The following is a 59,467-nucleotide window of genomic DNA, read 5'->3' as shown; positions in this document are numbered from 1 at the left end:
TTGCCAGCCCAGTGTGGTCTCAAACTTTGGGATTTAAAAATATCTGACAGGTGAAAAGCAGCCTCTCGGACTCGTTTTATTTGCGTGTCTCTTGTTACGTGTGAGGTTCCCTGCTTTCCTGTGCTCAGCCCTCTGCCCACGTTCCCACAGGCATTTCTACCCCAAGGCTAAGGAATTCACCCGGTCCTTTCTAGCATTCCTACGGTTTCCCTTCTTTTACATTTATATCTTCGATCAATATTTTCGTTTTAACGGTACATGCTTAAGCTGAGGGTCTAACTTTCTCACTCTTCGCACGAGCAACACTTTACTGCAGTGTCCACCTTCCCCTTCGCTGACTGGAGAGCGGCCCCGCCACAAATCCCCAGGCGCGTCCAGGTCTGGCCCCTCCCGCTGCTCTCCCACCCCACAGTCCCCGCAGCCGAGCTCCAGGGCTGGACTGAATGGGCCTCATCACATGTTCTGATATCTGGCGGGGCGAGCGGCTCCAATCTCTCTTTTTTTCTGTTTTTTTTGGGGGAGGGGGCTATTTTTGCCTGTTCATTTCCCACTGAACTCTCAAGTCAGCTCATCTAGTTCAGGGAGAAGAGCTGCTGTTTATTCTGTAATCCTCTCCAAGCAGCTTCTCTCCCAACACACCACCGAAACTCCAGGTCACCAGGTCAGAGGCCCTGCTGTCATTGTGCCCTGTACCAATTTCTCAGCAGCACGTGGCTCAGCTGACCACCCCCCTCAAACCCTCCTCCACAGCATCTCCCAGTTTTCTCTCTACCTCCCTGGCTGCTCTCCACCCCGTCCCCTCTCTGTACGTGCTGGCTCTCCTCAGCAGCCCTCCTAGGCACCACCCCTGGCCCCGCCACGGTTAGTGCCCCCTCCCTAGGGAATCTCATCCTTTCCCATCCTGCGGGAGGCCATGTCTTGCTGGGGCCTCCTAAACTGACGCTGCCTGTCACGAGCTCCCCTCTGAGCCCAGTCACGTATGCAACACCCACACAACTCCTGAGTGCCTTCCAGGAACACAAAGTGAAACCTGTACTTCCCCCCACAAACCCACTCTTCACCCGGCTGCCCCCATTCGGTAAATGAGGGCATCAGCGAGCCTGCTGTTCAAGCTGAGAGCCTGGATGTCACCCCTGGGTCCCTCCTCCGCCTCACTCCCCCCGGCCCAGGCGAGTTCTGAAGCCTGTCCGCAGAACAGAGGTCCAATCTCTCTCCTCCACTGCCAACACCCTACTCCAAGCGCAAACATCCGCCACACACTCCCCCCCGTGGCTTAGAATCCCCCGCTGGTTCCTCACCGCACTGGCAGAGACATTCTATCTCCTTCCTCCCCGAGTGACCAAGCCCCTGCCCTCCCTCTGACCTCATTTCCCAGCATCGTCCGGAGCCTTTCCTCTCTGAGGCCTGGCGTCACAGCCCAGGCCCAGGTCCTAAGCGTGCTGGGTGCTTTCCTGCCAGGCTGGGTTTTTTTCTGGCGGGGATGGCTGTCCTAGCAGCGGCTCACGGGTGGCCGGGGTGGGGGCTGGGGTCCGCGGTCTGGGATCCAGGGTCCGAGGACTGGGATTCGGGACCGGGGGTCTGGGGTCCAGGGTCTGGGATCCGGGGCCCGGGGGCTGGGGCTCGAGGGCCCGCGGACCCCGCTCCTTCTCGCCCCCCAGGTCCCACGTTACCCGCTGCCTCCTCACTATTACGAACGACCTGCCTGTCCTCTGGTGCCACCTGCGGAGGTTCGAGAGGGGACAACTCGCCACGCCCCCCTCCCCGAGTTGACCCTGTAGCCAGACGGGTGGCGACGAAAGGCGGGCGGCTGGAGAAGCCGCCCTGACAAGTCCAAATAAGAACAGCAGGGAGCAGCCGGGGCGGGCGGGGCGGGCAGTGGGCCTGGCAGGCCCCGGGAAGCAGCGATCAGGCACCCCCGCCCGCAGCTCGCCCGGAAGTGACCGGCGCAGGCCGCGCATGCTCGCTCCCTCCCTCGTCACGTGGGACGGCGCGCGAGTCGCACCGGGAAGTTCCCCCGGAAACGCGAGCCGCTGGGCGGCGGGTTCCGGCCGGCGGCAGTGGGCGGTGGGTAACGTGTTGTTCATGGCCCGTCCACGGCGCTGTGTGCCGCGGTGTGTGGTCTGAGCGCCACCGTCCGCTGGGCTCCCGCCGTGCCCGGCACGTCCTGCAAGCTAGGTGTGGGCGGCTGCAGGAGTGAAGGCTCAGTCGTTCGCTGACCGACTGACCGGGCGGTGGCCGGCCTTGTCCGGCCTGTCCGTCAGTGTCCGGCACGGTCACTTCATGTTGGAGGCGTGAATAAGGGGCATGGTAGATGGGCCATCCCGTGGGACAGCAGGACAGCAAGGGACAGGCCAATGCCTGTCCTGGGTGACTGGAGGAGAGACCGAAAGCCTACCCACGGATGGGATCTGCTGAGTCTAGGGCTTTGTTCAGGCCTCGCACCCCCTGTTGAGCCCTCCTGCTTCCCGTGTGCAGCTCCAACCCTACAGATGAGTAGCGACCGTGTGGTCCTGCTGGTCCTTGCTCAGCCCTGGGGCACAGGGGCAGGGCAGCTCTGTTCTGACTCTCAGCAAGGCAGTCTGCATTTCTTACTTCCAAGTCCAAGTCTCCAAATGGGAACCCTTCCACGGCCTGACTGGGCCCGGCTTTGGGGAGACATCTTGGTTTTGTCCCCAGCTGGGCTCACCGAGAGCTCACCAGGGCGGTTGGGTGATGGAACCAGCTTGCAGGAAGCTGCGGTGGAGCGTGGATTTCTCTCCAGGAGGCAAAAGAATGTTAGAGGCCGCGATGGGATGGAGGGGAATTCTGACCCATTTCCAAAGCCTGAGATAAGTGAGCTCTAGGAGAAGAACCTCCACTACTTTAGACGGCTATAGTGCAAGTGGTATCCCCATTGGAGAGCTTGGTTTTGTACAAATCTAGGAATTCTTCAAAACTTTCCATTTCCCTAATCTTACCTCTGACAGTAAACAACTTGCTACAGAGGACATCCCTGGCATGAACTCCTACTCCATGCCCACTTCTAACTTCCGGTTGGTTTCTATGCCTCCTGTCTCCTCCAAGTCTCTCAAGTAAATTTAAGCAGATGTCCCTCATTTCCTTAAAACCATTGTTAACTCTAGGTGGGTGGATGGATGGTTGGCCATGTTAACCAAAAACAAAATAGCCAGTTATCTTTACCAGAAAAACAAGTTTATTCTGGAGCAGTAAAGAATTGAAATTCAGGACTTGCGACTATGGCAAACCACACGAAAGTCTGGCAAGGCAAAGGAGAGGACACTCTTTTCTAGAGAAGGGGAAGTTGGGATGGGCTGTTAGAAAAAAAAAAAAGTCTGTTGGAGGAAACTGGGAGATCAGAGTATGGTGGGTTTTCATTGGCCAGATTGTGACTGTCTCTCATTGGCTGAGCTGTTGCCAGGCAAGGAGAAAAATCTTCCTTCCTCTGCTAGTGGTAAAGCAGTGTCACTTCCTGCTGGGGATGAAGGTACCGCTCTTCCTGTCCGAATCTGTGTTGATGTGGTACATGTATTGAGTAGTACCTGTGTGTGAGCTCCTCTTTCTGGCCTCCTGATTCCATTTGAGTGAGGCTTCCCATTATTAATTTTCACAGATACATGGATGGATCGTGGGATGAATGGGTGGCTAGTATATCAGTTAGAAGCACTTTTAACTTCAAGTAGCAGAGATTATGACAAGTGCAGTGGTTTGAACCAATAGGGGTTTATTTTTCTCCCATAACAAGAATCCTGGAGACAGGAAAGTCTGCGTTAGTTCAGCAGCCCAGTCATGTCAGACCAGCATCTCTGCAATCATACCAGGCTTCCTTTGTGCTCACAGAGGGTTGCCACAGCTCCAGACACCGCATCCATGTCCCAGGCTGGACAAAGAGGGGAAAGGATAGTGAAAGGGATGTCTATCTCTTTTATCATGGAAACAAAATTCCGCTTCCGGCGGTGACATCTCACTGGCCAGAACTGTGTCCCATGACCAGCGCTACTGCAGCACAGCTGGGGGAGGGGGCACTAAGCTTTTCCGGTGTCTATAGTGGAAGAGAGAAGGGGAGAAGAGCGTGGAGTTATGACTGTGGCGGACGTCTGGCATTGCGACCGCCCAGCATATTTTGAATATCCTCTCTGCAGTTTGGTAGTTCCCACATCGTGAATTCTTTCTCTCCCACTTAGAATCCAGGATTTCGTTGGTCAGTCTCCCCTCACCACTAGGGGCAGATGTCTGACTTGACCTGGGAGAGGGCGGCTGCACCAGGACCCCAGTGGGCTGCTGGGGCGACCGTTTTGCTGGACTGGTTCCAGCAAAGGCAGCTTATTTCTGGGGCGGGGGGTGGTGTCAGCTTCTTGCTGCTGCCGACACAGCAGCTCTGGGCGTGGTGGAGGCAGCAGAGCCTGAACCCAGACCAGTCCTGGCAGGGGTTTTGGGTACTGTTCCTGGAAGCTTAGCTAGATCCTCGAGCCCTCTCACAGCCCCTTATAAATCCATATCTGCTTAAACAAGCTAGAGTGGATTCCTTTATCCACAACTGTTATGGGGTGGATTGTGTCTCCCCAGACGCTATGCTGAAGTCCCAACCCCCGGTACCTGCGAATGGGACCTTATTTGGAAATAGGGCCTTTACAGATGTAGTCAAGTTACGAAGACGTTACTAGGGTGGGCCTCAATCCGATATGCTGGTGTCCTTATAAGATGAGGGAAATTTGGACACAGACCCCAGGGGAGAAGGCCATGTGACGGCAGAGGCAGACGTGGAGGGGCTGCGGCTTCAAGCCCTGGAAGGCCAGGCTGACAGCGGCCCCAGCAGCTGCAGGAGGCGGGGAGGATGCTCCCCTAGAGCCTTCAGAGGGAGCACGGCGCTGCCCACACCTTGACGTTGGACTTCTGGCCTTCAGCAGAGAGAATAAACTGCTGTTAAGCCCCCGATTTGTGGTGCCTTGTTACAGCAGCCCCAGGACACGCATACAGCAGGTGAGGACCCCAGCCCATCGTCCGAGCAACAGTGACCGGGTGAGTGGAGCGGGGGCCGCGGATGGACGTGTAACCAGGTATGAGTGGTGGCGTCTGCTGTTAGCAGTGAGGCCCCCACACCCTGAGGAGAGCTGGAGCAGCTGACCCAGACTCCCCTCCCCGCGCTTTCAAAACAAGTTCTGCTGAGAGCTGCCACCCAGGGCCGCCAGCCTCCTGCCACGTGCCCCCACCCCTGACCTGTCCTGCCTGAGCCCGGAGAAGATGGGGTGGGGGGGAGCCGCACAGCGTCCAGGCAGAGGCAGCGCCCCTGCTTCCCATCAGCCCTGGAGCAAGGCGAGGGCCTGGCGAGGGCTCCACGGTCCAAAGTGCCCGCACGACAGACGGGCATCTCGCTCCAGCGGCGGAGTCCTCCGGCACCCACCCTGTCGGAGCAGAGCCAGCCGCGGGGGCTGGGTTTACCCTCCCTGAAGGCGGGCCGCACTCCGGGACACAGTGCCCACTCCCCGGAGTATTTCTGAGAGCGAGAGGCCCCTTAGAGCAGAGGGCACCCAACGGGTGGGAGGTGGGCCTGGCCACGGGGGGCCCCGGGGGCCGCAGAAAACAGCTCACTCTGCAGGTTCAGATGCAGAGGCGGCAGTCGGGGTGTGGTTCGTAGGGGTGCAGGGCGGGGTGGGGGGCCCCTCTGTGGAGGGGCTGGAGAAGCTGGGCTGCTGTGCTCTGAGGGCAGTGGGCTTCCAGCCTCAGGGGCCTCACCCCCACCAGCCCTTCCACGGCTTTGGGAGGGACCCCAGAAATGTATTCTCATTGTCACATGTTTTTGAAAATTTGTAAAAGCTGTATAAAAAATGAATCTAAGTATGTATGAAAGATATGTGTGCGTGTGTGTACGTGCAGATATACACATTATATATTGTGTGTATCTGTATGCGCTTGGGCTGCCAAAACAAAGTACCACAGACTAGGTGGTTTAAACAACAGAAATCCGTTGTCTCCCTGCTCCAGAGGCTGCGAGGCTGAGCTCGAGGGGTCAGCAGGCACGGCGTCTCCTGAGGCCTCTCTCCACGGCGTGCAGACGGCCGTCTCCTCCCTGGGTCCTCACGTGGTCGTTCCTCTGTGTGTGTCTGTGTCCTCACCTCCTCCTCCTATAAGGACACCAGTCTTGGGACTTCCCTGGGCATCCAGTCGTTAGGACTCGGCGTTTTCACTGCTGAGGGCCCGGGTTCCATCCCTGGTTGGGAAACTAAGACCCCACAAGGCACGCGGTGTGGCCAAAAGAAAAAAAATAAAGGACACCAGTCAGACTGGAGTAGGGCCCCCCTTAGTGACCCCACTTTAACTTGATTACCTGCGTAAAGACCCCATCTCCAAATGCAGTCACATTCAGAGGTGCTCAGAGTTCGGGCTCCAGCAATGAATGTTTTAAATCTGGGGGACACACAATTCAGCCCATAGCTATAACTGGATCTTTATATATATATTAAAAAGACTTTTTTTCTTAAAGAAGAGCTCAGAAACGTGTGCTCGTCAAGCCCAGGCCCACTGGCCACACGCGCAGGAATCCAGCAGCCAGGGAGCCAGGCGGGCAGCGGGCGGCACGCGGCGGTCAGGGGGCGGGAGGGAGGGACAGAGCCCCAGCAAGGCCCAGCCCTGTGTGGCCATTCCTGCCCCTTGCCGGGCTGAAGTCCCCCCACCAAGCAGGAGGAAGCGAAGTCACCAGGCAAGGCCAGGGAGGCCACGCGCGCAACTGAACCCTCAGCTGAGCGCTGGCCTCCACTGCCGGCTCCTTGGGAAGTGGGGGGGGAGAGGGCGTCAAAAGAAACAGCAGATTAACCTTAAAGCCTGCGTCCCGCCAGCCTCGGCCCTAAGGTTTGCTGAGTGCAGGGCCAGGCACAGATGGGAGGCCCCACCCAACCTGCACCCTGAGGTCCCCCAAGGAGAGTGTCAGCACCCCAGCCTGTCACCGCCTGCACACACCAGAGCACCCCCCACCCTGGGCCAGACCCAGAGAAGGGCCTGGCAAGCGGGGGAGCAGCTCGGGCCATCTGGGCCGGAGCTCTGGGGCCCAGGTACCAGTGCCTGGTCGGGCAGGAAGGGGGATGGGCTGTGAGGGACACATCCCCCGGCTGCAGGCAACTCTAGTGAGCGGCCCCGGATGGGCCGCAGCTTCTGGGCCCGACGGCTGCACTGCCCACTGCTGTCCACACTGCAGAAGCCGGTCCTGAGGCCACTGTCGGCCACAGGCTCTGTGGGGTCGCTAGGCCTGACGTAACAAAGTGCGATACGCTGGTGGCTTACAGCTACGGCTTTTTCCCTCGTGGTCCCAGAGGCCAGAAGTGTGAGGTCAGGCTGTCGGCGGCTGGCTCCTTCGGAGGCTGCGTGGGAGGCTGTCCCGGGCGTCCCTCTGAGCTTCTGGCGGTTGTGGCGTCTTTGGTTTTCCTTGGCTCGTGGAAGCGCCGCCCTGGTCTCTGCCGCAGTCCTCACGTGGCTCCTCCCTGTGCGTGTCTTGGTCTGATGTCCCCTTTTGTGAGGACACAGTCACGTGGGATGAGGGCCGCCTGCTCTAGTACGACGTTGTCTTAACCCATCTCGTCTGCAGGGACCCTATTCCCAAGCAAGGCCACATGCTGAGGTGCCGGGGTCAGCACTGCGGCCTGTGAACTGGGGGCATGATTCTCCCCACCACAGCCTCTTTCCTCTCCGCCAGGTGCCACATGCTTCTCTCTCGCTGCCAGCACTTAGCCGGCTGGGGTTTTCACCAGATGGTGGGACCCGAACCCTCGTTCGCGAAGCTCCGGGTCCTCAGTGGTTCTCTCCGGGTCCCACAGTTTTTACGGCCCTTTACCACCCGGGAGGCTGTCATGTGGCCCCCGAGGCCCTGGGTCCCTGACACGGGGCTCTGTCCCACCCCACGTCTCCCTGGCAATGAGGACTGACCCCCTGGCTGGCACACTAGCCCCTTCACCAGCCGCTGGTCCCACAGCAGGAGGACGCCAGCGGCCCCGGGCAGTCTCTGCTCCACGTGCAGGAACAGTCCACGTTCCCTGGACGACTGGGGACCGGGACCCCCAGTCCTGTGGATCCCGTGTGGCCAGGACGGAAGGAGAAGATCCTCTGCTAGATTATTAGACGCCACAGTGAGAGGTCGTGCTGCCTCTACCCCGTGGTTCCCAGACGCGCCATGCGTTGGTCCCTGTTGTGAGACTTACCCCATCCTGCTGGACGCATCTCAGCACCACTGGGCCCCCAGGAGGCCAGGCCACCTGTGTCGGGTGAGGGGCGTGGGACAAGCCCAGGGAAGCTCGTGGACACGAGGCCACTGCCACATGTCCTTGCTCTGAAATGAATCCCTTGATTAGAAGTACCGTTTGTAGAATGCAAGTGTCAGTCCGTTCGGGCTGTAACAAGGTGCTAGCGACTGCGTGGCTTACGGAGAACAGGAACTGATGTCTCGCGGTTCAAGGCTGGAAGTCCCACATCAAGGTGCTGGCAGGGGCCAACCTGCCTCCTGGTTCACGACTTCCTGTTGTGTCTTCTTGCTGTGCCCTCAAGTGGTGGGCGGGGCCGGGGGCCCTGCGGGAGCTCTCTTATGAGGGCACTAATCCCACTCCTGGGGGCTCCGCCCTCCAGACCTAATCACCTCTCTAATGCATCACCTTGGGGGTGAGATTTCAACATCTGGGTGTGGGGGGCACAGGTGTTCAGTCCTCCTCACCAGGATAGCAAGTGAGGCACCCTGCAAATCCGTGATGGCAGCGCTCGGGGGAGCTGTCCAGGGGGGAAACACGCAATCCTGGGACACAACCAGCCCTGACCCTTCCCCCTGCTTCCAGGAAGCTAGGCGGCCCCTGGGGATGGAGCCTCTCCCACGGAGAGCTATGAGCTGAAGGGAGCACGACCTCGCTCCAGACATCTCGGGGTCTTCCCTGTGATTCTCCTGTTAGAGCCGCCAGAGGTTCCCCACAGAGCTCCACCTTCTGTGGGCCCCTCAGCAGCGCGAACCCCGAAGGAGTCATAAGCCTCAGATGGCAGGACAGCCTGGACCATGCCTGGCCCCACGCGAGAGCTCTCTTTCCCGCTCTGAGCCCCACCAAACCTGGAAGCCCACGTGTCACTCAGTAAATACGCTGGGGAAACATATCCAGACAGGGTGCGTGCTGCCTTCCAAATCCAGAATGACTCACCACGGGACTTGCCAGGCCGTCCAGCGGTCAGGACTCCGCGCTTCCTCTGCAGGGGCACGGGTTCCATCCCTGGTCGGGGAACTCAGATCCTGAAGCCGCCAGGCGCGGCTGGCCAAGCACGGCGCCCCGTTTTTCGAGGTGAGCGGCACAAATGATAGCTACTCATCTTTCACTTTGCAGGGAGGGCTGGCCACCACGCTCCAGATCACCAGACCCTGGAAACATCACCACCTGTACTTCCACGAGGCTCACCTCCCACCCTCTGACACACGTCTTCCCAAGGCATCTGGTGTCCTTACCGCTTCCTAATACTGGATCCAGTTAGGGTTATACAGTCAGTGCAGGGGCACAGGGCAATGTATCAATTGTGGCACGTCAGTGTGACCCAGTTCCCCGGGAGCCACGCCGGGACAGGTGCAGGGGGTGGGGGGGACGGTGCCATGAGGAGACCGGCAGCGTTCACTGATACCCCTGCCAAGTGAAAGCAAACGGCTTCTGATTTTCTAGGCTAGTCGGGATTGAGGGGAAACCAAAACAGAACACCAGACAGGTCACTAGCCGCGTGCTGGGTGCAAAGGGTGCAGTGGTTTGCTCCGTGAAGACACAACATCTGGAAAAGCTGCAGATGTCGCCACCTGATTAAAATGATCACAATATCCCGTGGTTCTTCCCGCCCAACCTGCAGATGCAGAGGGGGAATAAACGCACCGAATGGGACGTGTGTTAGTTTGTGGTGATCAGGGGCTTCAAATAGCCCACGTTTATTCTCTCACGGTTCTGGTGGGCAGACGTCTAACATCAAGGCGTCGGCAGGGCTGTATTCCTTCCGCAGCCTCTGAGGGAAAGATCCGTCCCCTTGCCTTTTCCAGCTTCTCGAGGCACCTGCGTCCTCTGGCTCAAGGCTTTTTTTCCACCCTCAAGGTACCGCCTAACCCCTGGTCCCTTTAACTCTGATCCCCCCTCCTCCCTTTTTTTTCTTTCTTTTTTTGCGGTACGCGGGCCTCTCACTGCTGTGGCCTCTCCCGTTGCGGAGCACAGGCTCCGGACGCGCAGGCTCAGCGGCCATGGCTCACGGGCCCAGCCGCTCCGCGGCATGTGAGACCTTCCCGGACCGGGGCACGAACCCATGTCCCCCGCATCGGCAGGCGGACTCCCGACCACTGCGCCGCCGGGGAAGCCCTGTCCTCCCTGTTGTAAGGATGCTTGTGATCGCTATGGATCACCTGGGTAACCCAGAAGCATCTCCCCATTTTAAGATCCTTGCACTAATCACTGCCGCAGAGTCCCTTTTACCACGTAAGGTCCCATATCCTCAGGTTCCAGGGTTTCAGAGGTTGGGACACGGACCCCTCTGGGGGACCATTATTCAAAGAATCACCGCCCCTGTGTTTTTCAAGACTTTCACAGTGACACTCCTTTCATTACCCGCCGGGATATACCGTGGGTTTGCGTCACAGTTTTGGCGAGGTTGGAGTGCAGCCTTGTTCTGCTTGGCCCTTTCTACCCGCGCAATAATAAAAATGTATTTGGTCTTTGTCTCCGTTCCAGGCCCAGAGCTCCTAAAGCCCTTGGAATTTTCTGAGTGATAGAGTGTCTTTTATTCTTCACAAGGAGCCATTTTTGATAATACCTGGATTAATGCTAATGAGATGATTTGGGTTGAGGCCCCTAGATGGCTTCAGGATGGGGCTGGTCACCAGAAAGGCCCAGCCAGTGGCAGAGGGTTGGAATGCTCAGCCCCACCCACTGACCTCCTGGGAAGGGGGAGGGGCGCTTCAGATTAAGCTCTATGAAAACTCTCCAACAACAAGATGCGATGGACTTCTGGGTTGGGAACACATCCAGGTGCCGGGAAGGTGGCGCACCCCAGTTCCATGGGGATGGGAACTCCTGTGCCCAAGACGCTTCTGGACCGCAGCCTTTGGACCTCTGCATCTGGCTTTTCTCCTGGCTTTTTTATTTACAATAAACTGGTACATGTACGCAAGCATTTCCCTGAGGTTTGTGAGCCGTTCTACAAATTATTGAACCTGAGGAGGGCATCGTGGGACCCCCGACTTACAGCCTTTGAGTCAGAAGCACAGGTGACAGCGTGGACTTGCGACTGGTACGGTAAGGGGCATCCCTGTGGGACTGAGCCCTCAACCTGTGGGATCTGTGCTATTTCCAGGCAGATAGTTTCAGAATTGAGTTGAACTGTAGGACACCCAGTGGGTGTCCGCTGAGAACTGGAAGGGTGCTTGGTGTGGGAAAACCCCACACCTGGGGTCCAGAGTGTTGTGAGAAGAAATGAGTTTCCCTTAAACTAGTTTCTTAGCTCTTATCCCATAGGTCAGGGAGCCAATATGGAAATGACTCCCGTGCCACGTCTGTCTAAGTCCAATACATCCAGGAGCGGGGCAATGACCGGGACGGTCCACGGCCCACTGGCCTCACTATGAGATGGACTTGGGTCAAACTTTTTCTATCACTTGACCTTCCTAAGCCTCCCCTCTGACGTGGTGGCACTTGGAGGCCCAAGGGACTAGTTCAGAGCCAGTATGTGGCCACTCCCAGAGGATGTGGCTGTTCTCCTTCCCCAGCTCACGTGGTTGGTGCCCACGGTCCTCTGGGACAGGCCTCCCACGTGAGCACCCACAGGGCCCCACCCAGTCTCGCATTCCACCCTCCCTGGCCTCACCCCTTTGGTCTCATCCTTTCATGGACAGAATGATTCCGGAGTGCCTGCCGATGTGAATTGGGGAGCTCTGGTAACTCACTTGGTGTCCCGTTAGCTCCTCCTGGACCACATCTGCAGTGGTCCCCTGGGGTGTGCTGGGATGGCAGTGACAGTGGTGAGGCAGGGAAGTAGGTGACTGTCCACCCCAGGGACGTTATTGAGGGATGGTCAGGAGGCCAGGCCCGTTTCTCCAGAAAGGCAGCTGCATCTTACCCACCTCTGGCAATGACCTGCGTAACCGAGGTCACTGCAGGCATGGAGTCTCGGCGCCCCGTGGCCCCTTCATGGGAGCCCGCGCTTTCACCAGTCCCGAGATCCATTTGGAAGGTCTCTTTCCTGGGGACACTCCTGTAACCAGCACTGGTTCCAGGATCAGTCAGGAAGCTCTCTTCATCCCAGACCGTTTGAATGCAGAAACGTTACAAAAGGTGCTACTTATGGAGTTGTGGGCGCACCTTGGGAAGCAAAGGGGAGGTGGTGAGAGGCACTGGAGCCTCTCAAAGTCAGGAAACCGTCACCACCTTTCGAGCCGAAAGGATAAGGGTAGCAGCTAACGTTTCCAGAGCCCACAAGGAGCTGGGCCCATGGAGGAGGGCTGCCCAGGGGCTGTTGTCATGGAGGGGCGTGGCTGCTGCCGGAGACCTGGCACTAACGCTGGGCAGAAGCTCAGAGAGATTACCTAAACTACCAAAGAATTCCCTCCCAGGTCACTTGCTCGTGTCCCCTCGGGCTGAACCCGCCAGAAGCCAGCTGGTGTGGGAGCCCGCATTGGTGCAGTCCACAGGGGCCAGCCTCCCAGGGCACAGAGCAGGGTAGAGGCTCCAGTGAGGGGTGAAAGGGAGGCCAGGACATGAGACACCCAGGCGGTCAGCTGGCTGGGGGCTGCCACCTTGGAGAAGGGCCTGGAGCCAGGGACTGCTGCTGGGGCCCATGGGACACACAGCTGCCCTCTGGGGGCTCAGCAACGGGGGGGTCCGGCTGAAGCTGACTACTGCCCCAGGACAACCACAAATGATCCGCCACTACTGCGGAGACATCAAGCTGTAGGGATAATAAAGGCCGGGCAGGGGCAAGAGCAGAGATGTGTCCCCGCTGCGACGGCCCTTGCTGCCCGCCACACCTCCTCGCCCCCAAACAAGACGGGCCAGAAGCCAGGAGAGGGAGGGAAAGGCCTGCTCCGGAGGCAGATCCATCGCGCTTCTCCTCGGCCCGGGTTCTAGAGCAGGTGAGCTGACCACCCCCCCCCCCCCCAACTCAGGTCGGGTGAGTCACGGGTGTGGCCAGCAGTGAGGGATTAGGGAGGGAAGCGGGGCTGAAACTGGGTATGAGATGGGTATTTTAAACTAACCGGGATGTTCTGATGCCTGAATGTTGTGGACCCTGCCTGAGCCTGAGATGTGATTATGGGAGGGAACGGGGGGATTGGACAGAGCACAGGGACTGCCAGAGACAGCTCATTACACCCTAATGACTGGGATGCCTCAGAAGAACTGACACAGGTGGATGTTTGGGATGGATGGATGGACAGGAAGAGGACTGGGTGGAGGCAGGTGGATGTTTGGGATGGATGGATGGACAGGAAGGTGACTGGGTGGAGGCAGGATCACCAGGGATGTTGCCTGGGAGCTCTGGGAGGTTCAGAAACCTGGATCACGTCCTCCAGTGGATTACTTTGCTACCCTGTCTGCTCCCCGCTACCCTCTGCTCATGCCTGACTCAGTGACCTGTCGATGGGCTGAGAAGGCAGGAGGGGGGCAGCTTTCTCCTGGGCCAGGTTGAGGGCAGAGGTGAGGCACAGATAAGAAAGAGGTGCAGGTATACTCTGGGGCATGGTCGGGGCTCTCCTGGGGAAGCTCACCTGGGGACTCCAGGGGACTCTAGAATGCCCCCAGGGCCCTTCTGGGTAGGAGTCACGAAGGCAGGTCGCAGGATCCCATGGCCCAATAAGCAGATAGAAAAGTAAATATTTGGGGTGCCAGCTTGGCATATTGGTGGGAGGTGCAGGGCTGGCTGGCTGACCCGGGACGTTTGAGCAGAGGCGGGAAAGATACAGGCAGAGATTGTTGGTGTGTTGCGGGTGCAGCAAGGAGGCCAGTGTGTCTGGAGCTGAGGCGGGGAGAGGAGGGGGGACAGGGAAGGGCACAGAGGCCTCGCCGCCATTGTAGGGATTTCGATTTTTACTTTGAGTGGGAGCTCTGGAGGGTTCAATCCACTGGATTCTGACTGCATCAACTGCTGTGTGGACAGCACACAGGGCAAAGACGGAAGGAGCAGGGGACAGCGAGGGGGCCGCTGCGATAGAGCAGGACAGCAGTACAGGGGGGATGCTGGAGGGAGGGCTGGGCGCGGGGGTCAGCGGCGAGGCTGGAGGATCTCGGTTCTTATGCTCAGGCCACGGCGGGCACCGCCCCGAGGGCTCACTCAGCCAAGCCCTGCAGGGTAAACTGAGGGCTTTAAAGTTTCCAAATGAGGACTCCTGAGCGAAAGATTTGGTCTATTTGGGAAGTTGTGAGGACTGAGAAAGTTGGGCGTCCCAAGTCATCCTCAGGCCACACGGTGGCCAACCCTGCGCTCTTGCTCTGCGCAGAGGAGCGCCAGCCTGGAACCAGGTGTCTGCATGGAGAGGCCCCTTTCCTGCGGCGCTCAGGCGCCCTCAAGCATCCCGGACGGAGGGCTCTCAGCATCGGGGGGCGCTGTCAGCATCCGCGGCGCTTCTAGAGGCAGAGCCGCCTGGTTCCCGCAGCCAGCGCGCCACCTGGCGGCGTCGCTCCGCCATAGCACCCCGCGCGGGCCTCCCCTCTTTCCCTGCCGCTAACGCGCTTCTCCGCGGAAACCCCTAACCCGCGGCCTTCGGAGCGCAGAACTGTGAGCAAACGCAGCCCTTTGAACACAGCTGACGCCGGTGGAATCTGGGTTCCCGCCCCGCGGGGAGGGGAGGGTCGCAGGATCCGGGGGTGGAGACCCGGAGCGCCCGTCGTCCACCCGCGCTGGGCCAGAGCGGTGGGAGAGGGCGGCGAGGGTCCGCGGGGGCGGGGGGCGCTCACGCGGGGGGAGCTGGAAGCCTGCGCCCAGTTCTCCGGGAAGGGGCGGGGCGTCGCGGGGGCGGGGGCCGCACCTGCCAAGACGCCGGCAGCCCGGACGCTCGGTCCCGCCTGACCCGGGCGCAGCAGCAGTCCTGGGGCTGCAGGTGACCAGAGAGGAGCGGGGTGAACGGGGGCTAAACTGTGTCGGGGGGGGGTCCTAGGAGAAATGGGGGAGCACGGGGGATTTAAGCAGGCGCGACCCGGTCGGGTTTGCGCGCGGGAGGGCTGCTCTGTGCACTCAGCGGAGAATGGTTGGGAGAGTTGAGGCGGGGGCTGTCCTGGACGCCCCCACGAGTGCTGAAGGCCTCGGCGGCCGGTGGAGGGAGGGAGGAAGGGAGGGTGCCCGGGGCTGGGTAGCAGCTGGACGGAGAAGGATAGAGGCACCGGGGGCACCTCAGCTCTGGCGCTTCGATGGAACCCGAGGGGCAGAGAGAGGCCTGGGTGGTGGTGACCAGGGTTTGGGAGCGGCCAGCACGGGCCTGTGGTGAATCCTCGGGCCGGCCGCCCACCCCAGCCCGCCGGTGGGTGGAGGCAGGGCTGGAGGAGCGCCAGGGGGCACCCGGAGAGCTAGCCCTGGGCCAGGTGCGGGTGGGGACCCGGCAACGGTCTCGTGTGCCGGGGGAGGGGGCGGGGTGATGTCCTCAAGGCAGCTCCGGTGCCCACACCCAGCCTGCCCTGTGCCCCTTCCTCCTCTTCTGCCCGCCGGGAGCCCGGGCAGCCCGGGGCTGAGGCCTGGTGGTGTGGGGACACACCAGCGCCCCGGGCTCCCCCATCTGCTCGATTCTCTCGGAAGCCATCACCAAAGCCTCTCCCTCTGGGGTCTCTGGACCCGCCTGCGCCTCCGCGTGCCCCAGGCCCTGTCTCGGGTGGTCCCAGGTGCGGTGGGAATCCCTCGTGGGGGGGAACTGCCCGCAGCTTCTCGCGGGGTCGGGTCCTCCGAGAGGGGGCGGGGGGAGGGGGGCGTGGCGCGGTGGCCTGGACGGCGGGGGCGGGGACCGCGCGGATCACTGCCCCCTACCTGCGCAGGAGCGAGCGGGCTGGGGACTCGGGGAGGCCGGAGGAGAGTTCAGGGACCCAGGGCCCCGGTGAGTTCGGAGAGAAAGAGGGATGGCCGGGTGGATGAGCGGGGTCAGGGGAGGCAGAGAGGGTGACCCGGCCCCGGTGGCCGCAGGACTAGGGCAGCGACCCCGGGTGCCCAACGCCGCCGCCTCCTCCATCGTTTTGCTTGGCCTCTCCCGGAGTCCCTCCCGGCCTCGGCCGCTCCCAGGATAAAGTGTTCATGCTGGTTATAAAAAAAGTTTAATCTTGTCTCCTGTGTGATTTTCAAACTTACATGAGTAGCAACGTGCTAAAAAGCATGCTGTTTCTTTCTTCATGTAACGCATTTTTATCGCGGTATCCTGTACACGCAGTACCCGCCCAAATCTTAAGTGGACAGTTATATAATTTTTACTTGTGTAGACATCCCTGTAAACAACCGCGTTCTCCGTGCCCCCACTGGACACCCCTGTGCCCACTCAGCGCGGCCCAAGGGGACCACTTCTCTGGCCTTCACACCACACCAGCTTTGCCTTTTTTTGAACTTCCTCTAAGTGGACTCAGGGTACATCCTCTTCTGCATCCAACTTTTTTTTTTTTTCACTCAATAACATGTCCATGAGATTCATCCACGATGTACGAGGAACGGTAGTTGGTTTTTCATGGTTCAGCAGCTGATGGCCCATGTACTGACATTTGGATTTCTCCAGTTTGGGGTTATTAGGAATAAAGCCACTCTGATGGTTCTGGCACATTCTTTTGGTGGGTACAAACATGTGCTTATTGTGCTTTTTTTTTTTTAACTTAACTCACTCATTTTTACTGCAAATCTCTCCATTTTTATTCATTCACTCATGAACATTTTCTTGAGAAAGTTTACAATGCAAGTTTCACTAATATGACCATGGAAAGAGGAGGTCATAACACAAAATCCTGGGTCTCCAGAAGCTCACAGCCTAATAGGCAAAACAGACTGGAGAGAAACAGGTGTCCTGACCTCCCAGGGATTGGAAATGCAAACAGTATTCCACTTAAAAATGCAGTCTGGTTCTCATAAGGTTTGGGAAATAGACTTTCAAACAGCGCACCCTCCAATATTCTAGGTATGCAACGCGAGGCGCACACAGCTTGAGACAGTGTATTCCTGATCGTCTGAGTCATTTCGATGAGCTCCTCATATTTGAAACCAAATTATATCTATTTTCCTTAAACTCCATAATTTCCTTATCAACCTTCCTCACACGTTTTGGAAAAAACTTGCAGGCCTTCCGCTTGCTTAAAACTGATTTGTCAGTTAGATGGAGACTTTCCTGTGCTTTGATCACAGTTCAATGTAGGATCTCATGTTTGCATTGAAACACCATTTCCAGTGGATGCTTCCTTCACACTTCTTAACCACAGCCGTTCTGTCACTTATTCTTTCGTGAGCTTGCGATTCTCACAGCTGGAGTCCCTTATGCTTCTACCTTACCTGCCACGTCGGTGTATTTCTCTAGCCCCCCATTTTAAGAGCCCCCCGTAAATGGAGGCATCTTTCCTCAGATGTCGACTCACTTTGCTGCTTAGTCTTCGTCTCTTTTCCCTTTGAGATGTGATCTTTATCCGGATACGGGTTCCAATAAGGTGCTAAAGTAATTTCCAAGCTTTCTGTGTTTTAAAAGGTAACTCTACCCTAACTCTTCTTCTTACCACATCTTTATTTTGTTGTATGCGTTGGCCAAAACGTTCGTTCGGGTTTTTCCATGACATGTTACGGAAAAACACCGAACGAACGTTTTGGCCAACCCAATAGTTCTAATTTCCTGTTGACGGACCATAGGTTCGATTTGAAAATTTTCCCTTTCGTAGGTCACTCTTTGTTTTTAATATTTGTTTATTTATTTGGCTGCACCAGGTCTTAGTTTCGTCACGCGGGATCTTCCTTGAAGCATGCGGGATATAGTTCCCTGACCAGGGATCGAACCCGGGTCCCCTGCATTGGGAGCATCCTTTTGCTGTTCTTATGTCTTATTCCTTTATTTTTTGTTGACATATAATTCAGTATAATTTACAATGACAGGCGCAGATCTCTTGAAAAACGCCTGTAGAATGTTGGCTGTAACACAATGTCTGTGATGCCTCTTTTCAGTCTCTTTTCTTTTTAAGAACTTTGAACTGAGATATAATTCACAGACCATAAAATTCACCCATTTAAAGTGTACATAATTCAGTGGTTTTCAGTACATTCAGAGTTGTGCGAGCATCACCCACCACCAAGACCTAATTCCAGAACATTCCCCCTCTGCGCCTATGAAGCATTGCTCATTGGCCATTTGTGTGTCTTCACTGGAAAAATGTCTATTCAGATCCTCCGCTCATGTTTTAATTAGGTTTCTTGTCATTTTATTATTGCCGAGTTGTAAGAGTTCTTTATATATTCTGGTTATTAGACTACCAGATATAAGATTTGCAGATATTTTCTCTCATTTTTTGGGTTGTCTTTTAACTTTCTTGATAGCGTCCTTTGAAGCACAGAAGTTTTAAATTTTTTGAAAAATTAAATTTATCTATTTTTTCTTTTGTGGCTTGTGCTTTTGGTGTCCTATTTAAGAAGACTCTGGCTAATAATCTAAGGTCGTGGATATTCATCTCTATGTTTTCTTCTTAGAGATTTATAGCTCTAGCTCTTACATTTAGGTCTTTGATGCATTCTGAGTTAATATTTGTGTACGGTGTACGGTAAGGGTCCAACCTCATTCATTTGCATGTAGATATCCAAACTTCCCAGCACCATTTGTTGGAAAGACTGTCCTTTCCCCCAGTTAAAGGGTCTGGACACCTTTGCGAACAATCACTTGACCATATATGTGAGGGTTTGTTTCTCGGCTCTCTGTACTCTCCCATTGGTGTATATATCTGTCCTATGCCAGTACCATACTGTTTTAATTACTGTAGCTTTGTGGTAAGTTTCAAAATCAGGAAGTGTGGGTCCTCCAACTTTATTCTTTTTCAAGACTGTTTTGGCTATTTGAGGCCCCTTGCAATCCCATATAAATTTGAGAATTGGCTTTTCTACTTCTACGGGAAAAGGCCGTTGGACTTTTCACAGAGGTTGTGCTGAATCTGTAGATCCCTTTGGGCAGTGTTGACATCTTAACAATGTTGAGTCTTCCTGTCCATGAACACGGGATGTCTTCCCATTTATTTTGTTCTTCTTTAATTTCTTTCAGCAGTGCTTTGTCGTTTTCAGCATACATGGCTTTCACCAAGTAGGTTAGGTTTATTCCTAAGTATTTAATTCTTTTAGATGTTATCTTAGATGGAACTGTTTCTTAACTTCCTTTTATCTCCGGAATTATCTGTGGTCTTAGGTACTTTCCACTACCTAACATTTTAAGTATATATATTTGCTTGTCTTCTGTCTCCTTTACAAGAATAAACTTCCATAGGGGCTAGAGTTTGGACTTGTTTGTTGCCATGCTATCTTAACAGTGTCAGGCACATAGCTCAGTACGTAACTGTTGAGAGCATTAATAATGACAGCCATTTACCTATATCGGCATTCACTTCCTTTACCGTAGCTTTTTTCTTGTGCCACGACAAAGAGTGCTGCACTGGATAGCTGTGAACATATGTTTCCTGCAATGGAGGTTTTATTTTTATGGCAGAAATTCTCCATCAGGGGATTGATGTCCACTTGTCTTTTTAATCGTATCTGCAGTTTTCAGACTGCTTTCCAAGGTGTTGTAATGATTCTCATTTCTGCCATCAGCATACAAGGGTCCCTGATCCCTTACACTCCCAGGACCACTAGGCCCGTTTTCAGTGTCTGGCAGCCTGAGGGTGGAGCTCTGTGTCACTGGTGCTTTAATTGGCATTTCCCTGATGGCTCGTGACTTTGAACGTCTCCTCCTGTTTCTCAACAGATTGTCAATGAGTTGCTCTTCTGTGAATTGCTTATTTATATCCTTTGTCCATCTTTCTACTGGTTCCTAAAAATCTTTTTCTTGTCAATTTCCAACAGCCTTCAGTCTATTATAGGTATTCATCATTTGTCCGTCGTCTGCTTTATAAATATGTATTTTTCCAAATTTATCATTTTTATATTGTTTGTTTATGGCTTCTTTTTCCACACAAAATTTAATATTCCTACAAAGTCAAATATATCTACCTTTCTCATATAGCTTTCGGGTACCTGGATTGAGGTAAGATGTTCTTCTTGACACTAGATTGCATGTGTGCTGATTACATATGTGTTTTTTCCAGTTCTTTTGGCTTCTGCATTTATTACTTGATCAATCTGGCTCTAACGTTGACACACTATGTAAATTTTTCTTACCGATGGTTATCTGTTGTGCCAGCACATGGTTAGTAGATAACCCATCCTTTCCCACTGAATTTACCTTCCTCTTCTGTCATGAATGACATTCTGCTGGAAAATAGTGACTATTCCTAGCATTTCTATTCTGGTGCATGGGTCTATTTATTTATTCCTAGATCAATACCGCATTTAATCGGATTAGTAGCTTTAGAGGTTGGCCTCATATTTGGGATGGCAGACCCTCCCTTGCTCTTTTTCAGTCTTTTCTTGCGTGTTATTGGGCATTTATTCTTACATACAAATTTTAAGACTATTTTAGCCATTGAAAGGACCTTCTTGGGCTCTGCATGTACTCCTTCCTTTTGTTCAGGTCTTGCTTTATGTCATAAGATTTCATAGCTTTCTTCATATAGACACTGTGCCCTCCTTAGTGGACTTCGTAAGGTTGTGCGTTTGTTTGTTTTGTCACTGTAGGGAATGGAATACATTCCTCATTTCTAGAGGCTCATTATCGGAATAGGAAAAGTGATGGATTATTCTGTATTCTTCTCTTCCTGACTGTTCACCAGATTATTTTATTCACTCCAGTAGTTTTTACTAGAGCCTCTTAGATTGTCTGGTGTTCAGGCATATCCTCCTCAACAAGAGGGGGCTTTTCACTCTTCTTTTTCATTGCTTATGCTAATCCTCCACCTCCATCTGTATTCAGAAGTGGGGGGGCTATCTTTTTGTACCATCTGTCCTCAGCTGCGGGGGAGGGGTCCCGCCTTTCCCTGTGGAATGGAATAGAGTCAGCGCTCAGGCTGTCTGTTCTCTGAAGGCGAGCGAGCAGAGGTCTGCTCTTCCTGCAGCCCCGCTCAGCCCCCAGCTGTCACCGCCCGGCCTGGGTTCCTGCAGGACAAACCAGCTGCCCCCACCAGCTCCCGGGCGGCCCTCCCCGCTCATCACAGGAGGCCTTGATGGCCGGTTCCTGCCCACCTGGAGCCAGGGGTCTTTTAGCTGATGGCTCCTCTCAGCCTGGGGTGTAACTGTGAGACCCCAACTTGTAGGTCTGGGGGCCGAGGAGGGGGAGCCCAGAGCCTGACCCCCACCCCGGGGCGGGGCATGGAGGAGACAGGCCAGCCCCTCTGCTGGGCGTGTCACCCATGCTGTCACCCGTCAGGGTCACAGAGACTTCCTGGCTGGCCCACCTGTAAGTGGAGGTGGTGTGCGCTGCTCTCAGGGACAAGGCAAGGCCAGGCCTCCAGGGACCGGCACAGGGTAGTGCTCAGTCCTTGAGGGGTCCCTCCCTCCCGCCTGGGGCCAGTGCTGACTCTCTCCACCCCAGGCCCCAGGGCCCCTCCTACCGAGTCTGGGCTCCCTCTTCCGACACCTGCACTCTCTGCACGGACGCCCTTCGCTGCCCTTCCCATCCCCGAAAAGGAAATGGGGCTGAGCGCAACCCTGCCACCTCGTCCCAGCGGCCTCCATCCTCTCCCCCCCGCTCCCTGTGGACCAACACCTTCCCGCTTCCGCTGGCCCGTGCTCTTCCCCAGGTGTGGCGAGGGGCAGGTAGCAGACTGGGGATTGGGGGGGGGGGGTCTCATGTACTTGACACCCTGGCAGGCGCAGCTGAGCTTGGACCGGTTTCAGGGTCCTGGGCTCAGGTCCTCCGGCCCCGAGGAGTTCTGCAGGAACACAGCAGCCACCAGCTTAGCAGAGAGCTTCCCGGCCGCCTCGTGACTCCCCTGCCCTCTCCTGCCCGCGGTGACCCCAGGGCCTCTCGGGGTGGCAGGACACTACCTGTCCGCGTGCCGGCCCCCTGCCCCCTCCCCGCAGGCTAGTCCAGGGCCTGCCCCTGCAAAGCAGAGCCACTTCTCCACGAGCACCTGCTACTGAAAAGGAGAAGTGGGTTGGCTTTGAGACTAGGGTCTTGGTTGGGGATCTGGTCACTCGGAAGAGACAGAGGGACCATCTCCCCAGGTCCCTCCACTGCGTGCGGAGGTGTCTCAAAGTCCGGTTCTGCCACCTTCTCCCAACTTGGAAAAGAGCACACGTTTAAAACCTTCTTGGGCTTCCCTGGTGGCGCAGTGGTTAAGAATCTGCCTGCCGATTCAGGGGACATGGGTTCAAGCCCCGGTCCAGGAAGATCCCACATAACGCGGAGCAAATAAGCCCGTGCGCCACAACTACTGAGCTTGCGCTCTAGAGCCCACGAGCCACAACTACTGAGCCCACATGCTGCAAATCCTGAAGCCCATGCACCTAGAGCCCGTGCTCCGCAACAAGAGAAGCCACGACAATGAGAAGCCCACGCACCGCAACGAAGACCCAACGCAGCCAAAAATAAATAAATAAATAAAACCTTCTCATCTGTCTCCACTTCCTGGCCAGGCTCCCACACCTTGCCCCTGGAACGGGGCCTCCCAGCTCCCCTCGACGCTCAGTGGTTCCAGGCCCTTGCCCCGGGCCGTGGCTGCGCTGCCACATTCTCCTTGGCCTCCAGTCTCAGCATCACCCACAAATCAGCAAGCTTCCCCACGGAGGAAAGCGGCCGAGAACGACAGCTCGTCTCAAGGTGATTCCCTCGGTCAGGGTCTCCAGCCCCTCAAGTCCCGGCTGCCTCGGTTGCTCGCCGATGCCTTCAAACAGCTGTTTGGTTTTTAATGTTTATGTATTTATTTGGCTGCGCCAGGTCTTAGTTGCAGCACGCGGGATCTAGTTCCCTGACCAGGGTCGAACCCTGTCCCCCTGCATTGGGAGCATGGAGTCTTAACCCCCGGGCCACCAGGGAAGTCCCCATCTGTGTATTTTTTAAAATCAATTAATTAATTTATCTGTTTTTGGCTGCGTTGGCTCTTCTCTGCTGTGCGCGGGCTTTCTCTAGTTGTGGCGAGTGGGGGCTGCTCTTCGATGCGGTGCGCGGGCTTCTCATCGCGGTGGCTTCTCTTTGTTGCGGAGCACGGGCTCTAGGTGCACGGGCTCAGTAGTTGTGGCGCACGGGCTTAGTTGCTCCGCGGCATGTGGGATCTTCCCGGACCGGGGCTCGAACCCGTGTCCCCTGAATTGGCAGGCTGATTCTTAACCACTGCGTCACCAGGGAAGTCCCCCCAGCTATGTATTTTTAAATATGGCTTTTAGAGTTGCTTTTGGTACAAGGTTTTGTCTGATGTTTGCTATCTGTCATATCTGGAAGCACGATTAAACATTAAGTGGTCTTATAAACTATAATGAGTGCTATGGACTTGCTTGGTACGTGGTGAAAATAATCTACTTGATTTACTTGACGTAAGAAATTATCAAAATTGCGTGTGTGTGTGTGTGTGTGTGTGTGTGTGCGTGTGCGTGTGTGTGGCCGCGCCATGTGGCATGCAGGATCTTAGTTCCCCGACCAGGGATCGAACCATGCCCCGCCCCCAACATTGGGAGCACGGAGTCTTAACCACTGGACCACCAGGGAAGTCCCTGTGTGTTTTAAATTTTATAACAGTAATAAGAGAAATCAAGTTGCATTTATTTAAGTAAGAACTATATTAAGAAAGGAAACATATCAAGATAGAGTATTTATTTATCTTTTCTTTTCCTGCTCATGAAACTTCACCTGAGAGAGCACAAGAATCTTAAGCCCGTGTGATTCCCCAGGCGAGTGGTTTCTGCATGGGAATCTTACACCTAACTCAGCCCGAGTCCCATTCCAGAACAGTCTGAAAGCCGCTTATGTACCACAAAGGGAAGCAGCGTGCTAGCCACATGCAGAGTCTTGTTCTGATACCTGGGAGTTCGTTCGTCTGGCCTTTCCTGCCTCAGGGAGGCTGCAACCACTTATCTTTACTTGGAAGAATTCTGGTTTCTGCTTATTTGATCTGGGTCCGGTTTGAGACCATAAGATCTTGCTGCGTTTTAATACTTTCTGCTTGAGCCATGGAACTAGGAGAAACGAGTCTGCACAGCGTTATGTGTTTGGGGTGCAACAAACATTGATGGGCATCATGATATGGGCTGAAATTGTAAAGCAAGGTACCTGGCTTGGAGCAACAAGCGGACAGGGCTGTGGGCGCTGCCAGGGGACAGAGCAGATGCCAGGCGCCGGCCAGTGCGCACATGGGACTCCAAGGTAGGTTGTGCGTAACGACGTCTATAAATGCTGATGTAATGCAGTTCAAAAAATATGTTGATTTTTATTAAAATTTTACAACTGTACAAAGAGCACATGTACGTGACTTACAATACACAAAGGAAGTAAATGTCGAGAGTTAAAAAAATAATATAAATCTGAGACATGAAGCAAAAAATTCCATTCTGTGCATCAAAATAAAAAGGCATTTGCTTAATAAGAAGGGGCATTTCAACATATTAAGAAGTCCTCGGTTAGGGCTGTCACAGAAGATGCAGTCTCACTGACGACAGAGGCACCATGGCGTTACCTCGGCAGCCCCGCAGGCTGCCACACGCATGTGCACGTGGCCCCACGTTGGAGGGTTGTACACCGAATCCATTCTTATTAGCCGTTCAACAGATCACCCGTGGATGTTACCATTCACCTTCCAACGGGGAGACCTCACCTCCAGCCACTGTCTTCCTCCAGTGACCCTCAGTGGCCTGGAGTTCTAGTGGCAGTTTTCACTGCCCCACTTCAGATGCGGGAGGAGAAGCCCAGTGGCCACGAGGACGGCCACCAGGCTGTCCGAGTGCCGCCCCCTCGAGCATCCTGACCTGTCGGGAGCCTGATTTCTTCTGCTGCTTCCACAGGCAGGTCTCAGCCCTGGGAAGGATGGCCGATACGATGGCAGCACCACCACCCCGTTGGGAGAAGAGCTTCGAGAGGGTCACCTCTGCTACTACACTGGCAGTGGTCACCATTGTCACCAGTGCCACCGCTCACCAGCGGTGGGTGGCACAGGGCATTTGCAAGAATTAACATCTGACAGAAAATTGCCAAACGAGTCTGTCGCAATAGGAAGGGAGGGGAAGGGATGCCGCGCCCCGTTCCTCCAACATGTTCACGGTGCCTCCACTCACATCTAACTCACGTCTAACATCTAACAGTGATGCTCCTAGTTCGAGGTCAAAGGCTCTGGAGGAACAGCACGTCTTGCAGATGTCGATGTGCTCTTTGCCTTCCGTCCTAGCATGTGCTCCTCAGCATGGCCTGAGGTGTGTGGGCTGATGGAATGGACGACACCCAGATTCTCAAAAGCTCAGCCCCAGCGGGGTTCTCCAGGTCTCTGGCACATGCTTCATCCTGGAGGAGGGCTAATGGAGCCTATGTCCAATGTCACCATCCCTAGAGAGAAGGGACCTCATCGGTGGTTTCCAGGTGGTCATGCTTGGTGGGGGGATGGGTACCACATTTTTATTAAAAAAAAAAATATCACCAAAATGGCCTTTTCTTTCATAGATGTAGTGATTACTAATATTCCAAGAACAGTTTGGAGAAAGCCGACCTGAACATGTTATGCTACACAGATGGCTGGGCTGCAATGAACACAGCATTCAACCCAAAGTAGCTTAAGAGACAATGAGGGCTTCTTGTCTGTCTGACTTAATAAGAATGAGGTGTTTATTCTGGGTCCAGTTCAGCAGCAAAGGCAGGGATCTGGACCGGCTTTGCTGCCCAGGTCCTGGTCTTCTCCTCTTGCTCGTATCATGGCTGCTGGAGCTCCAAGCATCACACCTCAGCCAGCAAAGGCGGTGAGCAGATGGCTCACTGTGTCTCACAGTGTCTTACCTCACCTCATCTCTTCAATGGGAGGAACAGCATTCCCAGAAGCACCCTTCTCCACTCCCTGGCCGACAGCAGAAGTCACCTCACTTGGGCAAAAACTGGGCCTGTGCCCACACCCAGCTTTGCGTCTGGCGCATCTTCCCTGAGATCAAGAGCTCTGCACTGATGGCTGAAAGCACCTGGTTCTGTTGGAAGGAACAGGGCGGGAGGCTTTGGAGTGGGTGCCCTCAGGATTGCCGTGGTGGAAGGAGGGCTGAGGCGGTGCTGCAGATGTGAGCAAAGCTATTCCTTGTTCCCTGGGGGATCCCTGAGAAAGGGTCACCCCGAGTCGGGAGGAGGTGACTCCTGCAGCCCTTCTTCACCCGCCTTGTCCGTCACGGGAGCTGCAGGGTTATGGGGGTGTGTGTGTGTGCGGGGGGAGTATAAGAGCCTGGACCCGGAGCAGAGATGGACTCTGCCCTCCAGCCTGAGGGCGCGAGAGAGGACACCCACAGCAGAGGAGCACAATGCTCACAGCACGTGGCCAGGATGTGAATGGGGGAGGGGGGCAAGGGGGGCACGAATGGGGGGAGGGGAGCAAATGGGGGAGGGGGCATACCTAGGGGAGGGGGCATGAATGGAGGAGGGAGAGAATGGGGGCATGAAGCCGGCGGGGTGTGTGGGGCGTGGCCACTGCCCTGCCCACCCTTGGGTTCCCTTTGAGGGGTGACTTCTGCGTGGGGTGCAGGCCGACACTGTGTCCTTCAAGAGGGAGGCTCAGGGGTTATGGGGATATAGCCTGGCAGCCCCTCCCACCTGCCCTCAGGTTTAGGGGTGCAGGGGCCAACGACTGTCCTGCCACAGTCCAGCACCCGCTGCTCCCATGCCAGGCCCCAGCAGGACTTGTGCCCCCCATCCCCTGGCCTGGAGCCTGACCCTTCAGCTGCGGGGCTCAGCTGGGCCGAATAATGAAACATGGACAAGTGCGGCCCAGGCTTTAGGACTGCCCCCCTGCCATTCGCGGATAATTAGGATAATTACCTCAGCCCTGAGGCTGAGCCCAGAGGACAGGGACAGTGGCCAGGGGTCCTCCCACCTCCGCTGGGCCACCTGCCTCCCCCCTCTGAGCGGGACCCTGCCCCAGCTGCCTGGCCCAGACCAGCCCCGCAGGACTCTCCCCGGTGTGGCAGGGCCCAGGCCTGCAGGCGATGCCCGTCGTGTCCTGGGCCGGGCAGCTCCAACAGGCCTGGGCAGCCATGCAGCAGACACACAAGTGGGAAGCCGGCCCCTCAGGAAGGCCCAGCTCCTGGCTGCAGCTGACCTTGGTGTCTGGTCAGCAAGGCCGGACAGACAATCGGGATGGGTAGAACGGGCCCTGCGCCTGACTCTGGGAAGGTGCAGGGGCTGGGCCCATCACCTCTGTGTCAGCACTGAGGTTTCTTTCTCCCACTAGCAGCAAATGCACGTGAAACTAGGGACTAAATGCAAAAATCCAAAGGCAAAGGGACAGCCGGGGTTCCACGGTTCTCGACCACAGAGGACAGGGCCACTAGGCTGGCAGATGCTCAGGTTATGTGAGTTCAACCAGAGAACCTCGGCGAAGTCCTGGCGAGCGGGGTACGGGGTTGAGGAGGAGGCCAGAGGAACGTGGGCCAGGCCGCCGAGTCCAGTGGCTTCAAAGGGCAGCAAGGCCCTAGGGCTGGGGACCGGATGGGAGGGGGATGGGAGGCCTGCTTTTATCTTTTCTCTGCATCCCCTGGCTCCACTCCCACCCCCCAGGGTGTCTGCAGCTCTACCTCAAGCCCCAGGCACCAACTCGGTGCCCTGCCCCGCCCAGCCCTGGAGCCACGTGTCCCCAGGATATGCTGGCCGCTCCGCTCCCTCGCCTCTTTCTGCACAGGGACCCTGCCCCCTCCTGACTATTCCCTACAGAAAACAGCAAATCTTGTCATTGTTAACACAGCTTCCTCGTTTAAAAAATTCGGGCCAAGGGTGGAAATGAGGTCTCCCCAACCCCAGTTCCCGCGTGCAGGGGCCACCCCGCGACCAGACAGTGCAGAGGAGGGAGAGCGGGCTGCGGGTTCTCTGAGAACACTGAGGAGCTGGTGCTGTGCCCCCCGGGGAGCCACCGAGTGGTGCCCACGGCTGCACGGCATCTGGCGTCCCTCAGCGGTGCCCTTGGACGGACCGAGGCCGAGCCGTTTCTAGCTCTGCTTTAGGTGCAAAGCAGCGATGAGAATCTCGACTAGGCCTGGTGCACATGCGCGAGTATTCCTGCAGGACAGATCCTGGGAAGCAGACAGGCTGGCTGGACGAGGGCTTTTGTAAGGCGATGGGCACTGTCGCCCCACCTCCAACCTCAGACTCACACCCTAGCTCCCGTCTCCCCACCACTCCCGCCCGCCCCTCTTCGAAACCTCCAAAGTTTGAAGGCCACGTGCAGTTGCATTTCTCTGCTCATGGGTGAAGTTAAGCATCTTTCAGCTAACAGCCATGTGGGTTTCCTTCTGCATGCGTCTGGGCTGCTTGCCCAGCTTCCAGTGAGACGCTCGGCCCCCATCCTTACTAATTCACAGGCCCGCTCTGCTGGGGAGTTGGCCCTTCCATTGAGGTATGAGTTAGCAACAAGCTTTTCCCAGTTTGCGGCACATCCTAGGACTTAAAAGGTTATATCTATGCAAAATGTTGCAATTTGTAATTTACTTAAATTTATCAAAAAATTTTTTATGACCTCTGCTTCTACCATGCTGGGAAAAGCTTTCCTCATGGTGAGACTATTAAACTGTCTCCAGTCTCCTGTGTTTTCTTCAAATGCTTTTGTGGGTTTGTTGTTGGCATTTGTATTTCTGGTCCATGTGGAATTTACTTTGGAGTGAGATAGGAGTCCAATGTCATGTTTCCTTCCGATGGCTGCTCAGCTGTCCCAACACCCTTTATTAAAGAACGCCCTTTTCCTCGCAGATTTTAAATGCCAAATAATAGTATGCTAAATGATCACACGGACCTCTGATCTGTGTGTTCAGTCAACCACCTATAACAGAATGTTCTGGTCGGCTCTGTGACAGATTCTACCCTCTGGCAGGACTGGCGCCTTCTTTTTTAGAATTATACAGGCTATTGTTTTTGGGGTTTTTTTGTTGTTGTTTTTTTTTTTGTGATACGCGGGCTTCTCACTGTTGTGGCCTCTCCTGTTGCGGAGCACAGGCTCCGGACGCGCAGGCTCAGCGGCCATGGCTCACGGGCCCAGCCGCTCCGCGGCATGTGGGATCTTCCTGGACCAGGGCACGAACCCGCGTCCCCCTGCATCGGCAGGTGGACGCTCAACCACTGCGCCACCAGGGAAGCCCAGGCTATTGTTTTTGGTTTTTTTCTTTACTTTTTAAAATTGTGGGGGCTTCCCTGGTGGTGCAGTGGTTAAGATCCGCCTGCCAATGCAGGGGACACGGGTTCGATCCCTGGTCCGGGAAGAGCCCACATGCCGCAGAGCAGCTGGGCCCATGAGCCATGGCTGCTAGGCCTGCGCGTCCGGAGCCTGTGCTCCGCAACAAGAGAAGCCATGCCAACGAGAAGCCCATGTGCAGCAACGAAAGCCCAGTGCAGCCAAAAATAAATAAATAAAAATAATCTATAAAATTGTGGTAAAACGCATAAAAAACATAAAATTTACCTTTTATCAAGAAATGTGAGCTTTCTTTTTTTAATGTTTATTTATTTATGTTTGGTTGCGTTGGATCTTTGTTGCTGTGTGCAGGCTTTCTCTAGTTGTGGCGAGCGGGGGCTACTCTTTGTTGTGGTGTGTGGGCTTCTCTCATTGCGGTGGCTTCTCTTGTTGTGGAGCATGGGCTCTAGGCGCGTGGGCTTCAGTTGTGGCACGCGGGCTTCAGTAGTTGTGGCACGCGGGCTTAGTTGCTCCGCACATGTGGGATCTTCCCGGACCAGGGCTTGAACCTGTGTCCCCTGAATTGGCGGGCGGATTCTCAACCACTGCGCCACCACGGAAGTCCTAAAATTTACCATTGCAAACATTTTTAAAGGTACAGTTCAGTGGCACTAAGTACATTCATGTCATCATACAACCATCATCACCACCCACTTCCTGAACTATTTTTTTAAATAAATTTATTTATTTTTTACTTATTTATTTATTTTTGGCTGCGTTGGCTCTTTGTTGCTGCACGCAGGCTTTCTCTAGTTGTGGTGAGCAGGGGCTACTTTTTGTCGTCATGCGCGGGCTTCCTACTGCAGAGGCTTCTCTTGTTGTGGAGCATGGGCTCTAGGCGCGTGGGCTTCAGTAGCTGTGGCACGCAGGCTCAGTGGTTGTGGCTCGCGGGCTCTAGAGCTCAGGCTCAGTAGTTGTGGTGCACGGGCTTAGCTGCTCCGTGGCATGTGGGATCTTCCCAGACCAGGGCTCGAACCCGTGTCCCCTGCATTGGCGGGCGGATTCTTAACCACTGTGCCACCAGGGAAGTCCCCTGAACTTTTTCTCATCTTCCTAAATCTGAAACTGTCTCCATTAAACACTCACTCCCCATCCCCTAGCCCCTGGCAACCAACATCCTTTCTATCTCTAAGAACTGCATTACTCTAGGGACCTCGTAGAAGTGGAATCATAAAGAATTTGCTTTTTGAGACTGGCTTAATTCACTTGGCACAATGTCCTGAAGGCTCATCCATGTTCTTTCCTGTTTAAGGCTGAATAATATTCCATTGTAAGGATGGACCACACTTCGCTTATCCATTTATCCACTGAAGGACATTTGGGGTGCAGCCGCCTTTTGGCTATTGTAAAAAACGTTGCTATGAACACAGGTGTACGAATATCTATTCGAGTCCCTGCTTTCAATTCTTTTGGGCATATATTCAGAAGTGGAATGGCTGGATTGTATGGTAGTTCTATTTTTAATTTTTTGAGGAACTGCCGTACTGTTTGCCATGGAGGCTGCACCATTTTACATTCCCACCAACAATGCATCGGGTTCAGTTCTTCACGACATTCTCACCAACACTGATTATTATTATTATTTTTTGATAGTCGTCATGCTAACAGGTGTGAAGTGGCGCCTCACTGTGGTTTGGACTGGCATCTCTTTAATGACTAATGATGTTGAGCATCTTTCCACGTGCTTGTTGACCACTTGGTTATCTTCTTTGGAGACATGTCTGTTCAAGTACTTGCAGGCTAATTATTCTTGCACCTTTATTTTCCTCATGGATTTCAGGATAGGTTCACATAGTTATAAAAAAAAAAAAATCCTGTAGCTACTCTTACAGGTTGCATTCAATGCAACCTTGGGGAGACTGTGGCCTCACCCCTCCTTGGGTTTCCTTTCCAGTCCTCACTGTGGATTCCTGGCTAGTCTACCTTGTTCTTTCTACCCTCCCTCTGGCTCCAAGTATCACCCACACCTGATGAGGCCTCCAGCTGCCCCTAGCTCTGTCCCGAACAGCTCACCTGAGTGTCCCCAGGTCTCTCCATCGTTCCGCATCAAACTCTCAACAGCTGACCCCTGCACACCTGCTCTCCTGGCCTGTTCACCTGTTTCCCAGTGACAGTAGGGGGTCCAGGTGACCACTGGGTGCCGTCTTTGCCTCCTCTCTCTTCCTTGACTTGGAGGAAGTCAGCGTCCTGGCAGGAGAAAGGTGCAAAGAGAGAAAAGGACTTTTATAAAAGGTCCATTTACCAAGGTGCAGGCAAGGGGTAGGCGAAACCAACAGGGTGGTGAAGACCCGGGTAGGGGCTGGCCTCAGAGCCCTAAGAGGGTAGAAAGGGCCTCAGGGTAGGGACTGGGGCCTCAGGGAGAGGACCTCAGGGAGAGGAGAGGTCTGTGCCCAGCCGGGAGGGAGCTGGGGAAATTCCCCAACCTCTGGGCTGGCTTCCAAACTCACCCGGAAGCCAGGGGAGAGTGGGGGATGGGGCCACCGATGCGGCCCAGAGCGCAGGCCATGGGGACGGAGGAAGGTGGGTCTGGGGGGCAAACCGGGAAGGCCCAGCCCACTTCTCTGCCCCCACCTCTTCCATTCCAGGACTAGGATTGGACACCTGACCATTCCCCACCCCCAACTCCTGTTCTTTTTCCTTCCATGCCCTTTGGCACCTGGAGCTCTCTGAAAGCCTCATGTGAGCAGGTCTCAGCCAGCAGCAAACGCTCCTTGGGCGCCACGTTGTCCTTGGGACGAAGTCCAAGCTCCTTGATCACCTGGCTACAGGTCCCTCCCCTGGCCTGCCCCTCCCCCCACTACCCCAACCCCTAGCAGTCCGCGCTCCCAACTCAGGTTCTTCCGGTGCGTCCCGCACAGGTGGCGCCGCCCACCGTCCGGCACACTCCCTGCACCCTCATAGCTCTTCCCTCTGTAGGTGGGTTTCCACCTATGTAGTGGGTATGGGGCTCCCCTCTGTACTCGAGGGTGCTGGACCCCCTCCGCACTCCAACCCCCAGGCCTGGCTCTGTCGGGGGCTGGTGACCATGGGTTGGTGCTCCCGGTGTAGGGCACCGTGAACGCTCAGAAGCGCCAGCCGCCCAGGCCACAAAGCCCAGACTCCCCGGCACACGCCTCCTCAACCCCAGCTCCCAGGACTTCCCTGGCTTCGCTGCGCACCTCCTCCCTCGGTCAAGGCCAGTCCCCACCAGCAAAGCAGGAATGCCTGCAGGGCAAACCCCCACCTAGGCGTCTCCCACAGCGCCCCTGCCCGCAGCGTTAAGCCCTTTCTCCCTCTCGCTCTCGGGACACCGGATACCTCTATTGTAGCGCCCAGCGCGGAGCGAGCAGCGCGTGAGAACTCACTCCGCGACCCACGCCCCGCCCTCGGGCAGGGCCCGGCCCGCAGTCAGCAGAGGGTAGGACTGCGTCGACGCCCACGACCCACCTCACCCAGCCCGGCCGAAATCCCGGGGTTGGGGCGCGTGGAGCACGAGAGGGCGGGCGCGGGCCTCTGGGGCTCACCACACCTCCTTCGCCCTCCACCCCTCATTTGGGCGGGCGGGGCCAAAGGTTAGGGCCCAGCGGTGCGGTTCGAGTTTCGGGCTCCCGGAGCTTGGTTAAGCGTTAACCGCGGGCTCAGAGCCAAGACGCGGGGCTGCTGCGGCCACCGGGTTGCCCCCGGCACGCAGGGGCGGGTCCCCAAGCCGAGGCGGTACGAAGACCGTGAGGGGAGGGGTCTGGGGACAGACTTGTGGGGGCGAGTGGGGGAGGGGGCTGGGCCCGGTCGGAGGGGGTCGGGGGGGTGGGCGCGGGGGCGGGGCCCGTTGAGCCGCCGGGGGCGGGAGCCGCGCTCACCTGGCGCTCCGGGCCCGCCCTAACCTGGATTTCCGGGGGGCGGGGCGGGGGCGGGGCCTGGCATGGGCGGGGCGGGGCGCCCGCAGACGTCAGGGACCCGCCGCGCGAGGCCGGGCCGCCGCTCTGCCCGTGGGCTCGCCGGGCTGCCGCGAGCGTGCGGGCCGCGCCGGGCATGTCCTAGGCGGCGGCCCCGCCCAGCGCTCGGCCGGCCGGGCGGGAGGGCCGGGGCCGAGCCGGGGCCGAGTCGGGACCGAGCTGCAGGTAAGACGCGCCGCTCTGCGCCCGCGGCGGCCGGGCCTCCCTGCTCCCGCACCTGCGCGCCGACGGGGCCGCGCGGGCAGCGGGCAGGGGGCGGGCGAGCGGAGCCCGGTGGGCCGGACAAAGGCGCGGGGGTGGGGGCTGCCGGCGCACCTGGCCAGGTCGGTCTTCGCCCCCGCGGAGGCGGCCCAGGTCTGCGTCAGGCCGGGAGGGACCGCCGGGCGCGCGTCTACGCGGCCTGGAGAGGGGGGCGCTGGCCCGGGCGCCGGGGTCCCCGCCCAGGCACCGGCTGGGCCCTGGCCGCCCCCGGCGAGCGCTGATTCAGGAGAAGGCGTCGCTCCCTCCCCCTGCGGGCCCGGCGCTCCCGCCTGGCCTCCTCCCGGCCTGGTCTCCCCTCCCGCGGTCCCTCCCTCCGTCTTCCTCCACCTTCCTCTCTCCTCATTTCCCTTTGCCGCCGCCGCCTCTCCGCTGTCCCGGCCTCCGTTCAGTCTGCGCTTTCCAGCCGCCCGCCACCGCTCTCTGCCCCTCCCGGCCCCTGCCCCTGGGCGACTCCACCTCCTCCCCTCCCCTCCAGGCGGGTGGTCCTTCTGGGGGGACAAGTTTGGGGTGTTTAGTATTCTCCCTCCTAGCAACGATGGCCAGCCTAGCCCTGAACCGGCCGCAGGCAGCTTGGGAGCGTCCACGACTCCAGGCCTGGGCCTTTTCGAGATGGGCTGGCAGCAGCAGGGGCGGCCTGGCTCCGCCACAGCCGCATAACCCGGCTCTGGGGGTTTGGCCTCCCTTTGCCATAAGCAGAGGCTGTGGCCTCCTCTGGGTGGGGTTCCCTTGCCAACTGCCCGTCACGACCTGGTGGCAGGTGATGGCAGAGTGTGGGAGCTGGGCTGGGCTGGGGGCTGGGTGGGGACTCTCCTGGAGAGAGCTCTGTCATCTCCTCCGGCTGTGCTGCTGAGGCCTCCGTAGGCTGCAGGGGCTCGGGAGTCCCCGCCCCTTCGGCTTCCAGAGCTTTGCCCCTCTGGCTGGACCCTGAGGAAGGGCAGGGGTCCCGGGATGAGGGGCTCTGGCCGGCTGGGGCTGTGTTCTGGGTGGATTTTTCGACATCTTCCCACTTGCTTGCCCGAGGTGACATGAGGGTTTGCCGTGGGTTACATGGTCACTTGGGCCTTCACCGATGGGTGGGGCCTGGTTTGAGACCTGGCTCGTAGGAGCCTCAGGCTAGGCTCTGGGTGTGGGTGTTGCAGGGACGGGGCCTGGGGATGCTCCCTAGGTCCTCTGCTCCCGCCAGGTGCCAGCACCATCTTCTCTCTCCCTCGTTATTGTCTCATGGCTTAACCAGCCTCCTGCTTGACCTGCCATCTGTTCTGCACACTGTGAGTCAGATCATGGACCCAGGACCTCCAGGGCTGGCCTCACGGGTGTGTGACACATGCTCTTGCATGGGCCCCACACTCAGACCCTGCACTGGGTTTAGCATTCTGCTCTCGCTGTTTTGAAATCCTTCATAATTTTGGAACAGGCCTACTGCATTTGCATTCTGCACTTAGGGATGCAGCATGTCCTGGGCCCTCCAGGGCCTCCCCCTTCGCTCCCGGACAAGCCACAGAACTCCCGGGAGCACGCGGCCCAGCGTCTTGGCCCTGCCTGTTCCCTCTGCCTGGAGCACGGCCCCCAGATGTTCACATGCCTGCATCCGCCCGCTCCCAGTTGAGCCTTCCCTGACCACCCTCCGTAGATGGACCCCTCGCGGCTGCGCTGCTGTCCCCACCCCTATTTCTCTCTGTGTCACTCGCACCTTCTCACAAGCGGTTTCCCTTCTTGCTGCCCACCTCCCTGGCTGGAGGGAAGCCCCGTGATGCAGGGACAGTGTGTGTCTCTCAGAGCCCAGGACACCACCTGGCGCATGGCAGTGCTCAGGACACGTTCTGCCCACTGTGTGTGTGCGCGCGCACGCGTGTGTGAGCTCCCACGGGAGAGTGGCCAGGGCGCTTGTAGGCGGTGCTCCGGGTGTGTGTAAGCTGTGTGCACATGTGTGGGGCGCAGGGGTGTCTGCACATTCTGGTACCTGTGCCCCTGAGACACGGCTCTGGGCAATTGGCATCTGTGTGAGAGCACGTGCACACTGGCTGCGTGGGGCCTCAGGCTGCCCCAGGGTCTGGTCTCGGGTGACATCGGCCCTTGTCGTCACTCAGGCTGTCCCCACTGTGCCCCTCAGGCACCCTGATACTCCCCTGTCCGTCCTGACCATATCAGTCCCCAGGATCTCAGGCACCAAAGCACCACCTCCCTCCTGGGCACTGGAGGGACTGCCTGCTGCCCTGACCACCTGGTACTGTCCTGGCCTGGGGGCGTCTGCAGGGCAGTCACAGTGACTGCCAAGGGACGTTCAACCCCCTCTCAGTGGCAGGCGTATTGATGGCTCAGGGCTCCGGTCTCCAGCCATCTCCTCCTTGCCCCCTGCCTGGGCCCACCCCAGAGTCTCCAGCAGGGGAGGCAGAGGCTCTGGTTCAGAGTCTGTGTCCTGGGTGTGGGCCTAGCCTGTGGGGACCCTGAAGGGCCACGCTGAGTCCCACCTGGGAGCAGCTCCTGCAGGTCACGGGGACACACGTGGGTCCACACGCAGGCAGTGTGGCTAGCGCCCCATGCACCCAATCTCTGGCACCCAGAGAGAGAGAGAAGAGGCTATGTGTGGACCTAGAGTGTAAGGGAGGACCGGGCGACCTTAGCCTGGGAGGGGTCCACAGGGGACAGGCATACTCGGTGAGGGGCTGGCCTGGAGCCCAGCATTTCTGGAAGCGGCCACTGCGGTGGTGCCGTGAAGGTGCTTGGACCTCATCGGGGCAGGATCTGTGCTGGTCTTTGGGGTGTCCAGGGGCCCGGGCCCAGGCAGGGGAGCCCTGCTCTGATGACCCCTCACCCCCCAGGGCCGGACAGGCCTCGCCGGTGCCAAGATGAGCGCCACCTCCTGGTTCCTGGTGAGCGGCAGCGGCACTCGCCACCGGCTCCCCCGAGAGCTCATCTTCGTGGGGCGAGATGAGTGTGAGCTCATGCTGCAGGTGAGTGTGGGCACCTGGGCTGGGGCGGGGCCCCGGGGAGGAGGCCGCCCGGGACCCACGGCGGGGCACTCGTGGGTGAGGGTCCCTGCCTCTGCGTATTGGACCGTTTCTGATGGGAAGGTGCTACCGGATTCTGAAGGTGTCGGGGCCCACCTTGGGAAGGTGCCCGAAAGCAGACTCGTCCACATCCTTGTCCGGGGGCCCCAACAGGGCCGTGAATCAGGGGGCCACAGGGTCAGCTCTGACCATCAGGGCTGTCCAGTGGAAGGCTGGTGCCCTGGGCTGGGGGCTGGGGGCCTTTCTCAGGCTCGAGAAGCTGGCAGGGCCTTAAGAGCCGGGACACCGGGCACTCGGCAATTTCTCTCTGGCCCTGAGTTTGAGTTGAGCCAACCTTGGCTTCCACGGGGTGCATGGGTCCGGCTCCTAGGAATGAGGAGGGGAGGGGGCGGGGGACTTGACCCTGTAGGGCCCACAGGGGTTCCCCACCCTCGTGGGGTGATTGAGTCGGGTTCCCTGCAGCCCTGACCCCTCCTCAGCGTAGCACCTGCGTCCCTGTCCCCAAGCCCTCCAAGCTCCATGCTCCCACTGTGGGACTCTCAGGGGGTGTCCTAGGTGGGCTGCACTGCCCGGTCCAACCAAGCGGCCCACTTGGGTGCAGGGTGAGACCCCTCCCCTGTTCCATGCGCCGCCCTGGCTGCTGCCGCCCACTCACTCCCTGGGATGCATGGGGTTTGGGCTGCAGCCAGGGGTCCCAACCATGTGCATGTCCACTTGGGCAGCAAATGAAGGCCTGTCCATGTCCAGACACCCTGACTTCCCCCAAACGTCCTCTAATTTGCCTGACTCCAGACGCAGCAGGACCCGCCCTTGCTTGTTCGGTCTTTTCAGTATCTTTGATCTAGGGCAGTCTCCCTTTTTGTCTTTGCTTCTTGCCTTGGAAGTCGGTGGGTCTGTGCAGGGCTGGGTGAATGCTTCCTGTAAAGGGTTGGGTATACATCTGAGGCCTTGCGGGCCACACGCCTCCATCACAGCCACTCAGCTTTGCTATTGTTGGGGAGACAAACGGGCGCCAGTCAAACTTTGTGTCTGTTGATATGTCAATTTCATATCATTTTTACCTGTCCTGAAGGAGGGTTTTTTTTTTTTTTTTTTTGAGCACGTAAAGTGTAAAGACTGTCCTCAGGCCACATAAAGCAAGCAGAGGCCGCAGGTCGCCCCCCCTCGGCCTCCTGGGGTGGCCGATGCGGGGGTCTTGATGTGGCCGGTGGCTCCGTGATGGTGTCACGTGACATGACCTCTGTCGTCTGTCCATTGGTGAGAGATCCACAGGGGTCACCACATCGGGCCCTGAGCCCTGGCGGGGAGTTGTGTGTGCCCTGCTGTGACTGTGCGGCTTGTCGATGGCCCTGCCCTTCCCGGGGTGGCTGGGAGGGCCTCTCGTAGGAGGCGGCCCTTGACGGGAGCCTGTGAGCGCTGGGGGCCCAGCGCGCTTGCTCCTCCCCCGCCGGCCAGCTCTGTGCCCTGCACCAGGCCCTCACCCTGCCCGCCTCTCTCCCCAGGGGGTGGGCAGGGTGCGCAGTGTGAGTTTGGGGTCCAATTCCTAGTTTCTGGGCCGATCAGTGTGGAGCCCTGAGCAGGGTGGAGGGAGGGGGGATCCTCAGCCCTCCATGCTGGGCTGGCCCTGGCCTGGGTGCACCTGCGTTTCTGCCTCAGGCTGTTCTGGGCAGCGTGGCCATGTCTCCACCACACGGGGAAACTGAGGCTCAGGGAGGTCACGTAGCTGTAGAGTAGGTGTGGGAATGCCGCCCGCTCCCAACACCTCCCCCCTCCAGCCCACCTGCCCCTTGCTCAGGACGCCCATCCTCTTGCCTTGCTGTCCTGCCAGCCCCCTTCACCCCATACTCTTCTGTGGAGCCCCTGCTAGGGAGTTCCTCACCTGCACGCCACGGCCTCAGTCCCCACGCCACCGCCCGGATGGCCACTGCACACGCCGTGCCCCCCGCCCCCCCACAGCTTCTCCCTAGGATGGCAGCTCCAGGCTCCCGGGCCTCTTGGCGCGTGCCTGGCGGCCCCTGCAGCTTTCCCACTTGGCCTGGGCTCTGGGTGTACGTGACCCCTCCCTGGAGGTCCTGTCCATACCCACAGCCTCGGTTTCCACCTCTGCTCACGTGATGCAAATGGTGTCTGTCACCGTGCTGTCCCTAGTCTCGCGCGTCATCAGCTCCTGGGCACCTCAGAGGCAGCCCGAGCCTGGTGCCGAACAAACCCCCTTCTCCGACGCCGCCAGGTGTTCAGGGGCAAACCCCGACCTTCCCTCTCCCTCCCTCATGCCTCAGGCATCCCCGGGTGCAGGGATAGGTACCCCTGGCCACTAGGCCTCCTGGGGGCCACAGCCTCTCCCCACCTGCCTGGCTTTCCGAGATCGTCCACGCCCGCCCCGTCCCCACCCTCTCCCTGCCACGTGCTCCCGGAGCACCCTGGCCTGCCCTCTGTGTGTCCTTGTGTCCATTCCCACATTTGTCACTCGATGGTCACTGGCCCCACGCTGGAGCCTGGGGTCTCCATTCCAGGGCTGGGCCGCCCACAAACACATAAGCAGGAGCCAGGTGACCCCCCAGGAGCCAAACCCAAAGGTGGCACCGGGTTTGGGACCGGGGTAGGGGGGGCTCTGGGGCCGACTGGACATGGCGACGTTGTGCTGAGAGCTGGGGAGTGGGAGGGGCGGTGCTGGCAGGGGGGCTGGCGGGGGGGGGCCCTCTGCCCGGCGGGGAGGGTGAGGCAGTGCGGCGCGAGGAGACGTGGCTGGGGAACAGGGGCCGTCCAGGAGGCTGCACCACAACCCAGGCAGGAGCGCCCACGTGTGGATCTCGGCGGGGGGGGCGGGGGGGGGCGCTGTGTCCCAGAGGCAGAGTCGCCAGCCTGGCCTCGTGCCGCCACGCTCTCCCACCGGGCCGCCCACTCGCCAGGGGTCCCGGCCCCCAGGGCGAGCCTGGCACAAGCTGGGCCAGTGAGGACGTGAGCGGGGACATGGGCCCAGGTCTGCCTGGCGCCCGAGCCCAGGCTGCCTGCTGTGGCTCCTGCCCCTGTGTCCCTGGGCTCTGGTGCAGGGCGTGTGTGTGTGTGTGTGTACATGTGTGGATGTGCGCGGGCGAGTACCTGTGTGTCGGCACACGTCTGTGCACACGTGTGCGCACGCAAACACGTATGCGCACAGGTGCATGTGTGCACATGTGTGTGGGTGTTGTACATGTCTGTGTGTGTGTGAGAGAGAGAGCCTGTGCGTGTTTGTGGCAAGGTGTCTTCTCTGCCTTCGCCTGGCTTGCCACGTGGGAGGGGTGACAGCTGGGATTCATCTGCACACATCCTTACCCGGAAACCACGGCCCAGAGACCCAGCTCGGGATCCCCCTGCACACACGCAGGTCGTGGGCGCTGTGGCCCCGCTGGGGTGGCGCTGGGTGTGAGCTGGCAGGAGGGTGTGCCCCGAGCCTGGGGTTTGGGCCGCTGCCCGATGCTGGGCGGGGCTTTCGCTCCTGGAGGGCAGATGCTGGGCGGGGCTTTCGCTCCTGGAGGGCAGATGCTGGGCGGGGCTTTCGCTCCTGGAGGGCGTCAGACCCAAGTTTTGGAAGCACATCTTTACTCCGCTTTAAAGTGACTACAGACAATTAGGTCCTTTTCCAAAAGTCCGTGTGTTTGGAGCCTCTTACAGCTATTTTACGCGTCTGCGCCCCATCCGCTCCACTTGCCACGTGGCCTGCTTTGTGTCCTTCTAAGTCTTGAGTCCTGCCTGGGCCAAGGGGCCACCTCCCCCTCTGGCGTGGGCTTCCAGCCTCTGGGCACCTGGGCTTGGGCCGAGAGGGAGGGAGGGCGGGCGGGCTCTGGCTGCGGGACCCTTCCTGCCTGTGCCCAGGGCTCCTGGCTCTCGGCAGTCTGGGGAGGGGGTGGGGCAGCCCAGGCTCTGGGTACAAGCGTCGGGGAGCCTGGGGCTGAGCGAGGCGGGGGGGGGGGGGGGGCGAGGTAGGGGGGTGTCTTGCCGGGAAAGGGAAGGTGGGCACCGGGAGAGCGTGGCCCAGGAGAGGGCATGGCACCTGCAGGGGCAAAGTGTCTGGCCAGCAGGCAGGCCGGGGCAGAGCGGCGAGAGGGAGGGCTGGGGAGGGCTGCGGGATGCAGGCGGGGGGCAGATTGAGGGGTGCCGCTGCTGGGGCTGAGGGGGTGTGGCCAGAGCAGCCGGGGCTGTTGGGGGCTTGGTCGGTGGCCTTCCCCAGGGAGGCTGAAGGGCCAGGCGGGCAGGGAGGAGGAATTGGGTTTGGCCAGGCTGGGCTTGAGTTGGAGGTCTGAAACTTGGAGAGGGAGAGAAGGTGTTCAGGCCGGAAAGGTCAGCCCAGAAGCCCCTCTAGGGGCCACACCTTGGCAAAGGTAGTGACCAAGCCTGAGGCACAGAGCACCCTCCTGCTGTCGGCCACCACGTCTGCCTCAGGCCGAGAAGAGCCCCCGTCCCGCCACGTCCCGGTGTGCAGCCACCAGCAGCCCCTCTCAGGCCTGCGGTCCCCGGGAGCCCGATACCCGGCCACGTGGAGGGCAGAGTCCGGCCCCAGTGGCATCCAGGTGTTGGGCAGGGCTGAGGCGGGCAGGTGGTTGGGCACGGAGGGGGCGCAGCCCCTCAGTGAGCCCCAGGCCTCCCAGCTGCCAGGCTGGACTCTAAGGAATGCCTGACCCACGGGGCCACCCAGAGGGGCAGCTCCCTGGCCTGCGGTGGGGCGAGCCCGAGCACGAGCACGCAGGCCCCTGGGACACCTGCTGATCCTTGTCTGGGCCGCCCGGGGCCCGGGGCCTGGGGGTAGCTCTGCCAGCACCTGCAGCCGGGAGACCGAGGCCCAGAGGAGGGCGTGTGGGCCCCCCCAGCGTGCCCTGCCCCCACCCTGCCTGGGCCAGGACAGTGGGAAGGGCTGGCTCGGGGCCCAGCGGGAGAGTCCAGTGGAGGAGGTGGTGCCCATGTCCGGGGCACAGGCTGCGGCCAGGGTGGCCCGGAGCTGTCTAGCTGTGGGTGCCGACTTTGAGGAATTCGGGACGGGGAAAGAGATGAGGCCAGGGGCGCGGGGCAGGGGGTCTCAAGGTCAGACTCACCTCGCCAGAGACCCGTTGCTTTGGGAGGCAGGTGAGTTGGCGCTAGAGCCCTGCCAGGATCAGCCCTGGGGACTTCCCGGGGAGGGAGGCTTCCCCTGGCTCACGGGGGTGGTGCTGGGGCAGGCGGCTCCGGGCTGGCCTCTGTGTCCAGGAGGCCCCGGCTGGCCCCGCAGACTCTGTGCTCGCCTTGAAGCCTCCCCTGCACCCCTGCTCCCTTCTGGAGGACCCAGGGTCCGTGGCAGCATGAGGAGTGGGCCGGGCCCCTGCTGCTGCAGCATCACTGTGCATGAAGCCAGCCACCTCAGGCCTCTGAGCCCAGGAGAGGCTGGAGCCCTCACAGGCCTGCCTGCTGCAGTCTCCTTGCCAGGCCCTGCCCTGGCACCTCGGCCAGAGCCCATGTCCACCCCACCCCACCCTGCTGTGCGCTCCTGTCTCTGGGTGAGGGAGGCCCAGGCCTGGGAGCTCCAGTCCTCGGGGGAGGGTATTGGGCCCCACCCCCCGGAAACTGGCCATTTCTGGACGGTGCCGGGGGTGCTGGGTAGGTGGAGAGAATCAGAGAAAGTGGCTCTGTGGAGGTGGCCTCTGGCTGGGGGAGGGGTCTGGGCACTCACCTGTGAGAACTGAGAAGGTGGTGGCGGGTGGTGACGCAGGGACTCAGGTGCTGGCTCACCCTCCCAAGGGCCGGGCCATCCTGTCCCAGGCGGTGGGGAGCGAGTGTGTGGGTCCCGTCGTTCCCGTGACATGCTCTGGAAGTGGGGGTCCTGGGTGTCTCGTGGGAGCCCTGCCGGGCAGGTACTGTCATCTGCCCAGGGCTGGGCCCCAGCACCCCACGGTTGGCCGGTCCTGCTGTTGTTTCCTGGGGCTGCCCCAGGCCTGGGCTCCTCAGGTGGTGGGGGAGGGACGCAGCTGCCACCCAGACCCACGGGGCCTCCAGCAGTGAGGTGTGGGCAGTGGGCTGGGCGGTGGTGATGCGCTCTGTGTCAGGACTGCCCGCCCCCGGCTGGGCAAGGCGGCTCGTGCTGGCGGTGCCTGATGCAGCAGAATGCGACCCTGTGGCCCTGTCCCTGCTTCTCTGTCCCTGGAGTGGAGGGGCTGTGGCCTCCAGCTGGACTGTGTGAGGGAGCTGGGTGACTGTCCTTGGGGAGGGCTCCTGGGTCGGCTGGTGGCCAGGGCAGAGCTACCTGCATGTGTTCACGTGCGTGTGGCATCTGGGTGGCAGGGTGTGCTCAGGACGTGAGCCCTGTGCATGCGAGCAGAAGGCAGTGGGGTCTGAGGCACGTCACGCGTGTGTGCGCGTGTCCGTCACTCCGAGAGGTGTGCGCTGTGGGCCAGGCTGGTGGGGGGAGGGGTCAGCCCTCTGATCCTGCCGCCCCCGTCCAGCCCGGCCTGCCCTTGGGAGTGAACAGCGTGTCCCAGATCTTCGGAGCATTCCCAGCCCCTCCCACGCTGACCCAGGAGCAGTGGCTGGGATGGCAGGGGGGGCACTGGCCTCCTGGTGCCGTGGAGGGCTGGTCACAACGGGAGGGGCCCGGGAGGCAGGCTGGGGCAGGGGGAACCCCGCGGCCTGCTCCGTGGCCAGGACGGCTGGCCGGGTCAGGCCTGGGTGGGCCTTCTGGGGCACACACGCTTGAGGTGTGGAGGCGTGGGTGGGACCTCCTGGGCTGCGTGGCCAGGGGCCTGGTGGTGGTTTTGTGGTGGGGTGGGGGAGGGTTGGAGAGTGGGGAGCAGGGCCTCCTGCGGGGTGCCTCCACCTCCGGGGCCGCCTGGCCCGGTCGGCCACCCGAGGCTTTGTGTGTCTCCCCAGTCCCGCAGTGTGGACAAGCAGCACGCTGTCATCAACTATGACCGAGACAGGGACGAGCACTGGGTCAAGGACCTGGGCAGCCTCAATGGGGTGAGTGCAGGGCCTTTGTGCTGGCCCCACCCCTCTTCCCAGCCCAGTTCCACCCACACCCTGGCTCCACCCCATATTGTGGCCCCACCCCCTGCTCCTCTCCAGGGCCCGCCCCCTGTGCTGGCCCCACCCCCTGTGCTGGCCCCACCCCTCCATGACCCCTCCCATGGTGCTGGCACCACCCCCTCATGGCCACACCCCTCTGCGTTGGTTCCCCACTCCGGCTGGGCCCCTCATGGCTCCATCCCCTCCATGGCCCTCCCCCTAGTGACGACCCCACCCCCGTTCATGACCCCTCCCTCAGTGCTGGCGCTGCGCCAGCTCCATCCTCACCCTGGGTCTGCCCCCTCATCACTGCCCCACGCCTCTGCTTTGTCCCCACCTGGCTCCCACCAGGACCTCCTGCTCCGGTGGCCTCCTTGGGAGGGCTCCCACTGGGTAGGGCCTCTGGGAGGTGGGGCTGCCTGCTGGGTGAGGAGGGAAGTGAGCCCTCTGGTGGGCAGGGGAGGCAATGGGACCTCCTGCAGGCTGGGAAATGGGGCTCCTGTGACGGATGGGGCTGTGCTGGGGTACCCCCTGTCCTAAGGGGTATATGTGAGCTCTTCTGTGAGTTGGGGGCAGCAGGGACAAGGAGGTGACCAAGAGGAAGTTCCTGGCTGCAGGAGCAGAGAGGGGTTCAGGTGGAGGCAGGGCGGGAGGGACAGGGCGGAGCTCTCTCCAGGGTCCAACACCTGTCTGGGTGCCTTGTTCTTTCTGTGTTTGGTCTCCTGGCCTGGGAGGCTGTTTCAGTAAGAAAACAAACGACCAGCCTCCACCCCCTTATACCAGCTGAGGAGGGCCCTTCCCCCCTCTCCCCCAGCCTGTGAAGTCTGACGCCCTGCGTCCTGAGCTTGGGGTCCCACAGCAGCCTCAGGCTGGCTCTGCCTCGGCCCTGTGAGCACACCAGCAAGTGCTGGCTGCCACCCCCCGGTCCCCCTCAGAGTGCCCCCAGCCGAGGGTCTCAGGCTCTGCTGGGGTCTCTGCCCGCTCAGCCCCTCCTCCCTCGGCACACGTCTGACCGGCCTTGCCCCGGGGCCACCCTGTGGCTGTGCCTCGCCGCTCCCGGGGGGCTCTGTGTGGATGAGAGAAGGGGCCGTCTCACAGGGGTGTCCGTGGGTTCTGTGCTTGTGGGGCTGTGTCAGGGTCCCTGGGTGCTGGGTGGGGTCTGGCGCCTCAGCCCCCTCGGCAGGTCCTCCTGCGGCCGTCTGTCCTGTGGTCCCGTTGGGGTGTGAGGCTGGTGCACCCGTGCTGGGAGGACGGTGCCGGGCCCAGAGCAGCACAGGAGGGCCTGGTGGTCCACTTCTGGGGCCTCCAGAGTCGCCGGCCCGCCTGCCCCGGCTCATCTCCGCCACCTGCCTACTCCGCAGACATTCGTGAACGACGTGCGCATCCCGGACCAGAAGTACGTTACGCTGAAGCTCAACGACGTCATCCGATTCGGCTACGATATCCTTCCGGGGGCGCTCACCCCTCCTGGCCTCCCCCTCTGTCCCCAGGGCCTCAGTCGCCCTGTTATGCTGGAAGTGGGTGGGGGCCTCAGGGGGTTAGAGACAGGAGGGTGAAGCCCGGGCTAGGCTCCGCCCTGAACTCCAGCCCCTGCCGCCGCCTGCCCCCCAGCCAAGGCCCCAGCCACGGACACCTTCTGCCCACGCTCGGGGCTGAGCTCACAGAGAGCCCGAGGAATGGGAAAACTTTCCCGGGACCCGGAGTCCTGGTGTTTCTGGGGGCCGACCAGGCATGGCTTTCTGTGCTCAGGACGTGGGTGAGTGGGGGCCATGCCTCCGCCCTGGGCACACCCGCTGGCGGGTGTGGACCCAGCGGCTGGCTCAGGCCCTCCGCACCCTGAAGCCTCAGGAGGCCGGGGGCTGAGGGGTGGTCTGGGACGGGCAGTGGAGCTGGATGCAGACGGCATGGCCTCTGGGGCCCCGCTGGGCTCCTGGGCTGAAAGTGGGGTGGAGAGCATCCCCGCAGACCTAAGGTACGTGTGTGCGGTGGCCTGGAGCAGCCTCTGTCCTGTCCCCTGACCGGGGACAACACGGCCTGCGGGCTGTCCCTGCAGTGTGGACGCATGGCCAGTGCACACACGTTGGGGGAAGTTTGCAGGCATCTGCACCAGCGCTCCGCCCAGCCCGCCTTCCCTCTTCATCCACCACGCCTGGGCCCGAGGGCCCCGCCCCCTTCCTGCATCCTGTTCTCCTTAACGCGCTGTCACATTCCAACATGTACGTGCTGGAGCGGGTGCAGCACCGCGTCCCTGAGGAGGCGCTCAGGGTCAGTACTGGTGCTTGGCCTGGGGCCCCTGCATCCCTGTGTCCCTACAGCCCTCCGCTTCCCACTGCCCATCTCCCCCAGGCCTCTGGGCCGCTGTGCGTCAGCCTGGTTTGGCCTGCCCTGCCGGATGGCCCAGTCGGGCAGGTGGGGAAGATAGTCAGGCGACCCGCCCCACCGCACCCCCGGCTGATGCAGTCACAGATGGCGGGTGTGGCTGGAGCCCCAGAGGAGGCTGCTTTGCCCAGCAGGAGGGGGTGGGTGGGAGGGAGGGCCCGGGCCCACCCAGCATCTTGGGTACCGGGAGGACCCTGATTGGGCTACCATGGGTGGAGGTGGCCAGGAGCAGTCTGGAGGCTAGCAGGGAGGCAGCCTTTGGGGACAGCCTCATGGGAGGTCCTGGGTGAGGGGCACCCTCGAGCACCCTTCCTTCAGCTGGGGCTCGAAGGTCCCAGGGTCGGTCATGGCAGGTGGAGCCTCTCCTTTCCCCTTGCTCCGTTGTGCAGGCGTCATGGAGCAGACTCAGGGGACCCTGCCCAGAGCCGCACCCAGGAGCCCCATGGCGGGGGGTTGGGGGGGAGGCTTAGTCCCATTTTCCAAAGTAACCATGGGCAGCACAGGGAGCGTGGGTGGCCTGCCTAGAGTCACACAGCCAGTGAGGGGCAGGGCCGATGACCGCCGAGCTCAGCCAGGTGGGGCCCGGCACGCACACGCACATGCGCACGCACGGACAGGCTGCTGCTCCCCACCTCCCACTGCTCCTGAGGGCTGTCCCACCCCCTCTCTGGAGGGGCCTGTGGGTGGCAGTCTCCCCTCTGACGGCTGCTGTCCACTCCCTCCTGGAAGCTTGTGGCCCTGAGGATGCCCCCAGCCTTGGGTGCGGCCCCCCAGCTTCAAGCCTCGTGACACGGGCAGGCCTTAGGCTGTCTGCTCCGCGGGGGTTGTGAGGGGGACCTCATGCCACTGTGGGGCAGAGGAGAGGCCACGCAGGTGCCCTGGGCGGGGGCGTCCTGCCGAGGACGCGCCTCACCCCAGCCGCTGCCCACAGCACGAGAAGTACACCAGCCAGCTGCAGGTGAGCGTCAAGAGCCCGGCGCCCAAGACGGGCGAGGCTGTGCCGGAGCAGGCGCCTTACTGCGAGGCCGTGAACCCCAGGCCAGAGAGGGGGGACCGGAGACCGGGGCCAGGTAGGATGGTGTGCAGAGGGGTGCGGGAGGGCGGGGGGTGTGCACACAGGCCTTGGTCCACCTCATCCAGGAGCTGACCTTTCACCCCGACGTACACACGTTCCCCTCCCCGCACAGCCCCCCAGCATGTGTGCCTGCACCCCTGCACCCCTGTAGAAACAGCCACCTGCCCCACGTGGTTCAGTCAGAGCGCAGTGGCTCTCAGCCCCAGGTCACCTATTAGTGACCCGAACCGTTTACAGGCCCTGGGGGAGAGGCCAGCCCTGGGTGGGGCTCGCTGCTGTCCTCCCGCCCCTCTGTCGGGCAGGCCCTAGGGGCAGAGGGCCCAGGCCGGGCTCAAGGGATTGCCCGCCCCAGGGCCGCAGTGCTAAGGACAGTGCAACCCCAGGGACGAGCCTCCCTGGAACAGCCGCCCCATGGGGAGGTTGTCACTGCCGTTGTCACCCACCAGGGTTGCAGAAATGGGGCTCAGGGTGGCTGGCGAAGGTTCTGGGCAGCTGCAGACCCGAGCTGGGAGGTGGTGCCGGGGCCCCCTACAGACCCCAGCATCTTCCCCAGCTCCGGGTCTCCGCCTCTGTCTGTGCTGGGGCCACAGGGACCCAGGCTCCAACTCTTCCTCTGCAGAGGCGGCGGCCTACCGCACACCCCTGTACGGGCAGCCCTCCTGGTGGGGTGAGGACGATGGTAGCAGCCCGCCCGAGGAGCGGCGCCAGGATGAGCCCGACACGGGTAAGTCCTGGAGGGCAGCCTGCTCTGGAGGTGCCCTCGGCGGGGCCGTGGGCAGGGAGACATGGTGTCCATGGTCCTCGCGGAGGTGGGTGGGGCGAGGGAGCCACCGTGAGCACGTGCCTGGCCTGAGCACGTGTTCCCCCACAGAGCGGCCCAAGGAGCTGGCTCAGCGGGACAGTGACCTCGTGGGGACGACGGCCGCCTTCCGGGCCCCCGCGGAGCCGCAGGGCTACTCGTTCCGGCGGGAGCCCAGCTACTTCGAGATCCCCACCAAGGAGGTCCCCCCGTCACGGGCCCCAGAGGTGCCGGCACACGAGGCGCCTACCAGGGATGCGGAGGCGGGCGGGGGCGGGGTGGCCCCCGTGGTGCAGAGCCACGCCTGCTTCACCATCGAGTTTGACGACTGCAGCCCCGGCAAGGTCAAGATCAAGGACCATGTCACCAAGTTCTCCTTTCGCCAGCGCCGGCCCCCTGGCAAGGAGCCCACAGCCATCGAGGTGGTCTCTGCGGAGACCAAGGTGGCCGACTGGCTGGTGCAGAGCGACCCCAGCCTGCTGCACCGGGCCGGCCCCGCCGATGACCGGCACAGCACCAAAAGCGACCTGCCGGTGCACACGCGCACCCTGAAGGGTGAGTGCACGGCTGCCCGCCCTCGCCTCGGTGGCCTCGTCTCCCGGGTCCGTTTACATTGCCCGAGAGCCGCCTGCCCTGTCGGGGGCCGTCCGGCCTGGTCCTGTTGCTTCTCTGGGCCATGTGGGCTGGGTCCATGGTGGGGCAGTGTGTCCCCGACCACACGACGGCGGTGGTTGTGTGTCGACCCCCGGGCGTCTCCTTTCCCTCGGCCTCACGCGTCGGGCCCCCGCCCCCTCCAGGCCACAAGCACGAGGACGGCACACAGAGCGACTCGGAGGACCCCATGGCCCAGGCGGCCGGGGCAGCTGGGGTCCCCTCGGAGGCTGGCGGGGAGCAGGTGCGGCTACAGAGGCAGCTCAGGCGGGACCCCCAGGAGCTGCTGCACGGCCAGCAGGCGTTCGTCATCGAATTCTTCGACGAGGACACGCCCCGCAAGAAGCGTTCCCAGTCCTTCACGCACACGCCGCCCGGGGACCCCAGGCCCGACAGGCGCCGCGGCCCCGGGCTGACCGACAGGGACCGCCCGGCCGCCCCCGCCCCGGCCTCGACCCGGGGGGCGGGCGGCAGCTCGGGGCCGCAGCGGGCCGGCTCTCTCAAGCGGGAGAAGGCGGAGGAGCGGCTGGGCGGCCCCTCGCCCGCCGCCCGGGCCTCGGCTCGCCCTTTCGGCAGCGTGGGGCGCCGCTCCCGCCTGGCCCAGGACTTCATGGCCCAGTGCCTGCGGGACGGCTCCCCGGCTGCCCGGTCAGGCCCCGAGAAGACGCCCCCGACGCCGCCCGCCCCCCCGCTACCCCGCGGGGCCAGCCCCGCGGCCCCCTCGCCGCCACCGCCACCCCCTGCTGACCCCCAAGTGACAAAGGCACGCAAGCAGGAGGAGGACGACAGCCTCAGTGACGCAGGAACCTACACCATCGACACGGAGGCGCAGGACCGGGAGGTGGAGGAGGCCCGCCGGATGATCGACCAGGTGGGCGTGCTGCAGCCGGAGCCCGGGAGGCCGGCCTCGGGCGCGGGCTCTGACCTGCTGCCCGGCTGTCCCTCCCGGCAGGTCTTTGGGGTACGGGAGTCCCCTGAGCTCTCCAGGGCGTCCTCGGCCGCCTTCCGTCCAGTTATCAGAGGGGACAGAGAAGAGTCCGGTGACGGAGTGGCCCAGCGGATGGCCTTGCTGCAGGAGTTTGCCTCCCGGCCAGTGGGCGGGGTTGGAACCCCCCCGGTGGAGCTCCAGGTGTGTGGGACTGAGCCCGGACACGTCCCTGGGGAGGGACTGGGCGGGGAGAGGACAGCATCTGGGCCAGGGCCCCGGTCACTGCGTCCTGTATGCACTCGAAGGCTCTGGTCCTGCCCGAGCTGTGGGCTCCAGGTCCTGGCGCCCACCTGTGCAGAGGGTCGGGGGTGCCTGCGTGTATGTGCCCACGGGCGGGGCCCGGCTGAGTCTTGGGGGGGCAGGGACCGCTGACCTCCAAGCCACTGAGCTGGGCTGAGACGTGGGTAGTTACGCAAGCCAGGTGAGGCCACGGGGGTCCTCTGGCTGCCTCTGTTGGGGGGCAGGTGTTGGGGCGGGCTGCCTCGCCCCCTCCTGCCCCCAGCACCTCCCCGTGGGGCTCCTGTCTCTCCCTGCCGCGGACACGCTCCTGCCCTCCTCTCCGTAGGGCCTCCCAGTACCGGGCTCCCCCGGGGGTCAGAAGTGGGTGTCCCGCTGGGCCAGTCTGGCCGACAGCTACTCGGACCCGGGCCTGTCAGGTAAGTGGCCCCAGTGCCGCAGCAGGGAGGGGGCAGCCCGAGGCCACCAGCTAGGCAGACGCGAGCGCAGGCCACTGTGTCCGGGGGAGGGCCGGCTCCTCGTGTGGGCCCGCGGGCAGCGCTCACTCGAACCAGCCCCCTTGTCTTCCAGACGACGGCCCCGGGCGCAGAGCCAGAGAGCTGGAGGGGGCCCTGCCTGTGCGCCAGCGAAGGCTGCTCCCACAGCTGCCCAGCGACAGGGCGGACAGCCCCGCCGGCCCCGAGGCCACCAGGAGGAGCGGGCCGGGGCCGCCAGAGCTGGGCAGCGAGCAGGCCGGCCTCTTGGGACAGGAAGACCTGGAGCCCGACAGCCTCAGTGACGCCAGTGGGTCGGACGGAGGCCGGGGCCCTGAGCCAGGCGGGGGCCTGCAGGAAGAAAGACGCGGGAGCCCCCAGGAGGGACCGGCGTGGACAAGGGGCCGGCGCTCACCGAGGGCCCCTGGGGAGCCGGCCCCCACCTCATTCTTCGCTGGGGACCAGAACGGGGAGGTGGCCTTCCCCAGGAAAGCGACTGTGGCTCCAGGGCAGGTGGAGGGCCCGGGGCGGGCAGCGCAGCCCAGCCCCCCGACACGGGACAGCGTGTACGTCAGCACCAGTGGGAGGATGGTCATCCAGCTGCGGACAGGGCAGCCCCCGGAGCCTGAGGGCCCCGCCCCGGCCCCCACCAAGGAGGCCCCGGCGTTCGTCCGGCAGGAGAGCTTCACCAAGGAGCCGGCCAGCGGCCCCGCAGCTCCTGGCCAGCTGCCGTACATTAGCACCCACCCCCTCCTGCAGGACCTGGCCGCGGCCCGGGCCTCACGCATGGACCTGCACCCTCAGGACACCCACCTGATCCTGAAGGAGACAGAGACGGCGCTGGCCGCCCTGGAGGCCAGACTGCTCTCCAAGTCCGTGGAGGAGCCGGAGGGTGAGCTGGGCGGCGCCCCTGGGCCGCCAGAGGACTCCCTGTCCGGGGACTCCGACGTGGACACGGCCAGCACCGTCAGTCTTCTCAGCGGCAAGAACGGGCCCAGCCCGCAGCCCTCGGGGCTGCAGAAGGAGAAGCCGCCGTCCCCGCCGGCAGCGCAGGATGTGGGGGGTGTCGGCCTGAGCAGCGCCCGCGAGCGTCTCTCAGAGAAGCAGCGTCGCCCGCCGGGCCCAGCGGACGCGGGCCGCAGGGAGCCGGCAAGGCGCCTGGCCGCACGGCGTGGCCACGGGCCCCAAGGGTCCCTGGACTGGCCCGATGAGGAACGAGGCTCCAGCCTTGCCCACCTGCCCGGTGTGGACACGGTCACTTCTGACCACGAGACCTCCGGGGCCGTGGGGGCAGGGCGGCGGGGGCCTCGCCGGAAACCCACGGCCCCACCGCCGTCCCCTGCTGCCCGGGAAGAGCAGAGCCGCGGCTCAGCCGGCCTCCAGAAGGTGCAGCAGGCGCTGACCCGCTCCAACAGCTTGTCCGCCCCACGGCCCACGCGGGCCTCCCGGCTGAGGCGGGCCCGGCTGGGGGATGCCTCGGACACGGAGGCCGCAGATGGCGAACGGGGGCCCCCGGCCAATCCCGAGCCGGCGGGGCAGCCGGCTGCCGAGCAGGCCAAGAAGCTGTCACGCCTGGACATCCTGGCGATGCCCCGGAAGCGGGCCGGCTCCTTCACAGGGCCCAGCGACTCGGAGGCGGCCCCCACCCGCGCCGGCTTCTCCGGCCGCAGCGTCGAGTTGTACTGCGCCGGCCGCAAGCCCGCCGTGGCCGAGGCTCGGGCCACGGCCAGGAAGGCCGCCAACGCCACCACGCCCCCCCGCCAGCCCTTCAGCAGGGCCCGCCCGGGCAGCGCCCGGTACTCCTCACCCAGTGAGTGTGGGGAGCGGGAGGGCGGCCCTGGGTCCGGTCGGCACGCGCAGTGTGTCTGCAGGTCTCTGTGCGTCGGCCTTGCACCAGCTACGGGGCCCCCAGTGCTGGCCCTGGAGGAGCCCCTTTTCCCGTCGGCAGGTGTTTCTTCCTCTGACACACACACATACACGTGCACCCGGCTGTGCACGGGTGGCGGGCCTCCTGCAGCCCCCAGGTGGTCCTGGTGTGAACGCCGAAAACCCCGACCATCTCCAGCCTGGAGGGACTGCCCCGACTCGCAAGCAGGCCTGGGTGACTGCAGACAGGGGGCTGGGCCTGCCCCTCCCTGGAGTTGCGGCCCCCGTGTGTGCAGCAGGGAGGGACGGCTGCCGTGGCACCGGAGCCGGCTCCTGCCGGGGTGGATGTGGGCATCCCTGCAGCCAGGCTCGCCCTGCGTGGGGACTGACCCATCCTCTGAATGAGTTGGTTTAAGGTGTCAGCACTGCTGGTCCAGCCCCGTGCTGCTGCTTCCACACCTGCCCCAACCCCCGACCCCTCCCGCACCCACGGCCTTGGAGTTCGGGCCCCTCCCTGCCTGCCAGGTCTTCAGGGGGCCAAGGTGGCATCTGCCCCATGGCCAAGGGGTGAGGGCCACACCTGCTTGGTGGGAACCTGCTGCCCCACCCTTCCTTGTACTGTGCATGTTTGCGGCCGCCACAGGGGCTCAGCGCAGCAGTGGGCGAGCAGTCGGGGCTGAGGCGGGCAGGTGCAGGGAGGGGCTGCGGCGGCTGAGCTGGGTTCTGACCACGGGCTGTGCAGCCACACGTACGGTCCAGCCCAGGGCCGTCGCTGATCCACGGGCAGTGGTTTACCCCCACCCGGCGTGTCTGCAGACACCAATTCCCAGTTCCCTCACCCTAACCCTAACCAAGGGCGCTGGTTCTGCCTGATGGGCACAGACCCCTCCCCCAGAACGTGGCCCCTGCCACCGCCAACCAGCCACGACCCTGAGCTGCTCCACGAGGGCCCATGGACACGCCAGGCTGCCCGTCTGTATGCGTGCTTCTGGGCTGGCAGTGACCTTGCAGTCCCCGGAGCCCAGCAGCTGCTGGCTCTTCAGTCAAAGGGCGTCTGAGTGCGGGGGTGCCGGCCGCAGCACAGCTCATCCTGCAGCACCGGGCCCTTGCCTGGAGGGGCCTCGGGGCTGCCGCAGGTGCTGACGGCCGCTCTGTTCTGTTCTTCCTTTTGGAACCAATTCACTCACCCGAGACGTGCGTCGCCGGCAGCAGGGCTCGGATTGCACATCCACATCCGAGGAGGAGTATGGCTCCCACCACGGCTCCCCCAAGCACGCCCGCCCCCATGCCTCAACAGCCACGCAGACCCCACGGGCTGGCAGCTCTGGCCGGGCCCGACCCCGGGCCCCTGGCCTCCGGGACACAGACGACGAGGAAGAAGAGCCCGACCCTTATGGTTTCATTGTGCAGACAGCCGAGATCGCTGAGATTGCCAGGTGAGTGGTGACGGGTGACGGCACACGCTGCTGATCCACAGGGCACCTCCCCTTGGGACTGGGCTGGGGGTTCAGTTCCTAAAGGGCTTGAGAAATGCTTGTCGGGGATGGATAGGTGGGTGGATGGACGGATGATGGGTGGGTGGATGGATCGATGATGGACGGGTGGGTGGATCGATGATGGACGGTTGGGTGGATGGGTAGTTGGATGGGCAGTGGGTGGATAGATCGATGATGGACGGTTGGGTGCGTGATGAATGGATAGATGGGCGGGCAGTTGCATGGGTAGCGGGTGGCTGGATGGATGGATGCAGATCTGCCCAGAAGGGTGGGGGAACCTCTGGTACAGGAAGGTCTTCACCAAGGTTTTTATTAAAGATGAGTTCCTTCATGCAGTCATTCAGCGGAAGGATCATCTCCAGGTCAGGCGTTGGAAAGGATGGTGCAGAGGTGGCAGGGAAGGAGAGTGGGCTTTCGCTGAGTGGTGGTCGGTGCTGTGACGGCTTGGCTCTGCAGGCTTGTGAGAGGGCAGGAGGGGAGCGGGGCTGGTGAGTGGTGAGTGCGGAGGTGGCAGGGAAGGAGAGTGGGCTTTCGCTGAGTAGCGGTCTGTGCTGTGACGGCTTGACTGCAGGCTTGTGAGAGGGCAGGAGGGGAGCGGCTGGGGCTGGTGAGTGGTGAGTGTTGGTGCCAAGGATGCTGAGCTTGCGCTGGTGAGGCACCTGGAGGGAGGTGAGCAGGGGCAGTGGCTCCTAGGACAGTGGCCCACGTGGGGGATGGAGGTGTGGGCGTCACCAGCATGAAGACGGTGACCAAGGCTGTGGGCGGTGTGAGGGCGTGGAGAGCATGAAGAGAAGAGGGCTGGGGCAGGGCTCTCGGGACACCTGGAGGGTGGTTGGAGGGAAGTTCCCTGTGCAGAGTGATGCTTGGGAGGGGGCCGAGGGGCCGGCCCAGGAGACAGGGTGTGGGGTTCTGGAGGGGGCGCCGCACCTGGCTGAGGGGAAGGGGGCGGAGGTGGAAGGAGAGAGGAAGGGGAAGTGGGGGCCCCAGGGGGCTTCCCGAGTGGGCGAGCCTGAACACACCAGCCTGCAGGCTGCGGAGGACAGAGGGAGCGGAGGGCGGGGCTGGCTGGGGGCAGGGGCACAGGTCACCAGCAGTTCAAAGGGGGTCCTTCTGTGTTTTTGATGTCGGAAGGGTGGGACCAAGTCGGGGACCCCTATCTTGATGGGGCCTGGGGCAGCCCTTGGTGGGAGGCAGAGGCCAGCCGGGGAAATTTCTCCAGCTGTGCCCAGCGCCTGTCGGGAGGGGCTGTAGCTGCCGCGAAGAGTGGACGGGTACGAGGGCTGGCTGGGGGGGCGCCCTGAGCAGAGCTGGGACAGCTGTGTGCGGAGACCTGGTCCTTGGTCCTTGGTGGGTCCTGGGGTCCCGTCCCTGGAGTGACAGCAGGCGTCGAGGGCTGAGGGAGCCAGAGGCCGGAGCCCGTCCCCCTGCCCCGAGCCTGGCCAAGGGCTGGAGTAGCGCAGAGCGCGCCGGCCGTGGGGCTGAGGTGCTCCGAGGGCGGGCGACGGAGGCTTTCGGCTCCAGCCCTGGGGCTTCACGGGCAGTCTGCGGCAGGGAGCTGCTCCCAGCTGGCCTGTGTCCTTTCCTGGGTGGCCCGGGAGCCTCTCAGGGAAGTGTGTGTTACCATCGGCAGGGCGGAGGGGACGGAGGTCTGCGCTGTCTCTGGGGCTGCAGGCTTGGCCTCCCTGCCCTGTGGAGAGTCCCTGGCCTCTGGGCCTGCTTGGCTCTGACCCTTGTCAGTGACTCTGCCTCCGTCTCCCTGCCTGTGGAGCGGGGCTCATGTGGCCCTGGTGGCCAGGAGCCTGTGGGTGTATCCGCCCATCCCTCCTCCCAGGGCCCCGCCCCAGCCCCCTCATCTTCAGGGGGTCGGGCGCTGAGGCGCCCAGTGGGAGTCCCCCTGGCACTGCTGCTGGTGGCTGGTTGGGTGTAGTTTGGGCCAGGCTGGAGGCTGTGTACCCCTGGCCCTGCTCCTGACCCAGTGGCTGCCTCCTGGGAGGGACTCCCACCCCACCTGGGCGGGGGGGATGGGGGTTCCTGCCTGTGGGGGGGTGACGTCGTGTCCCGTCTGGCTCCTGTCCCCACACTTCCCTGCACTGAGGCCGGGCCCAGGAGGACCCCGCAGGACCTGTCTTCCCTCCTGCCGCTGCAGGCTGAGCCAGACGCTGGTGAAGGACGTGGCCACCCTGGCCCGTGAGATCCACGATGTGGCCGGAGACGGCGACTCGCCGGGCTGCCCGGGGCCTGCCCACAGCCCCTCTCGCGCCAGTGTGCCCGGCACCCCCGCCTCCACCATCTCCGCCCGCGAGGAGGTGAGCCTGCCCTCGGCAGCCCCTTGCACGCCCAGGTGGGGGGCCGTGGCTGTGAGCCCTCCCCGGGGCCACACCCCGTGCCCAGCACCGCCCCCCACCAGCCACCCTGAGAGTGCGGGCCGGGTACCTGCTCCACGAGGGCGGGGTGCCCAGGGACCCTGAGCGGCCGGGCGGCGTCTGCTCTGTCCACTGCCCGCCCCATGGGCCACGCCCCTGCTCCCCCACCTCTGCAGCTGGTGCAGCGCATCCCCGAGGCCAGCCTCAACTTCCAGAAGGTGCCGCCCAGCACCCCGCGCTCTCAGGACCTGGACCAGAACATGAACGACCGCTGCGAGGACCCGCTGGCCGGCAAGACGCGGCCTCGGAACCGCGAGGAGGCAGGCGCCCCTCCCCTCGGAGAGCTCGCTCTGGGCTCTGGGCCGCGTCAGGGCATGGAGGGCACAGGGCTTCCTGGGGCGTCCAGGCGCCGGGCTGATGCCAGGTCCTCGCAGGTGATCTTCGATAACCTGATGCTGAACCCCGTGTCGCAGCTATCCCAGGCCATCCGCGAGAACACGGAGCACCTCGCTGAGAAGATGAAGTGAGTCGGCCCGCGTGCCGCTGGCCAGTGAGAGCCCCTGGGACGGGCCGGGGAGCCACCGCTGCCTAGCGGACACCCGGCCTGAGGCCCTGACACGGGTACAGACGTGTGCCTGTGTGCCAGGACTGTGCCACGTGTGCGTGCACGCATGCATGCGCGTGCGGTTTGGCAACCAGACCCTGGGCCTGGGAGGGCCAGAGCCCCCAGGATGACCCGCCCCTCCCTCCCTGCCCCCTCCTTCCTCCCAGCTTTCCGCACATTAGGCCCAGAGACAGGACGCTGGGACCGGCCTGCCCAGGTCCTGCTCCAGGCCTCAGTTTCCCCGTGCGCCCAGGAGGGGCTGGCGTGGACCTCCCCGTGGCTGGTGGCGTGGCTTGGGAGGCTGCCATGCCTGGGTCTCTTGGTCACTGTCCTCTGCCTGTTCCCACCCCCGTCCCTTGGGGTGCAGGATCCTCTTTCAGAACACAGGGCGAGCCTGGGAAGACCTGGAGGCCAGGATCAACGCGGAGAACGAGGTGCCCATCCTGAAGACGTCCAACAAGGTGAGGGGCCCCTCTGCGCCCCCGGCCCGCTTGGCTGCAGGGAGACTGGGGGGAGCTGCCCGAGCCCGGGACCCCAGGGAGAGGCGAGCGCTGGGGTCCGGCTCCAGCGGCCTCTTTCCCGCCTGCCCCCAGGAAATCACCTCCATCCTGAAGGAACTGAGGCGAGTGCAGAAGCAGCTGGAAGGTGGGTGTGGCCGTGCGGGGCGCTGGGAGGGCCGTCGGGGGCCTTGGGGAGCCTGGCCCACACTCACAGCTAACCGGCCGGGAGGCCCCCGGCTGGGCACAGGAGGCAGGGCAGGACCCTCCGGCCGGCCTGACCCTCCCCACCCCCCCAGTTATCAACGCCATCGTGGACCCCAGTGGGAACCTGGACCTGCTGACCGGAAACCGGGGTTCTGCAGGCTCGGCCCAGCTCGGGAGAGGCCGGCCGGCCTCCCAGAGTCCGTCCTCACCCCCGTCGGCCCTGCTGGCGAGGAGCTTCCCGCAGCGGGCAAACTGCGGGACCCCCGGCCTCCCGGACCCCTCCTTCCTCCCCGACACGGAGCAGTTCCTGATCTAGGTGTTGGGGCTGGGCAGCCTCCCCACACCCTGGGCCTGGACAGTTCACCACAAAGACCCCCACACGTGCCATAACCCCGTGGGTGCCCAGGCCCCCTCCTCAGCTCCCAGCGCCCCCCCGCCCCACTGGCCTCCTGGCCCAGCTCCCGCTGCGGCCGATGCCAAGGGCCAGTGTCCGGGCGTGTGCCCAGCCTCCTCTCCATCGCTGTTACTTTGTCGTTAGCTTTCAAGGAAGGGGTAGTTTGTGCCACTGCAGCAGCCTCCCCGGCCCGGGGGGCCCCGCTCTGCCGCGTGGGCTGGGGGCGCGTGCGTACCCGCCCTGTTCCTCTGTGCTGGCTGGGACCAGGTTGGGGGAGAGGACTGGGCGATGCGGTCTTTCAGTGCCAAACACAGAGCAGGGTGGTGGGGAGACGCCTCGTGACGCCCCGGGACTTGAGGCGGCAGAGTGCGGGCTGGGCGGGGCGATGGCAGCTCCCAGGCGCCCCAGAGTCCAGTGGCCCGGGGCGGGCACGCAGCCTGTGGAAACATTTGTGGCAGGAACCCCGCTGCTTCGAGCCTTTGGTGCCAACACAACTGCCAAACTCACCGAGCGCGTGGGCCGGCGCCGTGCACACAGGCGCGAGCACTCGTCAGGCACGTCTGCGCTCACACAGCCCAGGCTCAGCCCCCCACGCCGCACGTCCAGGGAGGGAGGCGGGCCCGGCACCCGCTTCCGGTGGTTCTGGGCCAGAGGGAGGGGAGCGATTAACCAAAGTGACCAAAAACCGGGCTTCAGAAGCTCCCTGGACAACGTCCCCTCCCCCCGCTCCCCTCCCCGCTGTCCTGCGGACTCTGTGGGCATTAACTGGGTGCCTCCCGGGCCTCTCTGCTCCAGGTCCTGTGGGGGGGGGGGTAGGGGCAGCCCCCCAGGAACAGTTTTATTTCTCAGGATTCTTTCAGCTGGGAACGTGCCAGGCGAGCAGAGCCCAGCCCCCTCCCGGGGGCTGATGTTTCCGCAGCCTCGAAGCCAAAGAGCCCACTGGCTGCGGCGGGTGGGGCTGGGGCGCCCCCACCCTGCCTGGCACCTGCGCTGATATCGATCGCGGGGCAGGACCGACTGCGGGGGCCGGGGTCACAGCGGGCGCGGCTCTGGGGCCGCGGTGGGTGACGCGTGTGTCCGTGTTTACATTTAGCTGACGTGGAGCCCACGCCCCGGCCCTGTGCCCCCTCCCCGGTGTGTACGTGTGTGAGTGGCAGTGGGGTCCGCGGCCGGCCCCGTCCGCGAGCCTGCTGTGTGCACGCGGAGGGGGTGCTGGTCCTGGTACCCCGCCCCGCGCGCTCCGCGCAGCTGCCCACAGCCTGTCCCCCGGAAACGAGCAGTGGCCGTCCGTCCAGCACACTCCCATCTGCACCCCCCGCGGTCGTCGCCGCACAGTTGTTTTCTTCACAAATTCACGCTCCGCCCTCCAGCCTCCGCCCTGGGATTGGTGACTCGTTTGTCAGGCTCTTGGAGGCGCCTCCGTGCACCTTGTCCTCAGGTGGTCTATGGATGTCTTTCAGAAAATGGTTATTTTATATGATTTGTCATGGAATTTGTTCTAATAAATCATTCTTCTGTCACGTGGCAACATGCCGGCGTTTGTCGCCTTGGCCTCATTTCTCCAGTGGTGGTGTTTGGTGCGGGGAGGGGCTCCCTGCCACCCCCGGGTGCTCAGCCCAGGGGTCTCCCTTCCTGGGCTGGAAAATCCCATTTGACCCCCAAGACCGGCACGGTGCGATGCAGACATGCTGCCACCAGGGGGAGACCTAGGCAAGAAAGCAAAGCAGGGAACTTTCCGGAGGTTTGCTCCTCAAAGAGAGAAAAGTTATTTTATTCAAGCCGTTCAGTGATGCAGGGTCCAAGAGCGCCCTA

At 61.4% G+C, this 59,467-nt stretch overlaps 1 protein-coding gene and 1 long non-coding RNA gene across 7 annotated transcripts; one reads left to right on the top strand and one right to left on the bottom strand.

Annotated features, from left to right (window-relative positions):
• Positions 1–29,541: 29,541 nt before the first annotated feature.
• LOC132419944 (uncharacterized) lies at positions 29,542–32,958 on the bottom strand. Of its 3 annotated transcripts, XR_009518283.1 has the most exons (4): positions 32,718–32,958; positions 32,077–32,148; positions 31,434–31,607; positions 29,542–29,984 (listed from the first exon to the last, which is right to left on the bottom strand). It is a non-coding gene; the product is annotated as an uncharacterized lncRNA (long non-coding RNA). The 3 variants fall into 3 exon arrangements; XR_009518282.1 differs by lacking the exon at positions 32,077–32,148 and having other exon boundaries at positions 29,544–29,984; positions 32,847–32,956; XR_009518281.1 differs by lacking the exon at positions 32,077–32,148 and having other exon boundaries at positions 29,544–29,984; positions 32,718–32,953.
• Positions 32,959–33,008: 50 nt separating this feature from the next.
• Positions 33,009–59,181, top strand: CEP170B (centrosomal protein 170B). Of its 4 annotated transcripts, none has more exons than XM_060003818.2 (19): positions 33,009–33,113; positions 36,433–36,564; positions 43,492–43,581; positions 44,988–45,068; positions 45,835–45,891; positions 46,937–47,075; positions 47,700–47,804; positions 47,952–48,434; positions 48,677–49,401; positions 49,483–49,659; positions 50,084–50,174; positions 50,326–52,038; positions 53,287–53,530; positions 55,737–55,896; positions 56,130–56,273; positions 56,388–56,476; positions 56,925–57,018; positions 57,151–57,202; positions 57,354–59,181. In XM_060003818.2, the coding sequence occupies exons 2-19, from the start codon at positions 36,460–36,462 to the stop codon at positions 57,575–57,577; spliced, it is 4,773 nt and encodes a 1,590-aa protein (XP_059859801.1). In that variant the 5' UTR covers positions 33,009–33,113; positions 36,433–36,459; the 3' UTR covers positions 57,578–59,181. The 4 variants fall into 4 exon arrangements, with proteins under 4 accessions (XP_059859801.1, XP_059859800.1, XP_059859803.1 ...); XM_060003817.2 differs by lacking the exon at positions 33,009–33,113 and adding an exon at positions 33,386–33,517; XM_060003820.1 differs by lacking the exons at positions 33,009–33,113; positions 57,151–57,202 and adding an exon at positions 33,386–33,517 and having other exon boundaries at positions 57,354–57,532.
• The last annotated feature ends 286 nt before the right edge of the window (positions 59,182–59,467 follow it).

The sequence above is a fragment of the Delphinus delphis genome, chromosome 2 (assembly GCF_949987515.2).
Source record: "Delphinus delphis chromosome 2, mDelDel1.2, whole genome shotgun sequence".
Lineage (NCBI taxonomy): Eukaryota > Metazoa > Chordata > Mammalia > Artiodactyla > Delphinidae > Delphinus > Delphinus delphis.
This window is presented reverse-complemented; position numbering and strand designations above follow the sequence as displayed.

Excerpts from the sequence above, each read along its gene's own strand:
- CEP170B (XM_060003818.2), top strand. The coding sequence starts at position 36,460 with ATGAGCGCCACCTCCTGGTTCCTGGTGAGCGGCAGCGGCACTCGCCAC. Across the intron at positions 56,274-56,387 it reads GGCCTCGGAACCGCGAGGAG|GTGATCTTCGATAACCTGAT; the intron begins GCAGGCGCCCCT and ends AGGTCCTCGCAG. Across the intron at positions 57,019-57,150 it reads TCCTGAAGACGTCCAACAAG|GAAATCACCTCCATCCTGAA; the intron begins GTGAGGGGCCCC and ends GCCTGCCCCCAG.